Source organism: Rousettus aegyptiacus, unplaced genomic scaffold, assembly GCF_014176215.1.
Source record: "Rousettus aegyptiacus isolate mRouAeg1 unplaced genomic scaffold, mRouAeg1.p scaffold_m13_p_1, whole genome shotgun sequence".
NCBI classification, from domain to species: Eukaryota; Metazoa; Chordata; class Mammalia; order Chiroptera; family Pteropodidae; genus Rousettus; species Rousettus aegyptiacus.
This window is the reverse complement of record NW_023416284.1, coordinates 72,032,394-72,104,482: the sequence shown is the minus strand read 5'-3', so window position 1 is coordinate 72,104,482 and position 72,089 is coordinate 72,032,394. Positions and strand designations below refer to the sequence as shown.

At 37.8% G+C, this 72,089-nt stretch overlaps 1 protein-coding gene across 1 annotated transcript; it reads left to right on the top strand.

Moving 5' to 3' along the window:
- The first annotated feature begins 25,312 nt into the window (after positions 1-25,312).
- Positions 25,313-52,152, top strand: STMND1 (stathmin domain containing 1). Its single transcript, XM_016119794.2, has 6 exons — positions 25,313-25,346; positions 32,080-32,303; positions 40,257-40,437; positions 44,143-44,294; positions 50,631-50,762; positions 51,463-52,152. Exons 1-6 carry the CDS (start codon positions 25,313-25,315, stop codon positions 51,745-51,747), a joined length of 1,008 nt encoding a protein of 335 aa, XP_015975280.2. The 3' UTR covers positions 51,748-52,152.
- Positions 52,153-72,089: the final 19,937 nt, after the last annotated feature.

The following is a 72,089-nucleotide window of genomic DNA, read 5'->3' as shown; positions in this document are numbered from 1 at the left end:
GTTCCTTTACTTGCTTGCCTTCCAAATCATTATTGCAGTTCTGCCACAGTGCCTGCTCAAAGTAAATAGCAGCTACTGAAAGAAATTAACATGCCACAAAGCTTTCTTCAACAACAAAGACTAGGTTCCAGTCACATTTCACTACAAGTAAGCTTCTAATTCAGATAGGTGATGTTTAAACAGCCTTTAAAGGTGGACCTTGAAGAGCTTTTTTAGATAAGAAAACATAACACAAAAATATAGATTTTAGAATATATTCAATATAAGATTCAATATATTACCATTCTCATACATGAACCCTTTTATTTTACATTTCCTTCAGAGTGATTCATGTCACTTGCAGAGTAATATATCTCTTTACAACACTTATATATCCAGTAAGGGTATTTAACTAAATTAAAATTATAGTTAAAATTTATACATATTAAGCAGCTTTAAAATGAGAAGGAAAACACTCCAAAACCTGTATTACAGCCCTATTCTCTGCACATATAGCAGAATACAATCTGGTCATTTATCCTTGTGCAGTGAGTTTTCTAAAGTTTAAATTCATATAGTGTTTGTGTAGTTATAATGTCTTAGATATCTTGCTCTCTCATATTGTGAACCTATCACATTTAAGTAGAAAAAAACAATCAGGTCAGACTGAAATTATCCAGATCCCCATTATTAGGACATTTATAAGTGCTTTATCTGGATGTTGTGAAGAGTGACGGAAATATCCTCTTCATTTAGAAGATCCATGCTCAGCACAGGCACTTTAGGTGTAGACTAAAACAAAAATGGCCTTTATGCACAGAAACAAACTTTAAAATAGTGTGTTAAACTGGTGTGTAGGAATTTTCCACTTGAAGTCATATTCCCATGGAAAAAGTCTCCCTGGTTACAGTTTTTATTGGTTGGTTTGTTTATATTTGCCCTGTCCCAGAAGAATTTTAGACAGCTGCTCTCTGGTGTGTATCTGATATGGTGTTCCATGTATTATTAATAAAAATCCTTCTGGTGCCTACTCTGATGGCTTGAGAAAACTCCAGGCATTTTGGAGTTTTCTTAGCATACCATTAAGATATTACCAAACCCTCATTCTCACCCTGTCTCATCTAACATTTTAACCTATTATATATGGATTTTAAGATATAGATGCCACAGTTTTGATTTAAGTGGCTAGGAATTTTTTTGATGTTCACAAGTAACATAAAGCAAAATGATAAAGCCTGATATTAGTCTGCAAATGCAAAAGTATCGATGGAAGCATTCTAAGTAATTCTGTCCCCTGGGCAGATCACCCTAGGGGAGTATGAGGAAACTTAGAAATAAGGGCGATTCGTTTATCCAATTAACCAAGAACAGGAAGTGATGACTTATGTTGCATGCACTTTGGTGATAAAAGTATCAGCTTCCATTGATTAAGTACATACTGCATACCAGACACCGTAGTAGGCACCGGTTTTACATTCTTTTGCACTTTACAGTGATCCTATTATTATCTCCAACTTACAGAAGAGGGAATGGAGGTGAGGGAAGTTGTGGACCCTGCTCAAAGCGGTTCAGCAAAGTCGGGCTTCAAATTCCAGGTCAGCCTGGCTCCAGGCTCTCTTTTCGCCAAGGTGATTCTCCCTCCCATCTGATGTTCGAATAACACACATGTGGCATCATGAGTCCTTGTCTGTTTTTGAGACGGTGGAAAGAAGCTAAGTAAATTTCATTCACACTCACACCACAGCTAATTATGGTCTACATTTGGGGATAAGCCTGAAGTAACTGCAACCCTCTGCACTCTCTCGGTGTTCATTTGGATAATGAACAATTTCAAGCCTCTTAAGAAAGTGACTAGATCATAGCCTTTATCGTGCAGGACATAGTTGGCAAGTATTTCCCTTGTTGTTGCCATTCATTAACAGAATTAACAGAATTAGGATTAAGGAGGCCGACACTTGGAATAGTGGGTAGAGAAGAGATTTCAAGAAGAAACCTAAACAACAGTAACACAAGCTGTCTGCCACAGCCCGCCCCTTTGGCTAACCAATATTTTTATATATCCATAGTGCATATTCATCCCATTTCCATGAAGATGACTCATCAAATTATAACAACGAACTCAAAGCTCAGTTTCTGAAGTAAATCAAAACCGTAGTTCTGCCTGTCTTGGTGCAATGAAGAGAGATGTGGTGGGGCAGCCATGAAATTTTCTTGGAAAGTAGAACAGCAGGAAAAGAAGAGAGAAGTGGTTTAGTAAGTTTATACAATGTTAGCAGATCAAAGAGAGACAGAGAGGGTATAAAGAGTAGAAGGAAGATAAGACCTGGAGCAGAGTATGCTAAAAAGGGTTTTTAGCAGCCATGGACCCTTACCAAGAGGGACTCAACATCAGTTGACTCATTTGCAGGTAAAATTGGAAAATAAAGGGCAATGTTGTTTCAGAAAATGTACTTTAATATATTAACTCAGAAACAGTAACTCCTTATTCTGTACTTTATGCTCTTATATTCCACCTTTCTATGCAAATGAGAATCTCTTTAAGAATAAAGGATAAATCTCTTTAGAAGTGTATTTGTAGCAGACACTGCTAGTTGTTCATTCAGTCTTCGCCCTTATTGGCAGAACGTTATTTTTCTTTGAGTGTCCATCCCTCTTCTTTGTGACTCAGGAGTAAATCTTTATTTATTATCCTAAGGCGATCATGGTGGTTCCATTCCCCTTGCCAATAATTGGTTTAAAGTGTGCTTCTTCCCTCAGACCTCCAGTTTGTTATTTCTAATCTACATACCTATGGGTAAATATCAATAATTTGTTTGAAACCCAGATTAGAAGCTACAAAAAAGAGAGTTGACACCTTGATTAAATAGGTGAGATGTGTAAAAGGTGACAGAACTGTTTACCTCTTCCAGATGGTTTCTTATTTTAAAAATGGATTTAGATTAAGAAACAGAAATAACTTATTAGGAAACATTTGGAAACTCCTGGAGATTACACTCACAAAGAAGATACTTCTAAAATATTGAGAATTCATTTTTATTTACTACCTAGGTACATCTGGGAGTGGATTGAATATTAGTATTTATATTTACATAATAGTCTATAGAGAAATTATTTCTACTATATTCTTTGATCTGCAGAGGAGAAGTAAATGTCTTAAGGCAGATGGAAATTAAATGCAAGGACAATACAAAGAGTTCAATTGATCTAAAATGTCATACACTAACCTGTGCACTTTACAGTGCTGAGAGCAACATAGTAAGAATAAAAAGATATAGTCTTATCCATGAATAAATTATAATCTAACCATGGCAATTAATAAAGGAGTGTCAGAGGGGAAAAAATATGGGATAGATGTTGGAGGCTCTCTCTAGCACTCTGGTGACCAAATCAAAGTTGTGACAGAAACAAGGAGCAAACAATAAGGAAAAATCATCTGAGATCTAGATGCACAAGCCATACAGCAAGAGAGAAATCTAATAAATCACCCTGCAACGGTGGAAGGTAGGACGAGGTGAGGACGCAAGGCTGCTGCCCGGTACTGAGCAGCTGAGTGGAGCAGAGGCTGCAGCAGTAGCAGATGCCTCTTAATGGGGTCGTGTCCTTGAGAGGACATTTGCGGTGATGGACCTACTTGTTCTGAGCACCAGTGCTAGTTCTGCTGAGCAGAAACTTACAGGGGCACACTGAGTTGTCAGAGTGAAGGTCACTCTGAGTGAGACTCGCTCTGTACATAGTGTCGGTAGTCTCCATTGTTCCTCTATTGAGCCCTCTCCTCTCCCAGTGTGGATGGAGACTCAGCACCACCATAGTGGAGAAGCCACCAAACTGGATAACAGAGGTCACTCTGCCCAGAGGATTCCCTAAAACTCTTCCCCTCCCAACTCAAGGCTCCACCCAAGCCACATCCAGGTTTGTCCTCATTTAGTCATGTGCTCCTCGCTGACTCACAGCGCCTAGATTCACACTGGAGGAAGCTGGTCTAGGTTTCTGTGTGGCCTTTGGAGGCAACTATAAGCACAGCATCTATGGATTGCTTGCTGAATCTTAACAAGTGACCCCAAAGGGGCATAGGCTAAGGCTAAATTTAGCCCACAGCTGAACCCCTCTCAGGACTGTGCCACTGGACACCTACCTCACAAAACCACACTAATAAGACCAGGAGACTTAGGAGTTTTTCGGAGTACATAGAAACAGATACAGAAAGGCAGACAAAATTGGAAGACAAAGAAGCAGAAACCATAGGAGAGAACAGAACAGAGATCCAGAAATAATGAAATCAAGCAATCTAACAGATGCAGAGTTCAAAACACTGATTATAACAATGCTCTATAAACTTAAGAGAAGAGTAAATGAATTCAGTGAGAACTTCAATAAAGAGATAAAAAAAAACATAAAAATGGAAATTATAAAAGGGAACCAGTCAGAAATGAAGAACACATCTGAAATAAGAAATATATTAGATGGAATAAACAAAGTGAATAAAGAAGAGGATAAAATGACCTACATAGAGGATGGGAAAGCTAAGGACACTCAATCAGAATGGCAAGAAAAAAAAGCCAAGACTATAATAATAATTTAAGAAGCCTATGGGACACTTCTAAATGTAAAAACATTAGTGTCATAGGGGTACCTGAAGGAAAACAAGATGTTGAACAGCTATTTAAAAAAATAATGTTGGAAAACTTCAATAACCTGGTGAAGGAAATAGACATAAAACCCAAGGAAGCTCAGAGAATCCCAAAACCCAGGAACCCAAAGAGGCTCACATGGAGACACATCATAATTAAAATGCCAAAGCTTAAACACAAAGAAGGAATCTTAAAAGCAGCAAGAGAAAAGCAGTTACTTATCTACAAAGGACCACCTATAGACTGGCAGCTGACTTCTCGAAAGAAACTATGCAGGACAGAGGGCTTGGCACAAAATATTTGACATGATGAAAACCCAGGATCTACAACAAAGAATACTTTATCCAGCAAAGCTATCATTTTGAGTTGAAGGACAGATAAAAAGCTTCCCAAAACAAAAATAAACAAAGAAATTTATTATCACCAACCCAGCATTGCAGGAAATGTTGGAGGAACTTCTTTAAGAAGAAAAAACATGTATCAAAAACAGAAATAAAGAATGGTAATAACTATATTCCTATCAACAAGTACCTCAAATGAAAAAGAATTAAGTGCTCCAACCAAAAGATAAACCGGCTGAATGGATAAGAAAACAAGATCCCTACATATGCTGCCTACAAGAGACTCACTTCAGATTAAAAGACACACAGAGTCTAAAAGGAAGGGGATGGAAAAAGATTTTGCCTTGATGGACCTAGAAGGTATTGCACTGAATGAAATGGGTTGGATAGAGAAAGACAAGTATCACATGATTTCATGTACACGTGGAATCTAAAGAACAAAATCAACAACGACAATAACAAAAGTGGAAATAAATTCCTATTTAGAGGGATACTAGATGGGAGCAGGGTCGGGGGGACAAAGAAAAAGCAAAGGGATTAAGAAGGACAAATAAATAGCTGCAGAATAGACATGGAGATGTAGAGTGTAGCATGGAAAAGATGGTGATTAATAATGTTTTAATAAATATGTAAGGAGGAAGAGGGGTACTAGATTTAGTGGAGTGATCACTGCAAGTTATATGGATCTCTGATCACTATGCCATACAACTGAAACTGGTATATTATTTTATGTCAGCTATAAGTGAAAAGAAAACTCGTTGAATTGTACAATGTAAATACAAGCAACTAATTGTCTATTATATTTCAATAAAGACAAAAAAAAGAAAAATAAATGAATAAACAAGTGTCAAGGTCACACTTGATAGAGGAAGAGATGGGAAAAAAAGAGTCTTAAAATGACAACAGATGCACAAAATTCCGTTAGCAATTCTTTCCAAGTACTAGGCAGATTATAGATAGATACAGATAGATGATAAATGATAGATAGATATATAGATAGATAGATAGATAGATAGATAGATAGATAGATAGATGATAGATGAGGGAGTCTGCCCTCATAATCTAATAATCTCCCAAATGTCCCACTTCTTACTATCATTGAGCAATAGGATTTCAACATATGAAGTATGGGTGGGCAAATCCAGACAACAGCAAATAATGATATTAAATATAAAAGGTATAAATACCCCACTCACAAAGAAGAAACACTCAGTTTGAATTAAGAAGCAAGACCACTAATCAAAAAAAAAGCTGGAGTGGCTATCTTAATATCACACAAGTAGAATTCTGAGTAAAGCATATTATTAAGGGTAAATGGGTCATTTCATAAAGATAAAGACATTTAATCAAGAAGATATAATAATCTTAAAAATTTATGTACATACCAATAGAATTTCAAAATACATGAAGCAGAAATTGATAGAATTTTAAGCAGAAATAGACAAATTCACAGTTACAGTAAGAGATGTTAACCACCCTCTCAATCATTGATAGAATAAGTAGACAGAAAATCAGTAAGGACAGAGAAAAGTTGAACATTTTAGAACACTGTACTCAGTAATAGCATAATATACTTTCTTTTACAGTGAACATGGAATATTTACCAAGATAAACCATATTCTGGCTCATAAAATAATTCACAATACATTTAAAAGGATTCAAATCATCCAAAGTATTTTATGGCAATGAAATTAAATGAGAAATCACTAACTTGCAAATTCCTAAATAGGCAGAAACCAAATCACATATTTAAATAACTCATGGGTCAAAGAATAAATCAAAAGGGAAATAAGAAAGTATTTTGAAATTATGAAAGACTCTTAAAATGAAAGTAAGCAACAAAATAAGAGAAAATATTCGTAAGACATATAATTGATAAAGGACTACCATCCAAGATATATACAGGATTTCTTACCTCCCAAAAAATATACATGATTTCTTTAAATCAATAATAAGAGAAATAACCCAATTAAACATGGCAAAGACTTCAATGCCAACTAACGAAAAGAGTTACCTATATGGCCCATAAATACATGGAAATTGCTGGATATTATTAAGTATCAGAAAAATATAGATTAAAACTAAAACGAGAAACTACTAAATACCCATCAGAATGGCTAAAAGTGAAAAAAGACTAACAATATCAAGTATTAGCAGGGATATGGAGTAACAGTGACTCTTATAAATCAATGATAGATGTGTAGGATACAACCAATTTGGAAACTGTCTATTTCTAGTAAAGTTAAACATGACCTAGCAATATGTATATATCTAAGATAAATTAGTGGGCAACACAAAAATTGTGGTATATTCATAACAGAATATTATTTAGCATAAAAATTATGAACTACTGGTGCATGCAATATACATGGCTCTCAGAAGTATTATGTTCAGTTAACAAAAATGGATTCAAAGGTATCAAACTAAATATGCCATTTATATTGAGTTTAAAACAGGAAACTAATTTAAGTTGATGAAACTCAGAAAAATTATTTGGTGGAAGGTAGATTGTTAACTGGAAAGGGGCATTCATGAGGAAACTTACTGAGGTGATGAAAATGTTTTATATCTTGATCCAGGAAGTGGTTATGTTCTTTTGTATATATATATATATTTATATCATGTCTAAATATATTTAGATCTATATACATTACGAGTAATACATTGTGTTGCATATAAATTATACATAAATTTAAAATACATAACATATAAATAGATTGATGGAGCCCTCCTAGGATCTTAGAAAAACTTGATCAATTCCAAAATCAAGTCTAAGATAAAGTGATAAGATTAAACCAAACCAATAAATGAATTCATTATGAATACAGAATACAAAGTCAATAAACAAAATCAATTGTATTATGATACAATAACAACAAACAATTTGAAAATCAAATAAAGAAAAGAGTTCCGCTTATAATTGTATCAAAAAGAAAAAAAATACTTAGAAATAAGTTTAACAAAAAACATGCAAGATTTGTGTGTTGAAAACTACAAAACATTGCTGAAAGAAATTAAAGACCTAAATAAGTAGAAGGAAGTCCTACGCTTGTTGATAAGAAGACAATAGTGTTAGGATGACAATACTTCCCAAACTGATCTATAGAATTGACATAGTCATTATTACTCCTTATCATCCTTATCAGTAGTTTTTTTTGCAGAAATTAACAAGTTAAAATTTATTCAGAAATTCAAGAAACCCAGAATGCCAAAATAATCTTGAAAAAGTATTATAGATCTGAAGGACTCTCGCTTCTCAATTTCAAATCTTTTTACAAATCTACAGTAATCGGGAATTCTGTATTGGCATAAGAATAGACATAGGTCAACGGAATGGAATTGAGAGTTCTTGAAACAAACTTTTACATTTTTGATCAACTGATTTTAGACATGAAGCCCAATACCTTTCAATAGGCAAAGAATAGTCCTTTCAGATAGCCATGTACAAAAAATCAAATTGAGCCTTTTTCTTACACCATTCATGAAAATTAATTCAAAATGGACCATAGACCTAAGTGTAAGATTTAAAATTATAAAAAATATAGAAGAAAATCTAGGAATAAATCTTTGTGGCCTCGAGATGGGCCACTCTTTCTTAGATATAATTCCAAAAGTACAAGCAGCAAGAGAAAAATAGATGAATTGAACTTCACTGAAATTAAAAACTTTTGTTTTTTAAAAGGTACCATAGGGAAAGTGAGACAACAATGTACAGAACGGAAGAAAATACTTGCAAATCAAATATCTGATAAGGGACTTATATCTAGAATATATAAAGAACACTACAACTCAATAATGAAATGACAAATACCCCAATTAAAGTGGAGGCAGCAAAGGATCTGAATTAGACATTTCTCCAAAGGAGATACAAAAATGTCCAACAAGCATATGAAAAAATATTCAGCATCATTAAAATTAGGAAAATACTAAAATATACTTTAAATGTGAACTTTATAGTATATTAATTTAATCTCGATCAAGTTGTTTTTTTTTAAAAGTTAAATAAATTTTTGAATATTTATGTATAAAACAATATGCTATCAGAAATCTGTCACAAAATAATCCAGAAGCAGTGGGAAAAGGTTAGGGTGTAGACAAGATAAGGTTGTTGGACATGATTAATAATTGTTCTCAAGGTTGGGTGATGGATACACTACTTCCTCAATTTTTGTACACATTTGAAATTTCTCATAATAAAAAGGGATATATGTATACAAAAAAGTTGTACACAAATGTTCACAGCAGCATTTTCATAATATGGAAAAATTGGAAACAATGTAAACATCCATCAAATGATGCATAGACAAATAAAACATTATATTCATATAATGGAATATTATTTAGTCATAAAAAGGAATGGAGTTCTAATAAATCCTACGAGATGGATGAACTTTGAAAATATTATGCTAAGTGAAAGAAGCCAGACACAAAAGCTATATACTATATGATTCTGTTTACATGAAACGTCCGGAAGACACAAATTCATGGAGACAGAAAGTAGATTAGTGGTTACCAGGATCTGGAACGGGGAGGAATGGGGAGTGGCCGATAATGGTTATGAGTTTCTTTTGGAATGATGAAATGTCTGGAATTAGATAGTGGTGACTGATGCACAACTTTGTGCATATGCTAAAAACCACCGAATTGTATATTCTAGCAGGGGAAACTTAAGGTATGTGAGTCACATCTCAATAAAGCAGTTAACCAAAAAAAGATTAAGGCAGAAAAGTAAGTCTGACTAGGTCTTTAAGATAAGAAATTTGAAATAAATACTGAACCCAAGATATAGATCAAATAATGTTTTTAAAAATCCAGGGTGGAGGGAAAAGAGCATGGACAATTGGTTCATAATAACAGAAAGAGAAATGGTTCAATTCTGGAGCCAGCAGGATAATGCCTGATACAGGGGGTTTTGCCTGCTTCTTCTGCAGTTTTACTATAGGATTGTAACAAGTAATCTTTACCCCACCCAATATTTTAATATCCCTAACTCCATTGAATTGCCAGTTGATCATTGGAAGCTTACACATGGTTAACATTCACTTATTAAATATTCGAGGATTAAGACACTGAGTTCTTTAACGACATTGAGAACTCTGCCTCCTCTGATCAAGCCTGATAGGTTCCCTGGAAGAGTGGGGGTGGGGAGGACAGCTAGAAGTAAACTCTCTGCTGCAGCAATGAGGACAATCTTCCTGAAAAAGGTAGGGACAGGTTGCTGACAATTGAAAAACCCTAGGAAGCCTCCCAGAGTTCTTGCACCTGGAAAGAGGAAGGCTAGAATTTCTCGAGATTACGGGAGCCATAGATTGGTTACAAAGGAAAGATGATACCAAATTCAGGTCAGGATTTTAACAGCAGTGTTAACAGTCAAGTTCAGAGCATCTTGAAGAGGTGGACATAATGCATATTGAGGTAATTATAATCTCTCCCTTTGACACAAATATGGACTAACATCATTTATGACATAACATCACTGACGATTAATGTAAGAGTCTTCCATTAACATTACATCGGTTCTAGCATTATGCTAACTTGGTGAGATGCTCTTAGGCTAGCTTGTTGAGGCAGGATACAGAGGTTAGCAGCTAGAGTTCCAATGACAACAGGAAGGTTGATAATCATAACGAACACTTATTGAACACCTGCTATATCCCAGGCTCAGTGCTAAAGATTGGACATGCTTTAATTCTTTAATCCTCACAATGACCTTATAAAATAAATATTGTCACCAAGTGAGGGTTAAAGGAGATGAGTCACTTGACCAAAGGCATATAACAGTGGAGCCATGATCTTAAACCAATGTCAGGCACCTGCAGTTTCATTCCTGCCCCCTATCTGCGACCTCAGGGCAATGTAAAGACCACAGGTTGTTACCTATAGAGGTTTTCTGTTCTAAAAATATGGCATTTGTATAGGAAGGGAAAGTTGATGTAAGGGTCAACAAAGCAAAACGAGGTACCAAAAAGGAAAGTTGAACATGAATGTATTATGGGCTTAAGTTCATTGTGACCTGTGCAGGAAAGGAAGTTTAGGAGTAAATCTGAAGTCACATTGCATTACAAGCATAAACTATCAGGTGAAGTAAAGACAAAATAGTATCTACCAAGAATCATTGTAAGTAGCCAAAATAAAGAGTACATTCCATAAGGATAAAGACATTTCTGAATCATTGGTAGGCATCAGTAAGTAAGGGTTCATGCTGCTGAACCAGTCAGAAGTTAGAAAAGAAAATATTCTAATCATTGCTTACAATATATTCTATTTCAACTATGTTGAATGCTCATTAGGTTGATATTATCATTTTAGAATATAAGAGTACAAACTTTTAATAAAGATTTACCATAACTTTTTTTGAGCCAGGGAAAAATAGAACAAGAAAGCATTTTTTTAGCATGGAATACCAAAACAATTCTTGGGAGAAAAAAGCAGATTTCTATTGACCACGGATTGACAATAATTATCAAGACCAGGACTAATCAGTGTGTGTAACTTGGTGGGATCACTATTAACTTCTGTGCAAAAATTTACCAGGGCCCAGAGATGTTGAAGTTGCATATGTTCGGTCTATACAGGGCATCCTGCCTACTGACACGCATGCATCCCAGTTATCCTAGTTACTGGCACAGACTGCTGGATTTTCTTCCACCCATTACCTTCCGTGTCCCTAATAACCAATTTCTCAGAGCTTACCTTCAGGCATTTCATATGAGAAATACAAATGAATGTGCAAGATGTAGTCCCCAGCTTTAGTAAGTTTTGGTATCTTTGCTGAAACATAACGAATATGCATAGAAGAGAGAGTCACAACCAAAAAAAAAAAATGTACAATTGATCAGTGAGCAGGCTTTAGAAAACTGAGAAATTAATGTAGACTACCATTATTAATGAAGTTTTGACAAGAAAGCTTGCACTTAAAAGGATTTAGGTAAGTGTAGGCCAAAGTGTATCCATCAGTTCATATTATATTTCTCAGGGCCTTAGTTTTCGCATTTGCAAAAATAGATGTAACACTTGTTCTGTCTTATAGCTTGTAAGGGTTAATTACTAAGATTCTTGAAATGAAGACGCCAGGATGCAGAGATATCTGAAGGATGGACATCATCATGTTAACAAATAGAAATGGCAAGAAAATGGGAGAGAGACATCAAAACCTGAACTATTGCATCCTTTAATATAACCTGGACTAGCACAATGGCACAATACTGAATGTTACCTGCATGGCATTTCTCTAGCATTGTCCTGGCCAGAACTGAGCATGTGGATCCCTTTTTACATTTTTTTATTATTTGGCAAATTTTGGAATCTTCAACAAGAACAAGCAGTTACACAGACCTAGGGACTATTTCAAGAGATTTAGAGAACTACCAAAACCCTTAATCCTCTTGAAACAATTTTATGTGGTAAGTGCTATTATTATCACCCATTTTACTGATAAGGAAAGTGAGGCACAGAGAAATAGCTTGCCTAAGGTGTCATAGCTAGCAAATGGAAACAGTGGGTTTGAATCAAGGTAGTCTAACTGGAACCCACGCATTTAATCTTCAAGCTTTAAGGCACTTCTCTAGGCCATCATTGTGAGGCTTTGCAGTTGGCTGGTATTTCCAAGCAAAGAGCCAGAATAAAGTTCTTTTATATAGAACTCACAAGAGATATTTTGCAGGGGATGTCCACAGGTTGCAATTTCACTGACATACCATCCAGACACCCTACGAATGATTCTAGACCTAGCCTAGTATAGAGGCCATGGGTTGGGTAACAGAGAAACAAAAGATGATGATGGAGGGTTGTGGAAGTGGAACAGTACGAAAAGATACAAAGGGATTTAATAGCCTGGAAAGGGTTGGAATGCAGAACAATATCTTAGGCATCCGAGCTCATTCTGTTTCACTGAAATAAAATTTCCTGGCAACAAATTTTTCCAGTATCTCAGGTCTTTTGTCTATGATAAAATGTTCATGCAATGAACCACAATGAGTGTAGTTTCAAAACTGGTGGGCCAGAAGCACAAACTGAGAAATCTTTTGCTTATTTAAATTTCTATGACAATGAGACTTAATCAGGGTGAGCTTGTGTTTCCTTGGCATGTTCACAGCGGCACAGTCTGGGTGGGGGTTTTTTGTCTTTTTTTTTTTTTTTTAGACACTGTTTATCCATTGGAAGATATTAATATTATAAACACTTTGGGGTGCACACCCTGGCAGATGCTGCGGAAATAGATGAAAAGATACAGCTCCTGCCCTCAAGGATCTCACAGTCTAGTGAGCAGTCAGACCCACATGTGATCAATGATGATGCAGCAAGCCTGATAAGAGAGAGCATAAAGAGCCAAAAGGCACAGAGGGGAAAACTTGACTAGTACAGAAAGTTTTGATGAGGAAGTGCCATGGCTGACTATAGAAAAAAAAAAATGAAAAGGGAGAGTCTGTCAGATGGAAGAGGAGGGTAAGGAAAGACATTCCTGGCAGAAGAGACAGGTGGGCACAACTATAGAAGTATGAGAGAGCATGATGAATTCATGCACTGCTAATATTGGTATCCTTTTTTTTCCCCAGCCTAAACAGTACATGTTAATTATCTCACAGTTTCTGTTGCTCAGGAGCCTAAGCATGGTTTAATTGGGGTCTCTCACAGGGCTACAATCAAAGTGCTGGCCTGCGATAGGGCCTGATTTCCAGGCTTGACTAGGGAAGGAGTTGTTGGCTGGATTCAGTTCCTTGTGGGCTGTTGGCCAAAGGCTGTCCCAAGTTCCTTGCCATGTGGGGCCTCTCCAACACAACAGCTTGCTTCATCAAAGGCAGCAATGGAGAGAGTCTGCTAGCAACTTGGAAGTTTCAATCTTAAGTATTTAATCACAAAAGTGACACCCATTATCTTGATGGATTTCATTGATTAGAGGCAGATTACTTGGCCAGCCCACATTAGAGGAGAGAAGATAACACAAAGCGCTGTATTAGAAGATGGAGATTTGCGGGAGGCCATCTTTGAGTCTACCTGCCCTAGGAGACTGCTCCACATAATGGACTGAGATGGTATTCGGAAGATCCTATTCATTACTCTCATTTTTCTTTTATTCCTACTTAGAGATAGTTACAGGTCGGTGGTAGGTGGTGGGGAAAGGAAAAAATTAGGAAAGTTCTACCCATATGCCTGCATTGTAAAATACCCTCCCAATTGAAAACCGTGATATAAATTCTGGTTGTATCTGTAACAGCTTTTTTTCTATCGTCTCAGTCACTACAGAGAATTGGTGCACTTCTATTGTACCCGTGGAACCAAGCCCCTTCCTGGGATGACAATGGTACCGGTCTCCAGTTTCCTATTTCCTGACAATGACACATTTCTCCCTAATCTTATTACTGCTGTATTATTAGACTTCATTATCATATTATCCTTTTTAGCATATAAATGGAATTTTTAGTTTTCCTAAATGCTTAAAATAATGTTTACCCCTTTAAATTCTCTTTAAATGCTTTTTCAATGAATGTTACTAGTTGCTGGTGAGATTTATTCACCTCTGGCTTTTTTCAAAGGGCATAACACTAAGGAAATAATAGGTTTTGACAAGTTATTATTAAAAAGGGCTAAGTCCACAGGTTTCATTGTAATTCCTGACATAAAGTTTAAGATAGTATTTTATATATTTTTTGTTACATGGGCTTTATCATATAGTCTCCCCACCTGCCACCACCACCCAAGGACCTTACTATGTGAGAGTTTCTGTGACAATACATGGCTTGTGAGTTGCCTGAAGGAGATTAAAGAGTATCTTAGAAACAAAGAATTCATCTCTCTCTCTGATCACGATAACCAGAAATGGAAAAGAACACTGAACCAAAAATAGTAGCACCATTTACTGACAGAATAGGAAACTAGCAGCTTCTGCTTAAGAGTTTCAGTATCTCAAGCAAGCAACACCTCTGTGACTCTTTTTACTCATCTGTCAAACAGCAAGGATGATAGAGATGCAAATGTATTTTCCTAAACAGAGTCCAGAATTAGCACAATTTTGAGCCTAATTTTTACAGCTCTCAATTTTACCAAAAGAAAGGCCCAAAACAGTCGAGTAGTTCACTAACCAAATGGCAGGCAGAGATTGCCACGAGTTTTAATAAAATTTATTTATAGCCAAAATTCTGGAGCCACAATTACAATTAATTGTTAAATTAAAGAAATACAAGATTATTGTAGGCATCATTTAGAATACAGTTTAACAGAATTGCTAACGCAGAAATGAACAGTCTTGAAGAAGAATCTTTAGATGTTATGTGGGAAGGTAGAAAAAAGCACATGCTTTGGTGTCCAAAAATACAGTTCCCAGGCTCTGCTTCTGTATGACTCCAACACCCACTACCCCCTGTCATTGGTTCTCAAACTTTTTCACACAGGTATCCCTATCTTCAAAGGGGAGCAGACAAGTCACTTGCTCAGGAATTTGAGCGCGAGCTTGGAGCCACCCCTTATAATCATAACATACTATTTAAAACATTCTGATTTGCTGTTAAAATCTATTTGAACTTTATCTTTAAACTTTATGTTTAAAGTTTAAACCAAAAACCATTCTTGGTTTTTAAATAAAAATGTTTATTATGTAAAATTTACCTTCCAGAAGCTGTGCCATGCTTATCCTGTGACCTTGAGTAGCCACTGGCATAATGCTATATATCTCGGGATGGGGTAGAGGGGGTATATATTCCTTGATGTTAAAAGTTCTGGCCAAAGTGAGTATAGAATTGATTTCATTATAATTTTATGTCCCCCAGCCTCAAGGGGACACCCAATATGGCCCAACTCTACAATGATGAATTCATAACACCCTCACTCTCAAAGCTCTGACTCTAACCACCCTTCTGAGCACATGGTCCTTTCTCACCTCCCCCCATAAAAGGCATAGCCCATTAAATAGGAACTTTCTCATAAATCCTCTATACAGCTCAACCATCTTCCCGTATCTGTATTCATCCTCTCTTTCCTCCATCTTCTGATCACATACAAAGTGTCTGTCCTCTCATCAAAGGTGTTGTGGTCCCTACTTCCTCTTGCCTTCTCAGGGGCCATACTCTGGGTTATCACTTTGATAATCTGCATCCTCGTCCTCCCCTTCCAATTGGCACTAAATACATTTCATTTTTAAAAGCCGTCAAAACACACACACACACACACACACACACATACACACGCCATGTCAGCTAACCACCCTCTCCATATTTTCATTCAGAACCAAAGTTGTTCAGCACTGTCCCTCATATAGTCTCCATTTACTCACTTCTCTTTCACTTTTAAAATTATTTTTATGTTTTTATTAAAATGATACATATATAGTTATAAAAATTCAAATATAACTACAAAGTATATTAAAAATGTAGCCTTCCATCCTACTTTCTATGTTCAAGTTTACTGATCAAAGGCAAATACTTTCAGTACTTTTAGCTTTGGGGGGGTTATTTATATTCATATTTCTAAATAATATTCTTGAGCTTTATATAACTGGACACAATATATAACCTCCTACTTAATGAATTTTTGGATTGATGTTATATATATGAGAGAAACCTATGCAGTTCAATCACTTTCATTATATGCTGTGTTGTATAACATTCTGTTCAATAAATGGACCACAATTTATATATTAATTCAATTGAGATTGGTTATCTGAATTGTTTCCAGGTTTTTGATATTATAAAAACTGTTACTATAAACATTTTTGTACATATCTCTGGGCGTATGAGTAAGGTTTTTCTCTATTTTTTAAATGTGGAATAGGGAAGATCATGGGTATGCAACTTATGTTTTTACATTCTTTATGAAACAGAAGTTATTATTATTAAATTAATATTAAAGTAGGCAACTTTATTAGTCTTTTATTTTGTGTATTGTTCTTATTCTATTCTAAATTTCTATTCTTATTCTAAAATCGTGAAAATATTCTTCCACGTTTCCTTCTAAAAGTATGCTTCTCCTTTCGCATTTAAGCCCCTAAACCATCTATGATTTATTTTTGAGAATTGTGTGCCCATTTCCTCTTCATCCCCTCTAATCTGGCTTCCATTTCCATCACTTAACTTACCATGCTCTAGGGAAGGTAACCAATGGTTTTTATATCGTTTAATCCAATTCTCCTTTTCTGGCCTTATTTTGCTTAATCACTCAGCACCATTTGATACAATGGATTGTTTCTTCCTTCATGAAAGATGCTCTTTTCTTGGCTTCCATGATACCATATTCTCCTAATTTTTCTTATACATATTTCTTAGTTTTTTCAGTAGTGCCTTCAGTCACTTTAGCATATTTCCATTTCCTGCCTGACCTCTAAATGTTGGCATCCTCTTGCAATTAGTTCTTGGCCCTCTTCTCTTTTTATCCTGTTTTCTCAGGCAATCTCATCTACTCTCAGGGTTTTATGCTGATGATCCCTAAAATCGAATCTCTAGCCTACACCTTCCTCTTGAGCTCCAACCTTATATCCCTATTTAGATTTCTCCCTGACATCTCAAATTATCATGTCTAAAACTGAACACTTGATCTTCTGTTCATTTTTCTGCCTTCTCCAATTCAGTAAATGTCACCCACACTCACCTACCTTGTCATATGCCAAATATCTGGAAGGTCATTCTTGATCCCTCCTTCTTCCTTAACCATAACATTCAAGACAAAAACAGGTCTTACCTTGTCTCACTCAAAATACATCTGAAATCAGTTTACTTTTCTCCATCTTTATTCCTAAGCATTCATTGTTTATTACCTGATTACTATAACAGTCTCCTCATAATTCTTTCTGCTTTAACTCTTGTTCCCTTTCAATTTTTTTCTCCAAATAGAAGCCAGACTCTTCTTACAAAAAGATTGCTGAATCCATGTAAATTCTTGCACTTAGGATGAAATCCCAAACCCTTAACATAGCCTAAAACCCCAAACTTTTTGGCACCAGGGACCAGTGCTCCTATAAGAATCTAATGCCTGATGATCTGAGGTGGAGCTGAGGCTGTGATGCCAGCACTGTGATACCAGCTGCAAATACAGATGAAGCTTCGCTCGCTTGCCCACTGCTCACCTCCTGCTGTGCGGCCTGGTTCCTAACAGGTCACTGACCTGTGGTTGGGGACCCCTGGCCTAAAGGGTACTTTGAAGTACTTGTCACCAGCCTCTCTCTATATATATATAATCCATTATTCCTGAGGGTCAGCCTAGAATACTGTTCTCCAAATGTTTTTGTTTGTCTCTTTCCTCAAGCCTCAGGTTACATGTCAGTTTGTGACCTCCATATGATCTCACACTGACTTACAGTTTTCTTGATATCACCTAATACAATTTGTGATTAGATGTTTATCTACCATTAGGTCATTAGCTGTATCCCTACCAGGCCCTGAGTTCCTGGGGGTAGGAATCATATCTGTATTATTATTGTTATTATTATCATTATTCCCCCCAGTACACGCTAGGGCTAGCACAGTGCCTTGTCCATATTAGGAACTCAGTAAGCCCATGTTCAATGCTGATGACCCAAAGAAGAGATGATGCTCCTTTCCTCTTTGAGAAGGCTGCATAGTCTTGTGGGATGCCTAGTAGATAGGACTCAGGATCTCTGGGCTCTGAACTTGTTTCTTAGAGAAAGGTATTGGGGAAATTCTCTCCTCATGGAGACGATGGCCTCATTTTTTTTATGTGGTTGCTTCCCTGCTCCTATTTATGGCCAGTCCCCACTCCATGATTCCCATCATAATCCCTTTAAGGCTGATTTCCTCCTAAGGCGGAAGATAGCAGAAGGGAATGAAAGCTTTCCCCACAAAGCCTACTCAACTATACAGGCTGCATAGGTTGATTATTGTTGTTACTTTAAAACAGAAATGTAATTAGTGTATTACTACTTAATTGTGTCATAGACTATGAGTAGCACAAAATCTATTCACCTAAAATTACGCTTGTAGATGATTTGAACGCAATAAAGGCAAGCTTATTACTATTCCAGCATCTCTGTGGTATTATTGCCCCCTGGTGGCGACGTTAATTACTTAGCCTTGTACTTTTGAAGATGCTGTTCAAGTAGGGGGTCCACAGCTTTTCCCTGAAGATTGTAGTATTCACTTCACTCTGGATGAAACTAGGGACAAAGACATGAGAGCATTTGCTTGATGAAAATTTCGGTGTTGATCCCACCCGCATCTTTTCCATAAGGGCTACGGTTTCATTCCTTTTACTCCCCTTCCCCCAGAATATTTTTGTCCCCTCTTAGGCACTGTCCAGGGAGACAACCACCAGAGCAATACAGCTATTTGGCCTCAAAGAAAAACTGGTTGGGAACCCCCTTTTAGAGAATATCTGTGCAATATTCAGTCTGATAGGAGCTATCTTTTCCATGAGGCTTAGACTTTCAAGCAGCAAAAGTTTTTCAAATGCATAAAATAATAAAAATACTGCCAACAATCAGACATGTGAAATTACATATAATAATTGCATTTTAAGGACCTGAATTTTAAGGAACTGTCACCTGTACACATATTTTTGTATTTCTGTGAGCATTTTCACTCTCCAAATCAGAAACTTACCTATGAGACACAATTCAGCTACTCAAAATCGTACAACCTTGTTCTAGCCTTAGAGACAAAGTAGGAGAAAGATGAATGTGGGGAACGATGTTTCTGGTTGATAGAAAATGATTTAGCAGAGTTGAAAGATGTAGGTATAGATTAGATAGATAGATCTATACATTATATATATTATATAGACATATATTAGTCTTTACTATGTGTTCTTTCCAACAGAGAGAGCATTTCCCAAAAGCTGGCTGTATTTATCCTAAATGGAAAAAATTTAATAAAGAATGACTAGCTTTCACAAAGCACAACTGGTTGTGGAAATAGTTTTCCTCGCTATCCACATTCCCATTTTTTTCTCTATAGCACTGATTTAGAATCAGATAACCCTGGGTCTGAATCTGGACTCTTTTTTTACTAGCTGTGTTACTTTAGGCAAGTTACTTACAATTTCTAAGCTGCAAGCTCTTCACTTCATCTACAAGATGGGTAAAATATTACCTACCTCATACCTTTGTTGTGAAGATCAAATTGATATTATATGTAAATATTGTACCAAGTGCCAGGCACATATGGAGCATTCAAGAAACAGTAGCTGTGACCACTACTACAATTATTATTAAAGTTATTTAAAACCTTATGAGTGGTCTTGAGAAATAAAACAATATAAAGTCAATCAAAGCTAATTATTTGCATCCAGGAACAATATTAGTAACTTAGAAGAGATTATGAATACAAATAATTGACAAATAATATCCTTTTCTTACGTTCATTTTCTTCTGTCCCCCTGGAGGAGGCAGAATCGTACGATGGCCCCTAAAATCCCAGGACCCCAGCATATGCCCCTAATATAATCTCTTCTTTTTGATGTGAGTGGACCCTTTGATTAAGATGGAGTAAACACCATTATGATTAGGTTACAATATGGCAAAGGTGAAGGCATCTACCAACATAATTAGGGTTCCTCATTAGCTGATTTCGAGTTAATCATAAATGAGGTCCTGGGTGGACCTGACCAAATCAGGTGAGCCCTTTAAAGGAGAATACTGAGGTCAGAAATAAAAACAGGAGCAGAGAATCTCTACCGTTAGCCTTATAGAAGAAAACCACAGTGAGTTCCAAAGCTGCAAGGAAATGGATTCTGCCAATAACTACATGAGCCTGGAAGAGGATCCTGCGTCTCAGATGAGACCCCAGGTGAAAACTTTGATTACAGTTTGCGAGATGCTGCACAGAAGACCCAGCTAAGCCTGGACTCCTGACTCATGGAAACTAGGAGATAATAAATGTGTGTTGTTTTAAGCCACCAAATTTGTGGAGATTTGTTACTCAGGTATAGAAAACTAAAACACTCCCCAATTGCTATTATTTTTAATTACTATGACTAATTAATTCTCCCAAATACTATCATGATACTCACTAGTGTTTTAATTTCCCAAAGAATTAGAAAAAGGAAACCAGGTGTCATTCAGTTATGTCATTGCTTCTTTGACTCATGGATTATTCAGAAGAATGATTTTTAGTTTCCAAATATTTGGGGTCTTATTCAGAGATGATATTATTGGCTTTTTCATTATACTTCCATCATATTCCCATTTCTCCCCCACTCCTGGCCTTTGTACTACTATTGTTGTCATAAACCCATACTGCATTGTCATTACTTGTGTTTAAATAATCAATTATCTTTTAAAGAGATTTAAATAGGAAAAAGGCTCTTATTTATTTATGCATGTAGTTACCGTTTCCAGTGCTCTTCATTTCTTCGTGTGGGAGCATGTTTCCATCTGGCATCATTTTCATTCTGCCTACAGGACTTCCTTTAACAATTCTAGATATGTGTCTGCTGGCAATGAATTCTTCCAGCTTTTGCACATCTGAAAAAGTCTTCATTTACCTTTGCTTTTGAAAGGTATTTTCATGGAGTATGAAATTATAGGTTGCCATATTTTTCTTTCAGTATTTTAAGATGCTCAATACTTTAAAGTGCCTCTGCACATAGCAAGTATCTTTTCTCTGTCTGCTTTTAAGATTTATCTTTATCACTGGTTTTGAGAAATTGCTTGTAACATACTTTGATGTAGTTTTCTTTATGTTTCTTGTACACTGGTTCCTTGAGCATCTTAGATCTGTAGATATGTAGCTTTCAACAAATTTGGAATTTTTTCAGTCATTTCTTCTAGATATTTTTCCTCTTTCCTCCCCATCCTCTTTTTCTTCTTGCCAGTTACAGGTATTTTAGTCTGTATGAAGTTGCCCCTCAGTTCACTGATACTCTATTCATTTTCTTTTTTAGTCTTTTTTCTTGGAATGTTTCATTTTGGATCATTTCTATTTCTCTGCCTTCCAGTTCACTGGTCTTTTCTTCTGCAATGTCTAATTGGTTATTGCAATGGATTGAATGTTTGTGTTTCCAGAATTTATATGTTAAAATCCTAACCTCCAATGTGATGGTATTAGGAGGTGGAGCCTTGGAAGGTGATTAGGTCATGAAGGTAGAATGCTCATGAATGGAAATAGCGCCCTTATAAAAGACACCCCAGCGAGCTCTCTCACCCTCTTTCCACCATGTAAGAATACAGCGACAAATCTGCAACGCAGAAAAGGCCTCGCGCCGAAACTCAACCATGTTGATACCCTGATCTCAGACCTTCAATACCATAAGAAATAAATTTCTTATGTATAAGCCATCCAGTCTATGGTACTTTGTTATGGCAGTCTGAATGGACTAAAGACCATCATTTATCTCATTCAGTGTATTTTTTTTAATATAAGACATTATATCTCCAAAAGGTCAAATAGCTGCTATGGGAAGTTTTGTATCTCCAAAAGTTCAGGGCCTTTTTAATATCTTTCATATCTCTTCTTAACATGTATAATCTTTCCTCTAACTCTTTGAACACATAGAATACAGTAATAAGTTTTATTGAACTTGTCTGCTAATTCTAACATCTGTGTTAGTTTGGGGTCAGTTTTTGTGTACTTATTTTTTTCCTAATTGTAGATAATACTTTCCTGTTTTGTTTTGTTTTGCATGCCTGTTAAGTTTTTTTTATTAAATGTCTGACATTATCAGTTTTACCTTCTTTGGTCCTCAAGAGTTTTGTGTTCCTATAAATATTCCTGAATTTTGTTTTGGAATACAGTTCCATTACTTGGACAGAGTTTCAGGTATTGCTTTTATAAATTGCTAGGTAGGAACATAGTGATGCTTAGTGAAGGGCTAAATTTTCTCCGTTACTAAGGACAAGTACTTAGTACCTTTTGACTAATCTAATCTGCCTCTTTAGGTTTTTCAGTCTGATGAGAACAGGCACTGTGAGAGCTCTGAGTACTATTTCTTCTAATCCTTTTGGGTGGTTCTGTCCCCAGCCTTGGGTAGCTTTCCCATATGCCTGTGCTGATCAGGCCCCTGCTGAATACTCAAGGGGCCCTCTGAGATCTCTGGAATTCTCTCTCTGTCTCCTCTCAGGTACTTTTCTCTGAAAACTCTAGCCACCTCTTTCCTCCCTGGACTCCCAGCACCTTCTCCTCAACTAAAGGAGTCCACTGTGCTCTTTGGGGGTTCTCCCTCCCTGCACTATCGTCTGGAAACTTTCTCAAGGCAATCAGATGGACATAATCATAGTCTCATTGTATTTACTTTCCATCTCTCATGGGTCACTACACTTTGTTGCCAAATGTCCAATGTCTTGAAAACAATTGCTTCACATGTTTTGCTTGTTTTTAATTGTTTCCAGTGGGAGGGTTAATCTGGTCCCGTTACTTCATCTTGACTGGAAGTAGAACTCTAGCTGGACCAAGGTACATCAGGGGAAAGGAAAGAAGATGGAAGGCATCATTCTAGTGAATTTCTTAAAGCTGTCTAGATATATAATTAACAACTGAGACTGTTTTTCTGTTTCACCCTGTTCCTTTTCATATAACAGACCGAAAAAGAAGACAGGTGAGATGATTCTTGATTTCTCTTGCAGGCAACTTTGAAGCAGTCTTTGCTTTTTTTTTCCTAACAGGATGGGAAATAACAGAATTTTTAAATTGTTGCTGAATTTAATTCAACCCAAGCTAAAAGTATAAGAGGATAACAAGCTGTATATTTCCTTCTAGTGGTTTGAAGTGACATTTCTGCTCTGAACAATTGAAAGTACAATTTTACTACATTGCATAGTTTCCTTTGAAAGTTAGATTTTCCTTGCTAGGTGAATATCACTGCTAATATCGTTGCAAATATTTATCACTGTTGCCCTTTTAGCACTTAGCTGGTAAATAGTCTAATTAATAGTTGGTTGGGATTAACTCTAGAGGGGAACAAGAATAAACTCAGCAGGAAAGTTTTAGGATGATCTACTATGAACAGTTCTTCAATTATTCCTTTTAGGTCTTCAGATACTGCCCTGAAAGGGACTAGTGATGCTATTAGCTACAAAACCTTTCAGGGGAGAAGAATGTTCCTGCTATAGTGCTCGCTGGAACACATCACTGTCTGAGCAACATCCGCATTCCCTATCGTTACTAACACCACCTGTTTGTGAAGTAAAATACATTTGGGGAAAAAACGGAGGAATTTCATCATGAAATACTGCTGAGTATGAGAGAAACTCTAAGGGGATTAGAAAACAGCAGGACCCATGTGGGCAAAGTGGATTTAGGACCGTTGGATGAACCACATCCTTGGCCCATAGCTTGACATTATACTTTTCTGATCCTCAGGCATAATGATAAGTAAAATAATACATGACCTCCTCAAAAACAAGAACTAAATGCTGCTACCTCTCTTGGGGTCCTACCCAGTCCTAAGAGCAATGATGCTGACTTTAGCTACCTCTCTGACTTCATGCCTGCAGTCTCCTAACTCCTGTGCAGCCACACTGGCCTCCATACTCTCCCTCTCACACCCCAAGCATGCTTCGACACAGGGCATTTTTGCTTACTGTTTCCTCTGCTTAGAACACTCCACTCACTTACACCCATAAGGGCATTTCCTCTCTTCCTCTCCTGACTCCCCAATCTAAAATTACAACACCCCGCCAGTCACTTTCTATTCCTTTCCAAGCTTTATTTTACTACACACCCCTTTTCACCACCTCCCATGGTAGATGTCTACTTATTTGTTTATTCTTTTGCCCTTCCAAAAGATCCATGAAGGCAGAAACTTTTTTTTGGTCTCTCCTGTACTCCCAGCACCTGAGACAGTGCCCGGTGCATAATAGGAGCTCAGTAAATATTTGTTAAGTGAATAAGCAAGCAAGCATATAAAACAAATGGCAGGGTAAGTAAATGTATGTAGATCACAATAAAATTGGCTTGATTAGACGGAAGTAACAAATGGCGTTTGGCTATAAATTAAAATTTAATATATCAGACAAGAGTCTGTAGGAATGGGGTCAGCTGGGTTGCTTGGGTAGCAATCTAAGAAGGCGATGAAGAATTCATAAGAAAAAACAAGATTGTTGGTCTGAGACAGTCCCCCAAGAAAGAATTAGTAAGAAGAGCCACTAGGACAGAGCTTCAGTTGCAGATCCTGCCAAACAACCCCCACAGGCTGACGTACACTCCATGGAGAGTGGAATAGCACTGCCTTTTTTTGACTCACACAGTTACTTAATAGTAGCACCTGAAAGCGTGGCAGCAAGATACCTGATCACATACAAAAACTAACCATCAGCAGCTATTTGAACCATTAACAAAACCGAGCTGGAGTTTTACATGAGCATGTTCCCTTCAGAGCTGGCATTTCTAACACAGACTTTTTTCTTTTTTAAAGGATGAAAGACATTTTCTCATTCTAGATCCACGGTGTCTGCCTGACTCCTTTTCTCTTTTGATAGTTGTCACTATGAGAATTCCACCAGCTGACACACAGCCAAAAGGTGAGTCTGAGGCAGACATTACCATGGGTCAAACACAGGCCCAGCAGAGCACCTGGCAGTAGGTGCCCAATCCATGTTGGAGGAATTAAATGAAATTGGGCCATTTTTGCAAACAATGAAACTGGTGCCTCCCAATTTGTGGATGAAACCCATTCAGACACAGGGAAATTGAACCGAGTTCCTTTTTCCCTGTGGAGGCTGGTCCGGAGCACACTCACACACTCTTGTCTGTTTGGGAAATTGGTCCCAAGCTTCTCCTTCATAAACAAATAGTCTCTCTCTCTCTCTTTCTCTCTCTCTCTCTCTCTCTCTCTCTCTCTCTCTCCCCCCCCCACCCAGCCTCGCCCCCCCCCCGCCCAAAAAACTCTCTCCCTCCTACCCTTCTTCCTTCCCCCATCCCTAGTCCCTAACAACAGTACTTGTACCTGAGTTTTCCATTCTTCACAGAGAAATCAGTAGCAGTGATGATTCTCCTGGCAGAACTCAACACACTTTCTAAGAGAAAAGAGCTATAATTTCCCTCCAAGGCCCTCACTGCAGCTTGTTCCGAAAGAGAACAGGCAGCTCGCTATAGCTGCTATAATTGTAGAGCCTGATGAAGGAGAAGACAGAGGGAAGGAGGGCAAAGCAGGGAATCATGGAGCTATGAGAACCTCATATATGCATAGAAGAGGCTGTTCCAGGAGAAAGAACAACATCCACTGAGAAAAGGACAATGCTCGAGTCTATTTGGTGGTAAATGACACAACATACTTGCATGATTTTTTATTTTCCTGGAGATTTGGGGCCTGATAGGTCATCCTAGAGCAAAGTTGAACTACGTTGGCATAAAAATAAGATGTAACCGAGTCCGTGAATAAAAAAATAAAAAATAAAAAATCCTGAATCTTGTTCAAAAGCCAGATTATTCAACAACAACAAAAAAATTGTTTTCTTCACTCACAGTCATGCTAATTTGATAAAGTTGTGGACTTTAAGTCAGATTTAAAATTTTATCTTTTTTACAATTAAAAAGATCAGTTGACTCTAAATGTCAAAATATAGATGAAAACATCTTAGCTGCCATGCATTGCATAATTACCAAGTAAAGCACTTTCTATGCCCTTTTTCTTCCAAATTTAATCCTCCCAGTAACCCTAGGTACTATAAAATAGATAGACACTATTGCTATCTCCTAGTTTAAAGATGAGTAAACTGACACTTAGGAAAGTGAAATAATTTCCCCCAAGTTCAAAGGTAAAAGGAGGCCAGTTTCCCCTGAATCCTAGGCTCTCTCTGCTCTCTGCAATGTGCCAACCATTCCTTGCATATGAATAACTTGAGACAATGCTTGAAAATACAGATCTGGGGGGCTCCAGTCTCAGAGATTCTGATCCAACAAGTTCATTTATGTTGCCTGGAAGCTTCATTTATAACAAGCAGCAGTCGTTATTCTGAAACAGGTGATAGAGTATCTCACTTTAAGAACCAGTGCTCAGGGGGCTCTGAAATGTTCAGCATCCCCTGGTCCAGCCCCTTCATTAGAAGAGTGAGGGGCTGGCCCCCAGAGGTTAAATAACTTCCTGGAGGCTGGTCCACCAGCCCAGAAAAGGATTGGGATCAGAATCTAGCCAGCTGGCCCAGCCTTCTTTCCAACACATTCCAGTAAAGAAAAAATTCAAGTCTCTTAGAGAGCTTTGTTCTTCCCCTAGTCTTTCAGTTCTGTTAGCCGCCAAACTCCCCTGGAGCGTCAAACAATATGTTCAAGGCCAGCATGGAAAAATCACACCACTAATTCAAAAAGTCTCAGAGCTTTGTGCCCACGTATTGCCAAATTTGGAAGCAGTGAAAATCATTTAAATATTACTTTTCTTTAATTGTGAGAATATCAGTGTGTGAAAATTGCCATGTGTAAACTTAAGAGTTGTTATAGCTTTCTAAAAAGCAAGCTTGCCTTTCCAACTGCCATTCAGCAAGTATTGTTTCCCCTTTTACACATTCCCATTAAGCTCTCAGCACAGTATTAGATCTATATGATATCTAAATGCGGTTCAGAACTGGTTCTTAAGGGTAGATGTAAATGGAAGTCTTATAATTCTATGAGATTATGATGGCTAAATTTACTGTTAAGCTGACATTCTCTGAGCTATTACCCTGAGACTGGCGTTTTCTCTGTATTTACCCGGTTTGTGTTGAATGAGCAAACATCAAGATTGTTGGCTCGATGCCAAGGCTTGGCAAACAATCGTTCCCTTGTTTGTGGGCTTATTTATTTATTTCTGGTTGGTCTCTGCAAGAATCTGTCATATCAAGTCCTTAAAGGGATCCCTGAAATATGCTTGCTCTCTGCACTTTAAGACAACTCCATTTATTGGCTGGTGTTACTGCAAGTATTTGCATGTGGATTGCAAAAATCTTGATTATGCAAATATGTTGTGTGTTTTTTAATGACAAAATTCTGGTACAATTTTCCTTTACTAATAGTAGTATTCTTTATCACGTAACTGTTTATAGATAGATTCGAGAGCTTTTTAAATGTGCTAGGTACTGTTACTGAGGCAACCTGACCCAGCGGACTCCGAAGATAAAAACTTCAGAGGCCCCTCACATCTGAGCTACTCAATGTGTGTATGAAGGAGGAGACTGTTTTCCAGAAATGCATATGTGTCGAAGTGTGTGACAAAGGGACGTGAAGAACGAGAACAATATGAGGTTTTAAAATTAGGTCTTTAAATTCAAGATGACCCTTGAAAAGCCATCCCGTTTCTCACTATCTGGTGCCCTCTCTTTTCAGAAGCTACAATGCTCCCCGCACTACGTCTGAGGACGCAGAAGAGCATCACAGTGAGGTTTTGTTCCCCACTCCACAGCCCTCCTGTTAAACAGGGTGCCGCAGCAAAGAAGGGGAGGGTTGTAGCAGCTGAACAAAGCCACTTAAAATGTTTCACAGGCCTAGGAGTTCAGTTAGTTAATGAGATAAACTCCCCTGTGCGGCAGCTACTTCTTTGGAGGTGTTTTTTGTTTTTGTTTTTGTTTTTGTTATTTTTGCCTTTCTGGAAGCAGTACAAACTCTTTCAGCCCATTAGGATTCCACACAGTTATTTAATACCCTGGTGGGAATTATTTTATCATTTTAAATCAGAGATCAGCAAATATTTTTTTGTAAAAGACTACATAATAAATATTTTTGGCTCTGCAGGTCATATGGTCTCTGTCTCAGCTGCTCCACTCTGCTCTTGTATCACAAAAGCAGTTATGGATAATGTGTAAACAAGCAAGAGTCTGTGTTCCGATAAAACTTTATTTATAAATACTGAGATTTGAATTTCGAACCATTTTCATGAATCACTAAATAATGTTCTTTTTTCATTTTTGTTCAACCATTTAAAAATGTGATATCCATTCTTAACTCATATGTCAGATAAAGACAGACAGTGGGCTGGATTTGGCCCTAGGGTCATAGTTTTCCAATCCTTGCTTTAAGCGAATAATTGATCAAATAAAAACACCAACATAGCCATCAGCTTCCCTCATTTATCTAAAGGTTAGCAAGCATGAAAAATGTCAGCTATTACTGTAGTAATTAGTCAGTTGGGACATGTCTGGGAACAAAGGTCTGTGTATAATATTTCTATTCATAGGAAAAATGCTAGTAAACTCAGTGGATTTGAGGTTGGGTTCAGAACTGATTTCTTTGTGTGACTTTCCATTTCCTAGAAAAGCTTGAGGTCTGAAAGGAAATTGGAAAGGTTTCAATTTTAATTTTGAAACTCTGTGGTACCAACCTTGCCCTGATATGCTAATGCTGTCAGTGCTGCTAGGAGACCTCTCAGCTCTCTGGTTTACCCACCATTCAGGAAAGTATAACTCTCAGAACAGAGAAAAGAGGGAAAAAGTGACTCCAGAGCTTGGGTAATGGCAAGAAAGGGCTTTCTTTTCTTCTTCACCCTGATCCACTGACTCACAAAGATTCCTTCTCCACAAGAGTAGAGGGACAGGAAACAAGGTTCCCAACTGTAATTTCCTAGACTAGGAATACCTGTTAACACAAAGTCAGTTTCTCTATACTTGATTGTCTAATATACTTTATTTTAATTCTTCCCCAGCATCTTCTTCCTCACTTCTTTCTCCTTTCCACATTTCCTTTTTCCTTTCTGCTTTTTCAATTAATGATTTAATATTCACATATGTTCTATGTCCTTTCTACTCTAAGTGTGATCCTCTACCAACAGTGATGGGAGTTTCTTGGAAATGTGGTATTTGGGGCCCTGCCTCAAACCTACTGAATCAGAATCTAAATTTTAACAAGATCCCCACCAAGGGTATGCACATAAAAGTTTGAGAGGCACCTTTCTTCACAATATCCTTATCATTCCAGAGGGAAAAAAAAAAAAGTTCGGGACAACCCTCAGGCTTGAATAAACGTACGGAGGGAAGCAGAGAGAATTAAGCTTCTCGAGATTATTCGAAACTGAAGAAAAAAATCAAGGATAGTAGTCAAACTTTAAAATGAGCAAGTGGTGGCCCTGTTTTGGTGAGAATCCGAGGGTTTTACCCTCTAGCAGTCTTCAAGTTGGAAACAGTTATGCAAGACCAGAGCTCTCTAGTTAAGGACCCAGAGCACAGAGCTTCGGTGCAATCCCCCAGCTCCGGTGTGGAGCAAGACATGGAAATGACACACAGCCATTCTGTGATGAGGGGTAGGGGTGGCCCGGGGCCACTTCGCTGCAGACAAAGGACTGCAGAGAAGGGTCGACAGCAGAACTATTCCTTCGCATTCTGGAATGTAAGGAAAAATGCAGTGGTGTGATAGTGGATGTTTAATAAGCAGCTTGGGGAGTGAGGGCAGAAAGCCTTGATTTGTAGCATTCATTGATTTTCATGGTGCATGTATTCCCACCTTGTTTGATTTCAAACTACCAACGTGATGTCACAGAACATGGACTTGGGAAGAGATACCCAGTAGTGCATCATCATATGACAGCTCCATCATACAGATACAACAGATGTAAATAAACTCAAAAACACAAAAATAGTATGTTATAATAAAATAATTAGGAACTGATGGGTTGTATTCATTACTTTTGTTTTTATTAGAACTAGTTTAATTGTAAGGTTATATAATCTAAATTTTAATAATGGCTGTGTTTAACAACCAGGTCTAAATATTCCTGACAATCCACTTTCATAAGACAGTACGAGCAGGCTAACCCATTCTTAGAAAAAAGCATTTTCATGACTTTGGACCATAGTCATAGAATGCTTCGAAAGATACCTGCACAAGGCATTTGGGTATCACCCCATTCATTTACATGAATGTTGGAGATTGACTAAAAAGATGGGTAAAAAAGTTATCTGCAGTATTTCACTCATTTATTCTACAGACTTTCATTAAACTTTCTCAAGGATATTTTATATGTGTCCTTTGTGTTGGAGTATTCTAGTTGAGATTTTTCCAGTTTCCAGATGGAAAATTGCATACAACTTATTGCACCATGAGTTAATACTTTCAAAGATGTTCCCCAAATACCACTCAACCTTGTTTTGACTATTTATTCACAAACTTTTAATGTGTGTTGCTCGATAATTATAATGCTTTGACTTGAGTTTCATCTCGTCTTTCCTATTCTTCACTTTTAGTAAAAGGAAAATTGACAGGCAACATTATCCAAGCAGTAAGGACGGAGAGTGAAATGAATATAAATGCTATAAAGTAAATAATCAGTTTCTTATAACAGAGCTAACCATTAATTTCCTTAGAAGAATCCAACAGGTTTACATTTTCAAGAATTCTTACTAGTGTTTTCCTGGTGTGTGGCTACGTGGAGGGACTGAGTCAGGCCACCAGGTCCCTCATCTCAGATCCCTCTTTAACTAGTTCGCCTTTCTCACCCCCTGTATCCATCCAAGTCACTCAATGTCTCTGAGCCTAAATTTGCAGTCTGTAAAATAAGGGGTTGGTCCATGACCTCTAAAATCCTTTTCAGATCCCCCCCCCCTTTTATTTTAATTCTCAAAAATAAAAATTGATTAAAAATAGAAAAAGAAAAAAATCCAGGAAAGAACAACTTGATGCTCATTTGAGCAGTCCGCCTGGTCTGCCTTTTCTGAAGGATTACATCGTTTTAATTTAATTCTCTGAGAAAAATATGCATATCCATGTCCTTTCCTAACAGCTCATAAAACGCATCTTCCATAAAAAAATGATTTTCACGACCCGTTTTGCAGCTGCTGAGCTGTTTATGATTCTAAGTGTCTGGATTTCTGTTTGCGTGACCGTCCTCTCCCGAGTCGCCCTGCGACACTGCCATCTGGCCACACGTCCTCAAGAGTTGCCTCCGCTGACTAGACTCCTACGTCACCTTCCTCACAATCGCCTTCACAGTCTCCACGGAGTCTGAAGCACAAAAACCAACAATTCGAGTGTGCAACCCAGGCACCGGGGGTGGGGGTGGGGATGGAGGCGTGTCCTTTAGAAAGGGGGCGGTGGGGGGGAGCAGAGGTCCCCGAAAGATGCTTACGAAAACGGTACTTTAAAAACTAACTCGGCCAGCAGCAGGCCCTCCTCTCACTTTGCTCTGGAGAGGGCTGCAATTTACATCCCAGTTGTGATTTAGACGATCTACCAATTTTAAGTTACGAAAGTCCCATAGCCTCTGGGTTCCCAGGTTCGCATGACTCGGTTTATTGTGGCAACAGTTCCCGGCAACTGCCCAGGTGCAGGTGCTGAGTGCTTACCGTTGGAGCCTTTAAGTGCGGGAGGTGGGAGACACGGAAGCGCTGGGGCGCAGGGACCACGGAGTGCAGGGCACGGGGCGGGGGGCTCAGGGGCGTTTCAGGGAGCACGCGGGGGCGCACCGCAGAGCCGGGCTGGTGGAGGAGCGCCCGGAGCTCAGCAGGGGCTGCGGACCTTCCCAGCCTGCGGAGGAGCAGAGATGCGTCCCCGCGCCCAGGAAGGGCTGGGAAGAGAGATTCAAGGTAAAACAGACAAAAATGGCATAAAGGCTTTTGCCACGCTTGGGGGAGGCTGGAGTCTGCCGGAGCAGGGTCTGATGGGGCTCATAGCGGATGGGCAGTGGGGTGGGCGTGCTGGGAGCAGCTTTATTCAGCCAGTGTTTAACTGCTGTCTTAACCGACTGGAACTCCTGCTGCTATAGGACTAGCTTTGAGAGTCTTTTGTGTTTCAGGAGCTAGCGAAGGTGGTCACACCCAAGGCAGAGGCAGGAATAACTGGATTAGTTCTGTGATCTGCAGAGCTGGGGCTGCAATGATTCTTAAGGTCTGGTGAAAGTACCTGGGAGCTGCCATATATTATTGGCTTCCGGAAAGTGGGCCCTTTGGGAATTAGTGCTGGAAGAGAACTTAGAAGCCATCTGGCTGAGTCCTCTCACTTCCCACATGGAGACCCTGAGGCCCAGAGACGTGAATGATTTGCCTGAGTCTGCACAGCTTGTTTGAGGGTAGAGCTGGAGACAGAACCTAATCTTCAAGAGTCTCATTTCAATACTCTTTCCACTCTCCCTCAAGGTTGAATCTCCCTTAATTCTTCTGGAGGCTCGCAGGAGAATTCTTCCCAGGGCGGGGCATGGAGGGATGGTTGGTCCAAGCGGAAATGAGGTCCGTGATTTCTTCCCATCCTCATTACCATGAAGATTTCACAAGCAGAACAGGAACCCACAAAGGTTTCTTCTAGAGGGGTTCCCCAAAGATAATGCTACCATGTAATTTATCATCAAAAGCAGGATACTTTTCAGAGTAAAAGAAAATACTATTAATAAATTTGCCCAGACAGCCTGATTTAAGCCCACACTGTCACAGCAAACCAGGATTTATGGTCACTCTCACTAAAGAGCATTTTTGGAACTACAGTCTAAACAGCACACGCTTTATCTTAGCAGGCAGTGAGCAAGATCCTATTCAGTGCCAATTACAGCACCTACTCTATGTGAGGCACATCTGCAGGGCTCTTGGACTTCAAAAAAACAAACCAGGGTCTAAGAGAGGCTGAGACCCAGGCTTAGTACCTGCTGCCCTGGGGGAGGCCAGCAGAAAACATCTGCTTTCCATCCCAACTGCCACTGTTTGCATTTAGGGCCCTATTCATTACCTTTTCCTGAGTCTTTCTCCCTCTCTGTCACCACCCCAACTAGTCTTACCTCCCACACTGCTACCTATCTTCCTAAGAAAAATTTCCCTGGCGTGTGCAAAACTGTTGCTTTTTGATTCCACCAGTCTCTCTAATGTCATCCTCTCCTGTCCCTTTCACTCTTGAACCCTTGTATCTGCCTTACCGAGAACTTTTAGGGCTTGCTTCCTCCAGGCATCATGGCACGGCATGTCTTTCCCACCATTCCTCCTTCTGGGAGTGCCCTTCCCTGGCCCTATTCCTGGTTCGCCTGATGAACTCCTATCTATCCTTCGGTACTGAGCCCAAACACCACCTCTGTGATGCTCCCTTATCACATGGTAAATGTTTGTTTAAAGCTTCTTCTCCCTCTTAGACTTGTGGGCTTCTTGGCAACAATTTGGTCATCTTTACTCATTATGGCTTTGGACTATATTCTTACATAAGGTAACACTTTTTTCTCTTTTTCAAAAAAAAAATGAATGTAAAGTATTACTCCATTGTGCCTTCCCTTTTTTTGTACAAAAATCTTTATTTTTTAAAATTTTACTGGTATGATCATGTATAAGACTTCAATAGAAGAAATTTTTACTATTTTTGTTTCCTGGCCATTGTCATTTGATCCATAGTTACTACTAAAATAATTTTGTTGTGTGGAGCCAGAGGGAATGCTAAAAAGCAAGCTCTACAGGTGTCAAATATACTAGGTTCTTCTGGGCCAAGCTTCCCCAAGGCCTGAGAGGGTTTCTGGGTTTCTTCCTGAATTTCAGGGGTGAGATAGTCCTTGCCTCTTGCATGGGCTCCAAACTAGTATCCCTGGATCCTTCCTCCACTACCCACTCCCGCCTGCCCTTCAGCTCCAACTTTTCACATGACCTCCAGAGTGATCATTCTAAAATAAAATCGGATTATATCATCCTCTGCTGAAAAAAGTTACCAGCCCATTAAGTCAGCACACAAACCAGTGGTCAAGAAATTGACTATGTAGGTTGGACTTCTGGACTCACTATTTGTGATTTGGGTGGTTTGGGTCAAGTTATTTAACCTCCCTGTGCCTTAGCTACCTTATCTCTAAAATGGGGGTAATTAATAATAGTGATTTTATAGAGTTGTTATGAAGATTAAATAAACCCAGTTCATGTGAAGTGCTCATACCAATGCCTGACACAGAATAAGTGCTTAATATTAGTTATTACTATCATTATTATTATATTTATGTAAGATCAAATCCTAAATCCTTTTTATGCTTTCCTAAGCCGTCCTCAAGTTGACTCCTGTCAAATTCTCTGGTTTCATCACTCCCCTCATTCATATTTTAGTCAGACCTTACTACTCGTTGTTCCCCGAACCCCTTCTGTGTTTGTCTCCACGCCTTCCATCACTTCCAATGTTTTATCTCCTTGCAGACTTTCCCTTCTCCCTTTTCTTGGGCCACATGCAAATATGTACCTGTTTTTGAAGTCAACTCAAGACCATTCTTCTCCTTTTCCCTGCCACCACGCTGGCAGAGTTGACCTTATGCCTTCTCCTATCGCATTTCAAAACATTTTATTGTTTTTATTTGTTTCCATGTTTGCCTCTCATTCCAAACTATTATTATCTCCTTGAGGATAGGACTGTTTTATCTTTGTACCCCTAGTGCTTATTACAGTGCCTGATGCAGACCAGGCACTAATGAATATTTCTTGAGTGACTGCATATCCCTCTCAGTTCTTCCCATTCCTTAGTGTCTGCCTGTCTGTTCATAGTGTGACTAGACTAATGACAATCGGCAAGGAGAAAATTCAATATTAAAATAACCTGAAAATAGACTCAGAGTCGACTCACGCATATTCCTCTTTTCCCACCCCAAACACTTGACTTTGGAAATCTGATCTAGGAAAGGTATGATTACTAATTAAACACTCTCTAGCTATCAGAGGAATACTGCTTTCGCTACCTTCATAAATTCATCAGGCGGAGAGTTCAGTAGTTCAGCAGTGTCTTCAAAATTAGATGAACATGTTTGCTTGCATGAAATATTCATGTTTCTTGGTGCCACAACTTTAAAATATTCTCAAACTTCTGGAGACCTGCCTGCAGACTTTCTCTTCACTTTACCTTAGTCTAAAGTGGCAAGTCACTGCAATAAAATAATGCTAAGGAACAGTGGGAAACTTTTCTTCATTGGGGGAAATCTTCTATACAATTAACTCAAAGATTCTTGCTTGTTGTAAAACGGGACAGGCTATATTGGAATAGGTGATCTCCAAAGATCCTTCACAGTATTCCTTTAATATTTAACAAGAAAATTTTTGTTTATTCTCAGTTAAAGAGACTAAATGCTTCATAAGGTTCAATTTTTTAGAACATATTTTCGATTTTTTTTTGAAGGGTTGCTATTTATTATTTCATCCATTAAAAGTAAACTAGAAAAAAGATTAAATTTCAAAGAACAATTTTTTCCTATATATCTGGAGACAAATGTATTTATATAATGTGTCTGCCAATAATTTGAATTAAAAAGGTTTAAGCTCCAGGGAGTCTTAACAAATGACTTCTCCCAAGATGTTTGAAAAATTTGTTTTCCAAAAGCTTTAGAAGACATATAATGCTTCCAGACCAAACCAAACAAAATTCTGTCCAGAGTTAAAATCAATACCTTTTTTGGAATGCTGATGATGCCTATGTATAGCTAGCTGTTAGCTTGATATTCACGGCTTTTTAATTTTGTCAAAAATTGCTAAAATTTTATCACCAAGACAATGAAGTATAAATTAAAATTGATGCAAAATGTAGAAACATGTTCTGTATTAGCTTCTGCTACAACTTCATCTCAAGGAAAAAATTAAACCTTTTACCCACTTCCCCTCCCCCTCCCCCAGTGCAATTCAGATACACTTCTTACTGGTGTGAAAAGATAAACTCTACATCCATAGACAGAACAAGAAAACTGTTTTGACATATCCCCAAGAGCCATAGATCTAATTAATTTGTATCTTTGGTCTTTGACTAAGTCTGTGCTGAAGTCTAGATTATAAAATTGGATTAAAATTTCCAGAATGTGTTGCACATAGATAAGATATTTAAAAGACATCCTTAGTTTTCAAAAGAGAAAAAAACCCTTAAATTTCTATTCTGAAAACTGAAGGTTGGTATGCATTATTTCATGCTGCAAGATTATGTTTCATTTGCTATAATTTAAGTTTTGGTCACTAACAGAGCATTAAGGAAGACTGTATCTAAATAAGCAAAAATGGGTACAGCTCCTTGCTAAGGACCTGGATTAGTCACTTTGATAAAATAATTGGGAGGTCATTCAGGGTTGTGGCATGTAAATCTATTTAGAATTTCAGTTGACTGAAAAGATACCTTTTGGATCGAAAATATCTAAATTTGCTCTTAACTCCAATATGGGTGTTTTGTTTATTGTTTTGGTTGTTAAATCAGCAAAATTAGTGCTTCCTTGGGTTCAAAAAAAGTTAGATCTGCAAAACAAAATGAACTTGTGAAAATATCTGTCACTGTAGATATTCATTTTTGATAGTTTATTCAGAAAGAGTGTAAAGAATGCCCAAAATGATCTTTAAATTCAATATGAACTCTGAGCCTCTGAGATGTGTCAGATAGGTTCTTCTTTTCCTTTGTTCTATGTAACAACAAAACAAAACAAACATATATGTGTTACATAGAACAAAGAAAAAGAAGACCCTGTCTAACATAATGATTATTGTTGTATAATAATATAATAACGTATAATATGTTATCTGTAAAACCATGTGACAGTACTATGTTATGAAGAAAGACAGATGGAGAGAAAAAGAAAAAAGCACATAGTTGCTCTCAGGCTTTGTCTTGTGCTGATTCATATTTCAGATTAGTTGAGTTTTTGTTGCTTTACTTTGTTTATTCAGTTGTTTGTTTGTTTGTTTCTATTTTCCCCTGTAGTCCTGAGCCACAGAACTAATTAATCCTCAACACAATAAACTGATGTTGGTTTAGCTAAAGTGATCATGTTATGTAAACACGGTGGTGAGGTGCTATGTGAGTCTCCCGGTGGACATGAGAGAATCTCTGGCTGAACTGTGAGAACCGTATGGCAGCCACCATAATTTAGCTATTGTGATTTCTGCTTAGCTTCTGAGAGACTTCAAAGGTTGAAGTCTTCCATAAATCTCACCTGGACAATAATAGTCGTAACTGGCTGCCCTGTTCTGTCCCTTCCTTATTTCCTTCAATTCCTGCCATTGCACTAGCTCAAGAGTAATCTTTCTAAGAAACGCACCCTATCATTTCATTTTACTTCCATGTTTTTTTCATTAAATTAAATCTCTGTGTTTTCGAAACTGCTTAATGCCATAAGTGAAATTAAATAGATAGAATATTTAAATTTGTAGGGGCGACATTGGTTAATAAAATTATATAGGTTTCAAGTGTACAATTCAGTAATACGTCATTTCAAAGTCCTATGAAGAATTACTGTTGCATTCAAAATAAAATCAAACTCCTTTTCTTGTCCCCACATCAGCACCTACTACTTTCTACCTCAATCTGTTTCTGCTACACTGGAATAATTCAAGTTTATAGACACACAATATTGTTTCATTTGTGTATGCTTTCTCCTCTGTCTAGAATGACCTTGCTCACTGGAAACTCATTCATCAAGACCCAGTTCAAGCATCTTCTTTTTAACACCTTTCACTACACCCGGCAAGATACAAACTCATATCAGTGTAACAGGGCTGTTTGACAAAGAGCAGGAGTTGGAAGGCAGAGTCCTGAGGCCCTTCTCAGGGTAGAAAAAGAACACCCATTAGGCAAAAAATGTACACTCAATAGATATAAAAAGAATAGCTAGACTACAATATTCTGTAGAAGATGCTTATGTTCTTATTTCTTCTGGGACACTGAAGAAACTTCCTTTGGTTTGTGTATCTTAGATCGAGAAGAGGTTGGCTGATAACATCTACTAGAAGCTTCCATTGAATGAGTAGTGGGACAGTTGCAAACCAAGCAATGAACAAAAGGCCAGCACTGGGAAAGAGGGGACATGGTAGTTACAGGAGATATGAGAAAAGTTCTCCTGAACATATTAGTATTTGAAATATACTTCCTCTCAAAATAAATACCAGTTCTTTAAAGCTAATTAATTTAGCTTCATGAAAAACTCATTATGTTTTTCCCATTTTTCTTCTTTTGCTGTAGAACTGTGAAATATTTAATACCGACCAGCATTTTGGAGTTAGTGGTTATTAAATCGCATATGGGCCCTTTTTTACACTGTATTTTCACCTATTTACAAGCAGCAGAACTTTATTATGAAGAAATAGACATCCTTAAGAGGAGAAGTAGGACTGTAGTTCAGTGCAGGATTGATGGAGGGCCCTCTGGAAATACAAATTAATATAAAATGTACATATCCTTTAGTCCAGCATGTCCACATCTAGAAATTTACCTCATGGGATGATTGGGTGAATTCAGACTGATGTATATGTGTAGATATTATGCCAGCACTGTTTATTATATTGACAAGTTAGAAATAACCAACATATCCTCCAGTATTCAGTTAAATAAATTGTGGTATAGAGTAGTGGAATGTGATTATCAAATAAATGACCAGTCTCCACCATTAAATTATTTATTTTCATGAGGCAGACTACTTTTTTAATCAGCAAAAACAATGAAGATAATTTCATCTAAAAAAAACTTTTTAAATAGCGGCATCTTTACTTTTCACATTTGATGATTATAAATTTGTTCATTTTGGCATCCTTCAGAATGCTCAGCATAACTTGAACCTGATCATTCATGTTAGATATTACAGTTGACCTTTGAAAACATAGGGGGATTAAGGGAACCAATGCCCCTGCAGTCAAAAATCCATGTTTAATTTTGACTCCCAAAAACTTAGTTACGGTCATCCCTTAGTTTCCATAAGAGATTGGTTCCAGGACCTGCTCCCCCCCGCACCCCCCCTAAAACACACACTGCACAGCAGCCACTAAAACCTGAGGATGCTCAAGTCCCTTATACAAAATGGTGCAGAACAATGCATACAGCTGGTCCTCTAAATCCAGAGATTCTCAACTGCAGATCAAAAATACTATTTCAATATGTGGTTGATTGAATCCACAAATGTGAAATCTGCGGATACAGAGGGCTAACTGTACTTATTGAAAAACTCGTGTGGAGGTGGCTCCATGCAGTTCAAGGGTTAACTGTATGTCAGTTTTCTATGGCTGTTATAATAAGTTAACAGAAATTTAGTGTCTTAAAATAACATCATTTTATTCTCTTACAGTTCTGGAGGTCAGAAGTATAAAATCAGTTCCAATGGACTCAAGTCAAAATGTGGGCAGGGCTGGTTCCTTTCAGAGCCTCTGAGGAGAGAATCCTCATCCTTGCCTTTTCCAGCTTCTAGAGCTGCATTCCTTACATTCCTTGGCTGGTGGACCTTGCATCATCTTCATGCCAGGACTGTAGCATCTTCAAATGTGCCTCTGCTTTCATCGTCACACCACCTTCTCCTCTTTTGCAGTCAGATCGCCCTCTTCCATCGTCCTATAAAGACACTCGTGCTTACATTTAGGGCCCACCTGGACAATCCAGGATAATCTTACCATCACAAGGGCTTTAATTTAATGACATACGCGAAGTCCCTTTTGTCATATAAGGTAACATCTACAGGTTGCTAGGTACTATTCAGCTTCCCACAGATACTAGTTGGCTAAATATTCACAAAGCAGATCTTGTGACATGGTTTACATTTTCTAAGAAACCATTTCCTAAGAAATCTTAACTCTCACAAAGCCATTCACTTCTCACAGGCTGATGTTGGTGTGACTTTATCTGAGGAGAATTGCAGCCCCCAGATTGGAGCTGCACTGCTCAAGGACACTGCGGGCAGCCCCAACGGCCTGGATAAACAGGTGCTATTGGAAAGCTTACCTGGAACCATTCCAGAAAGTTCCCCATCTCCCAATGAAAGAAACAGGAGAATTAATTCAGGTAAAACCCCCCATTCATGTTGCTCTCCATAAAATACTGTTTCTTTACATATATTTCATGTGTGTTTGGTGACCCTTTTATCACAGATTTGTGGGCCAGGGTGTAGTCTAAATGGCCAGGTCCCTATCTCTAAGACATTAGAATTTAGCCTTAGGCATTTATTAAGTGAATAAATAATGCTAACTATTAATCTTCTTGTCAATGAGATAATTAAACCATCTTTTTCTTTTTCTTAAGTAAGAGACTTATTGATGATTGGGAATAAGCTTTGGGAATAGGAGTTGCAGAAGCTTTGGTTAAATTCCTTTAAACTCCCACTATGTTAACATTTTTCTGAGGGAAATCTCTACATTTGAAAAAATACAGAAAACTTGCACCAAACTGTTTCCCCTGTCTCTCCCCATTCAAAATATCAGCAAATACACAATGAAAGAATTTTTCAAGAACATGAAAGAAGTAATTATGACCTAGTGTGCCTTTGAACCTATTTGTTTCTAAATATTTTTCTTATGGTGTATTTTCGCTTTGCTGGGTTTACCCCGTGGTGTTGATATAAGAACTTTTATTTTTATTTTATCAGCCTCTGAAACAAATTGAACTTAGTAGACCTTAAGGAAAAGCACTCTGTTTTATTTAGAGGGAAGATTTTCATTTCATTCCTCATCACTGTGGATTCTTCCCTAGATACAAGTTAGAATTAGAAAATAGATAGGTTATAAGTGAGATTCTTTTTCTTGGACTTTTGTGCACACTCAGGTTATCACAGATTTCATATTAGCCCTCGTCTCGTCCTTCTGATTTGGTGAGACATGACCTCTGAGAATGAAGTGGGGGCAGGGGTTGCAATGCAGAGGCGGCCCCTCCCCCACTCTCTGTGTTGAACCAGCACATATATTGTTTACTCTGGTAGTTTTGTTGATGGGAATCCCTCCTAGACTGCAACACAAATGCTCAATATCTGTTGTGTTAACAGACTACAGATCGTGGAGTGGACAGGGACCTGTCGTGCCCTTAGACAGTCAGCCCTGTCAGCCTTACACTGTTGAAAGCAGTATGGGGAGGGCCACAGGTAAGCAGGACAGTGCTAGGAGAGACCAGCTCGGGGAGGGAGCGAATTACCAAAGCAGATGCTCGAAAATGCAGTGTAAATTAGTTTTCAAGAAAGATCGCACCACAGAATGAATAAGAACTAGTGTCCTATGCTTTATATGTTTTTCTCTGCCTAGTTTCCCCTCTGTGCCCTTGTTGCATCCCTGCTCTTCACATCTACAGAGCATATTTGTTAAAAATTTCAAGGTTTATACTAACATGTCCCAGGTATTTCCCTTTGGAAAAAAAAAATTATTTTGAATAACTTCAGATCGAAGAAAATTGGAAAACAAACAAACAAACAAAAGAACACTGGCTTTATTCTTTCACCAAGATTCTCCAATTGTTAACATTGTACCACATTTGTATTTTCATTGCCCTGCCCTTCTCCTCCTCCCCTCCTCATAAACAGGTGTATTTTTTTTCTGAGAGTAAGTTACAGATATGACGATACTTTACTCCTAAATACACTGATATGTATTTCCTTAAAACAAGGACATTCTTTGCAAAATCCCAATACAAGAATAGGAATCAGGAAAATACCATTAATGAAATATTATTAGCTCACCTACAGACCATATTTAGATTTTGTCAATTGTCTCACAAATGTTCTTTATAAATAAACTTCTGGTTCAAGAGCTAATCCAGTATCACATGTTTAATTTAGTTGTCATGTGGTTTTATTCTCTAATCTGGAACAATCCCTCAACTTTTCTTTGTATTTTATAACCTCGATACATTTGAAAATATAGGTCATCTGTTTTCTAGAATGCTCCTCAGTCTGGGTTTATCTGATAATTCATCATGATTAGGTCCAAGTTATGCATTTTTAGCAAGAATACCAAAAATTATATTGTATCCTGCTTCGGACATCAGAGCAGTAGGTACGCGATATCTATATTTGACATTTACTATGGGCCTTTTTGGCTTCGCAAAATTTTTTAATGTACTAAAATGTATCTATTTTTTCTTTTATTAATTCTAGATTCTGAGTCAGTTAGAAAACCTTTCCCTACACCAAGGCTAAAGACTAATCCACTCACGTTTCCTTGCATGACTTCACTTTTCATACTTATGCTTATGAAGAAAATGCTAATGTAAACATTTCATTTTATAGGAAACAAAGCTGTATGTTCAGTGTGATAGCAAGTTTCTAAAATTAAAATCGTATGTATTAACAATGGCGGTCTCTGAATGTCAAGAGAATGGGCATTTTTATTTTCTTTTTTTATTCTTTTCTATATTTTCCAAGTTTATGATGTATAACTTTTGCACTCAGAAAGAAGCACAATGCTATTTTTAAACATTTCCCTGATATTCTTCGACATCCCAAGAAATCATGAAAATTAGTTGAAATGACTGACGTAGCCCAGCGATAGGCTGGTTAGCTATGGTAAACATCAAGCCAGATACTTAAGTGGACTCAGAAAAGAAATGGATCGAATTGGCTAAAATAATTTTATTATGTTAGTGACAGATGTTTACAATGGCATTCTTTTTAGAAAAATCTTCAGAGAGAATATTTTTCTAAAAAGTGGAGCTGTTTATGTGATAATTTGGGAAGAGTACAATGAGGTGGTAAAGAACATGGGTATGGAAGTCAGACAGACTTGGATTTAAATCCTAGTCAATTTACTTACTACCTCTGTCACCTTGAGCAAGTTAATTAGCCTCTTTCATATCAATTTGTTTATTTATAAAATAGGGATAATAATACCTTTTTACAAAGTTTACATTTGATTTAAATGTTATAAATATATAAAGTACTTAATGTTAGAAATGTTCATTAAAAGACTCCATCCACTGGATGGAATGGATATGGTTGCTATCCAGACTTCCTGATGATTGCAAAATAGAAGACAACCCATTTTTGAAGCTTCCTCATTGTACCTTTATTTTATAATGTGAAGTTGTAAAAACAGATGCTGGCTTGTTTATTTATATAATTGGATGATTTGTAATGGAAGGGTTCTCTCTCATTAGTACAATTTATAAAGCCACTCCTATAAACTATTTCAGTGCCATTTTTAGAATCACTAATAAAAATTTAGCTGATATCACTTGACTCCAATTCCAATTTAGTTCAAATGCTCTTTTCAACGAGGCATCCTTTTACTTACGTCGATTTAGCAGATGGCGTAATTGTAAACCCAAGATTGCAGGACTAGAAGTCTCTTGGCAACATCACAGTGTTTATCCTTTGTATACAAAGCATAGAAACGACTGCAACTCAGAAGAGTCACTGAAAGAATATCACATTCTTAGCTGTAGTTTAGCTTCATAATTAGTTCAGAGGACCCATGTAGTCACACCCCAGTGCACAAGTGTTGTTACAACAAAAAAGTAGTACACAGTAGCACATGAAAGACTTATTGTTATGTTAATGTGGGGCCTGCTAAGTAAACAGTATTTATGTTGATGTATATCTTCTGTAAGACCATTAAGAATTTGGACTTCGAAGGAGTCAAAGATTTATAATAGAAACAGATATTTAAGTGAGAGTGTTGAGTGTCAGATTTTAATTAAATAACATGATTTATAAAGCATCCATTTAGCATTTGATTTATAAAATCTTCATGCTTAAATTTTGCTTTCTTTTCTCTTTTCCCCTGGAAGACCTACTTACCAATGGATTAATCCATAAACCTCAATCCCTAGAAAATCGAGAGCGACAAAAGTCATCAGACATCCTGGAGGAATTAATTGTGCAAGGAATAATACAAAGCCACAGCAGAGTATCTAGAAATGGAGAATCATATGATGTCATGGCAAGTAATTTTATAATTAACATTAGTTTTTAGTTAAAAATAGCAATAGATTATGATGGAGCATGAGTTATTATTTTCAGCATATACATTTTGAGAGTCACAGTACAGATTATAGCATTTATCTAAGCCATTTTTTTTTCCTCCCATAAATTCCCTCACCACTCTGCAAACCATCCTTCTGTATAGATTCAGGAATTGCCCTAATCATTCTTGATTAATGAAGCCAATAAAACATATCTTGGGGTGTTACTAAATTTGAAATGCAATGAGCCCCACTCAATATATGCCTTTATTTTTTCAGCATTTTTTATTAAGCATTGCCTATGTACCAGGAATTGTGAATATAAAACTGAATTCTGACTTAGCCAATAAGAAAATAGACCTAAAAACCAAAGCAAAAACAGATATGTTTATATATTTATATACACACTGTGAGGTCAAATATAAAGAAATAACTACAATAATAATAGAAATTGCTTTACTCTTATTATTCTTTGTTGATTCATTTTGACTAATCTATCATTGTTTTTCCATAGTGTGAGCAATATTTTTACCTTGATTTTAACTGTGGCCAAAGTCTTGAGGTCTTAATTTTTTAATAAGTTCTGTGTAAACCTATAAAGAGGATAGCAGGTTTTGTTGTTTTTGTTGTTATTTTGTTTTGTTTTCTGGTCTATCTAGTTTTTTCTTAAGCCAATGCGCCTAGGCAGCTCCAGTTATCCTAAAGCATAGGTGGAAGAAAGAAATGAAAAGAAGAAATAACAAAGAAAATAAGCCTGAGGAAAAATGAATGAGAAAGAAAAGAAAGAGACAGAAATGGTAGAAACAGAGACCAGAAATTACATCAATGGCTCCAGAGTGGTTGCTGATCCCTGTGTTGTAAGGAAAACAGTCAATTTGGAATAAAAAGATGCATTATTTAAATCAAGTTTGCCACCTAGACCAAGGCACTCAGTGTTTGAATAAAAGTAATTTCCTTTCCTGTTAAGGAAATGCCGAGAACTGATAAATAAAAGCTAAAGTGGTATTTTCTTTGGTAGAAGGAAAATAAGTACTGCAGAAAGTATTTAGGGGGGGGGGGGGAAGAGGAGATTACTAAACCTTATAAATGGTATTATCAGGCTGCCTATAATAAGAGGATGTGGGGAAAAGCGGAAGGGAAAAAAAATGGACCATATAATGGAAGAGATAATGCCAACATAATGACAATTTACATTTGTATAGTGATATCCTGATACAAACCATTTTGGAGTACCTTGTTTAAAAGTACTAAAAAAAAAGGAGAGGAGACATTTTTTTTCCCCAGCTGTAGGTGAGTCTGGGGGTCAGAAAAAAAGGAAGTGTGTCAAAAGAAAGACAGAAGAGCAATCCAGAGAAGGGTAGATTGTGGAAACACTGAGAGGCCAAACGATGTTGTTTTTGGGTTTTTTTTTTTTTTTTTTTTAAGGAAAATGCTAAGGAACTTTGATGTTAATGCCAGTGGGAATAGAATTAAAACATTTTTCAGTGATTCAAATGCCAGAGATGAATGAGTTCAGACTCAGACTTTGCGAGGGCACCAACAAGGTTAATTAACATACGCTATATTGTGAAAGAAATGTCTCTATTTTAAAAAATGAAAACTATGGGCTTGACTTTGAATAACATCATTAACTGAGCCAGAGGAAGGTTGTTTTCATATTCCGTAGACATGGAATGGTTGTCAGGAGCATAGCTGGGGTGTTCTCAAAAGGATCAAAATGTGACAGGACTGCAGAAACAGGCAAGAGTGACACAGTTCTTTTGTGTTTTTTGTAAGCTTTGTTTTGTTTTCTTGTTTTTGCTTTGGAGTTAGGCCAGGATGTCCCAACATGAGCCAGGCTTGCAACAGGCCAGCATAACACACAGCTGTGCCTTTTACTGCCTAGTGCAGTGGTCCTTAACCTGGCTACACAATCACCCAGAAAGCTTTCAGAACTCCAGGTGGCCAGGCCCCACATAGGACCAGTGGCTGGGGGTAGGTCCCAGATGTAGTGCATTTGAAAGCTCGCAAAAGGTTCCTTTGGGCAGCCCAGGCTGAGAACCACTGCCTTTGAAGTTTCAACAAATACACCAAGGCCTCAAATCCATTGTAAAGCTGCAAAAAGTTAAAGCTTTGAAACTGAAATCCCCCACTCATTTAAAAAGAGAATTCTAAAGTATTCCTGAAAATACGACATATTTTCAGGTGTAAGACCAAGATTATTCCCAGCAAGTGTATGGAAATGAAGGAAAACCGTAAGCGCTCAGTGTCACAGGTAAAGTCTCTTTCGATTCAGGTGTAGCTGAGAATGCAAGTGCGTCAGACACCATGTGTCTCACATATTTCAGGAAAAGTTATAAGGCCAACGTGAAAAGACGAAAATGAATATTGAAGAACTGAAAGGTGAACCACATTGAAAGTGGAAATATTATTAGGCAGCTAATACTTTTAACTATCTAATATTTAATATTTTTTTGGGGAAAAAAAAGATGATAAATTGGATAAAAAACAAATCAAAAAACAAACCAAAGAGCCAAGGGAAACAGAAAGGAGGGTCAAAAAGGGACGTTGATGTTTGCAGTAACTATAATGTGATAAATCCAATCAGACACATAAACATTATTTATTCATTGCTTAAAAAAACTTTTAAATAAAATATTATGGGGAAATAACAGGATAATGAATATGAGGATACTTAAAAAACAAGATTTCTTATGTAGACCAATAGTATACTTAAATATAAGGGAATTTTTAGACATAGATCTGTCACCTTCTTAACGAGGTTGTTATTTTTAATTCCGTTATCAGTTAGATTAAAATGTGAAAAAGGATGCTGAAAAGTGAGGGGCCTTCATTCATCTTCTAAATCAGGGGATTCCTTTGTGAGCCAGAAGTCCGTGGCAGTATCTGTGTCCATCACATGGCCTCATTTCGCCTTTTATCTTAATTTTTATCATTTGCTTATTGGCAAGCACTACAGCAATTCTATAATGCCCTCAGGATAACCTGCTTTCAGGCATACTCATACTATAGACTTTATGTTCACTCAGAGAGACTTGTAATGATATGTAAGAAATATATTAAGAGCTAAAACTCAGACTAAGTGAATCAGTATATTTCAAAACATCCTCGTGAGACTTAAGTGGTTGTATTATAAATGTGAAATGGTTTTATATACACATGTAAATATGTGTATGGATTGGTACAGATCTCTTTAGAGGGATGTGATTGACTCTCATTTATCTACACATGTTTTATCTACTTTAGGTGTCTTTTATCCCAAACTTATTTCTCCCTGTCTCTTAGAATATCCTGGGTCTCCCTATCCAAGACTCTGAATTCTCTGTCGATTCCTACTGTCTCTGGTCAAAGTTTATTTCCTTCTCTGGAGACTTCTGTACTTGGTGACCCTTAGAGCAGTTAGGAAGTTTGTTCACATTGCATCAGAGTCTCTAATATCATTTGCTGAACCTCATGGGGAGTCTTTTAAGGAGAAGGAAGTTTACTGGTAAAGGCCAAATAACGGCAGTTAACGCTCAGCGTAAACTTCCTCAGGAGGTGTAATGGTGACAGAGCAGGAATGACAGATCTCTTGTGAGAAGTTTTGGCCTACTCTGTGCGCAAGACTCTGGTAAGTTTGCATACCAAGGAAGGTTCATCTGTAGGTCAACAGTTAATTACGAAAGTTCTGAAGAGTACACAGTGGATGCAAGAAGTAATATATACAGTAAGGTTGGCTAGACACGAGACCCAATCTTATCAGAGCACCTTTGGTTGTGGCAGTCCTCTGACGGTGTTCTTAAAGAAAAAATTGAACTAGTAACTTCCATAGGTTTAAAGCTGATTTTTTTTTTCTTTTTGAGAATTTCTATGGGTAGCACCTCTCTAACTAAGTATGTGGCCATTGTTATCATTTTTAAGTGCCAACAGTTGATAAATCCTGACTTCATAAAATGCAGTGGTAAAGAATACAGTTATTTTTCCTTGGGTCTTTCAGCACTTTTACTAAAGTGTCAGACTTAAGAAAGGATGTGGGCAGCATAGGTAGGATTAAGTTCCACAAAGGGGAGGAAGTACATGATTTCATAGGCATCATTTTAGGATAAAGCCACAGGAAGAGTCACTCAAACTGGAAATTCTAAATTCTCTCCGAACTACTGATTAATCATTTTAGTCAAGGTGTAGACTCCTATGTAAAGCCTAATGGAGCCTTCCTTTTGTAAGATCTTGGATTACCATTTCATTTTCTTTTAGCCCTCTATAAGTGAACTTCCCTAAAAAACTGTTTTCATACCAATTTCACAGTAACTCTAGTTGAGCCTCCATAGCAAATATGTCCCTGTTTTCAGCAGATGGCTTTTGCTAGTAGGAAGCCTTAGAGCCAATTTGTCACAAAAATAATACAATGATGGTGGAAGGAGAGGTTGCTTTGACAAACACCCCACAGTTTTTATGTAGTGAACAACTTCTTACCATATTAAACTGCCTCAAGGCTGTAACTGAGCCAAAACTTAAAGAAATGTTTTCCCTTTAAACGGTTTTCCGAGAATCATATATCTTAAAGCTGGAAGGAAGCTTAGCCATCATCAGTCTCCTCGTTACATTTACATTTGAGAGAAGTGAGTTAAGAGAAAAGGTGCCTTGTCTCAGGTTGCACAGTGAGCATTGTGGTAGACCCAGGCAGAGTTAAAACCCAGGCCCCCTCCCTCTTGGCCCCCATGATTCTAACTCTCATTCCTCCCCTTTGTGGCAAATGCTTTCTCTTGGTTATGATTCGGTGTGCTCTCATCTAAAAAGCTTCTGCTTTCACTCAATGAAAAGTCAGTACCATTTAAGGAATGTCTGCTATCTACTCCCTCCCCCACCCCTTTTTAAAAATATCCCATGAAAAATATTATTAAACCTATTTTGCAAATACGGAAAACAAGCCTTACAGAATTTAAGAAGTCATGCAAAGCCACAATGTGGCAGAGTCAGGATTTAAACCCAGGTCTGTCTGAGTCCAGATCTCTTGCCTTTTTCTGCTATGCTAAATTGTCTCTCTGTTTGATTTATTTTCTCAGTACCTACAGTATTGTAGTCAGAAGAAACAGTCTTTTAGATATTACAATAATTATCAATAGCTCCTTTGTCTTTAAAAGTCTTTAAAGAAATTATCTAGGACAATATTCAGTTCATTTTATAATGAAGACTTGGAGTTCATTGAGACTTTTCCCAGTCATAGTAAATCTGTGTATACTGACCTAGATAGATGTTCATATTAAATGATGTGAAGAAAGAAAATTGCAGAGTGCTGTATGTGGTATAATTCCTTTTATGTTTGGTTTAACATTACATATGTACTGTACATATGTGTGTATATAAATATATGTGCAGGGAGAACACACACCAAACTCTTTCAAATGGTTCGTGCTGATGAGTGGGATTGGGGGCCACGTGGCTAAACAGAGTATTAGTGTTTATGTATCATTTAATTTTTCATAACCAATGTATAGCATTTTAAAAACCTAACTTTTAAAAGAAAAAATATACGAAAACTGTCTTTATAAATGCTTTATACAACAATTTTACTTATTTTGTAACTAGAAATTATAATCAGAGAGTCATTATTACTGCTTCAAACTGTTTAAAGCATTGTCAATCATGTGAAATGGGGTGGATTTTTTTCTGCTGTCATGTGAACATTTATAAAGTACCAACGGAAAAGCCTGCACAGAGTGAGTTCTCTTCTCCATAAGACTAGAAGTACTAAAAACTAATTTCAATCCCGAATCAAAATCATGTGTAGCTTGCGGATTATTAAACAATTATCAGGTTCAATTTTTTACTTACAATAATTATCAATAGCTCCTTTGTCTTTAAAAGTCTTTAAAGAAATTATCTAGGACAATATTCAGTTCATTTTATAATGAAGACTTGGAGTTCATTGAGACTTTTCCCAGTCATAGTAAATCTGTGTATACTGACCTAGATAGATGTTCATTTTCCCATCTTGTATTTGTTCTCAAGTTTGTTTTTTTCCTTCTATTGAGTTCTCTTCCAGTTTCAGGATGCCTTTGCATTTTTTCACATTTTTTAATAATAGCCTATTTTCTTCTAAGCATCTGATAGATTTCTTTTCTACTGTAGGATTTAGTTCTGTTGTTACCATAAATTAGATCTTTAGGAATCAGTTCTGTTGTTACCAGTGTTCGAGTTGTTGTTTTTCCAATCTGCCACTGGAATGTTTAGATTTTCAGGATTTACATTTTAAACTGTGTTGATTCTACCTCTTGCCTTTCCCCTCTGCCTATGAATATGTTTGTTTCTCCATTGTAAGAAGTGTCTTCCTCCAGGTGCATGTGACTGAGAAGCCACTGAGAAAGCCACCAGCCAGGCTGAAAAAACTTAAGATCAAAAAGGAAGTAACAGATTTCACAATGAAGGACATAGAGGAGAAGATGCAGGCGGTGGAGGAGCGCAGGAAGGTGCCTGAGGCGTCACCGGGGTTGGGGGTGGGGCGGAGCTCCCGCTGAAATGAGCGCACGAGGGGCCTTTCCTATCAGCAGCATTAAGACAAATAACGTGGAACTGTATTAATTATTTCATGAATGATCTGTATGCCTTTTATGCTGCATGTTTAATTTTTTTTGATGTGTGCAGTGAAGAGAAGGGATGAAGCCATATTTTGATGTTGGTTAAACTACAGTTTCATCCATATAGCCTAAAGAAGTGATATCCAATTCTCAGAACTGAGTAAAATATGGAGTTTTCTTTATATGAAAAACAAAACTTCAGTTGGGGCCAGGGGTGAGAGGAGGCATGGGGGTGGCGGATGGTGGGAGCCGGAGAGGAGGCCACGGAAACCATCAAACAGCTCCTGCGCGTTTGCACACGTGGCCCCGCTGACCCTCTGTCAGCCGTCCTGCCGGAACCAGCCTCGCGGCTTTGCTCTCACAGTCTTCATGTCCATCTCTCTGCTTGGCCTCTCAAAGCGAAAGGACTAGACAGAGGCTCTGTGTGGGCAGGGAGTGTGCCTGTCTTCTTCAACAGTAATACCTCAATTTATGTTTGTTGAATGACTGAATAATGAACTAAGGGAGCCATAATGTTAATTACAGGCGGTATTAATGAAAACTCGGAGAACATGACTTGGGCTCTTTTTCATTCTTTGATACTGCTTTTCAGACTAAAGAAGAAGAAATAAGAAAAAAGCTACGGAGTGACCGACTTTTGCCCCCAGCTGATCATTTAGATTCCGCTGAGCCTACTGGGGCTGAGGAGCCATTTGCCAAAGGACTTAACCCTATGAGTTCTGCGGTGTGTGACCCATCTGACCTGCAGGGAGGAAAGCCTTTGAAAAGGAGAAAGAGCGAAAGTGACATGCCCTCAAGAGATAGAAACTACAGTTATGAAGGAATTGGGGTGGTGGAGTCAGACGTGTTCTACAACCAAGCAGATGACGTATTCTAGTAATCCGTTTTATGTGAATTTCGTGACAAAGAATCCATTTCTCCCCTAATCGTGACATTCTTAGTATGTCTCATGTTTTTCTTTGATGGCTTGACCGCATTGGCAGGAGGTTAGATGAGTAAATTAAATGGTTAATGGCTATGCTAAAAAGGGGAGGGGGGAGGAGGTAGACTTAATGACCTTTGATATTATCAAGTTGGCATCCTCCTTTATTGTGGCTTCAAACTTTGTGAAGATGCTTGTAACTTAGGACTACCTCCCGGCTCACATTACTGTGTTTGTGCCAAATGAAACCCTTCCTTTTCGCTCATGCCCCTTGGCTATGTCTACGCCCTGAGGGTCTTCGAAGACAAAATGCATGGATCTGCACTGTTTTAATGATCTGTACGCTCCATATGCTGTATGTATGCGTATATATATATATATATTTTTTAATTCTCTTTGTATTATGAAGAAGTAAAAAAATATCTTAGAGTTGGTTGATTACAGTTTTATCCATATAACTTAAGGAAGCAATATCTAATACTCAGAACTAAGTAAAGCGACTCTAAGGTTGGGAAGAGGTCCAGCGGAGGAGGTAAGCGGAGAGGAGGCCCTAATGCCAGTGCTTTACTTCCTCATGGGCACCCTGAGATAAAGAGTTTGAGGGTCCTCAACCTATTGGAATTATACTTTGGTTCTTCTCTCTCCCTTACCACCCATATCCAAACAATCATCAGTTCTATGAGTCTATATTCTAAAGATCTCCTGTATCCATTTTCATACTTTTTCCCCGTCACTGCATAATATAGACCACACTATGATCAGTCAGCTGGATTACTTCAGCAGTTTCTTTGATATTTATGCAACCGTCCTCTACTTAAAATCCTTCGTCAGTCCATTTTACCATCAAGATAGAGTCAAGACTCCTTTTTGTGACTGGTGAGGATTTCACCAGTGCCTTTGCAGCTGCTCCCCAGCGCTAGCATCACTGCCTCAGCTCCACCTCAGATCATCAGGCATTAGATTCTCATAGGAGCACCAGTCGCTGAAGCCAAAAATGTTGGAGACCGCTGCTACATGACAACTGTGTATTTTCTTAGTGAGACCATCTACTTTAACAGGATGGGAAGAGACACAAAAATGTAGGACACCTGGATACCAGAAACTGCTGTGAAGTTCTAAGTATATTACTACTCACAAAACCATCTGAGGGGTGGGATCAAAGAAACAGGTTCAGAGACTCTAAGCACTTCCCACCTTCACAGAGCTCTAGCATCAACTGGTGATGAAGCTTGTCTTTGAACCTGCTCTGCCTCTAAGAAGCTGTCAACCCCATCCCTGCAACATTTAAAGAAAAAAAGTAAATGTGACTTTTTCCCATGAGCTCCTTCCTTCCTTCCTTCCTTCCTCCCTCCCTCCCTCCCTCCCTCCCTCCCTCCCTCCCTCCCTCCCTTCCTTCCTTCCTTCCTTCCTTCCTTCCTTCCTTCCTTCCTTCCTTCCTCCCTTCCTTCTCTTTCTTTCAAAGGATGGTTTATATTGACTATAATGGAAAAGACTGAGTTTTCTAAAATATAGCCCCTGGGATTATGTTAATTTTATGTGTTGAAGTAACACGATTTATTTTCTCATTCTTAAAACATAAAGCTTTGAACCAGGGTATTTCAACTAAAATCAAACCACAACCTTCAGGAAGTTGTGAGTTGGAAAGGCAAGGTTAAGTAAATGTCTCTGTATTATTTTAATTGGAGGCAACTGGAAAATGCCTGTGTACATTCCTTGTAAAAGATGGACTTGTTGTGTCAAATAGAAGATAATTTGATATCTAGTAAATCCTCTATTTTTTGGGGGGGCGGGGTGGGGGGTAGTTACCTTATGAATAACATATTTATAATAATATTCAAAGGTATATTTAAAAATATTTTATATATATTAAAAATAATACACATCGTAAGTTTCTTATGTTAACAAAAGTGATTTTGTAATCACAGAGACAAAAACAGAATATAATAGATATTGCTGTAGTGACTACCAGTGATTTATGACTGTGCCTATTTCTGTGTTTGTTAGTCCTTTATCAGTAAATAGCTAGTATTTGAAGGAGTAATTGTATGAGAAGTACTGCATTCTAAAGATGTGTAATGCTGTGGTGTGTCAGCAGATAAATCACATTAGCACCCACATAACCTGTATCCATTGTGCCTTCTTGTAGGACAATGGAATCTATATCTCAGGAGGTCAATAAAGGGTATTATTTAAAAATAAACTGTAAGTGATGACGACTATAGTCTCTCTGTGTCACTTGTATTTGTTTTTTTAAAACTGCCTCTTTAAAAATTACACAAGTAATATGTAACAGGAAAAACTAAAAAAACATAATAAGCAAAAAACATCAGGAATCCAATAATTTTTCCGTCCCACCAAGATAACTGCTAGGAACATTTTACTCTATGTACTTCAACACTTTCTCCTTGCAAAAATGGACTCATACTGGACAAGCTGTTTTATAACTTGCTTTCTTCACTCAACAATATAGTATCTCTCCATGTAAATAAATCTGCTTCCACAGTATCATTTTTAATGATGGGACGTTGTTTAGTCCCCCTGCCATTTCTGGAGGTTCCCACAGTTAAGGACAGTCAGACCATATGTTTCTGGTTCTGTTTTTAAAATGTTGACAAGTGAAATAGATTGAACATTCCCCCCATAAATCAGAACAGTCTGAACCCCTTGGAGTGCAGAAGCTGCCATGCTCGCTCTACCAGCATACCACTTCCCATTGTCTTTATTCTAGGTCGCTGGCCTCCGGTGACGGTGACAGTGCTGGTGCTGGTCTGAGAGTTCAGATGAATACTGAATGTCAGATGGAACCAGTTTTGTAAATCCACCTACAGGCTCTTCTCTTGTTTAGGAAGTTGAATTCCTCTCATCATAGTTTCTATTCATTACACTGAGATCTCAAGCATCCTTCGAAAGCTCACGTAATAAAAGGAAATACAATGACAGTTATGTCTTATGTCTGAGTTGGTTTCTCATTGATCAGAAATGAAGGCTAACCACATTTGCAATGTGGTATTGACAGAAAAGTGTTTGTAGTTGAGGGTCTGAAACCTTTTCTCATGTCATTTAGAAACAAGAAATTTAAAAAAAAAGAAAAACAAGAAATTATAGTCAGAAAAATAAAATGATTGGCTATTTTAAGTACAAAATGTAGTCATGAAAGCAGTAATTTAATTTCTAGCAATTAATAAATTTTCTCGCTACATTATGCAAGTCAATCCCTAAAACAAACACAATATATCATTTCAAAATGTACATGACAACAATTTATGCTTTTCCTGCTTTATTTAAAATAAACAGTAATGCTCATTTGTTAAGTGGGAGAGAGGCTGTACGGAGGATTATCATTTAACCAAACCTTATTTACTGATTTGTGGGATTGGTCTGCGCAGTGGTTTCCAGAGTGTCTCTCTCTCTCTCTCTCTCTCTCTCTCTCTCTCTCTCTCTCTCTCTCTCTCTCTCTCTCTCTCTCTCTCTCTCTCTCTCTCTCTCACACACACACACACACACACCCCTAGCAGCATTGGCATCACCTGGGAATCTGTAATAAATGCAAATTCTCAGGCCTCACCCTAGACCTTTTGAGGGGTGAGGCCTGAGAATTTGTGGGGCTCACCGGATCTGGGAATTTACAAGCCCTCCAGGTGGTTCTGACCTCAAAGTTTGCCCTATGCTTTGCCTTTACTTTGCAGGCATACCAAGCCATGCCCACAGTAAACACCCCACTCAAGACTAGAGGCCATTTTTCAGCATGCCCAGATACCCCTGTCTCCAAGGGTCCAGCAGAATATTTACCAAAAATCAGTAATGTTTACTCCAAAACCTATTAATGCTATTTGTACTGACTATTAGAGTTAATTTTGAATAGCTTTTTTAAAGTGGTCTATAAACAAGTAGATAAGATTATTTTTAAAATCTTTGAAGCTTCTACACATAAAACGTACAAATTTCATTTTCCATTTTAAGGAAACTAAAACTGCAATTGTAGATAATGCACTGTGCATGTGGTTTAAGTAAGAATTTCGATCATACCTTGTATTGTATCAAAGTATTTTCAAATGAAAACATATATAAATCTTTTTAGTTAAAATAAAATATTTAGGGTATATATGCATTGTTTGTTAAGACTCCCTACCTACTTAACTGTTTTTAACTAAATAATAATCTCTCAGAGCTGATTGCATCTATTGTATTTAAAGAAATTTTATAACATAATCCTTAATTATTGATCAAATATTTTAAAATATTTTTATTTAAAATCAGTTCTTCCTGACAGGTCATTCAAAATTGCTGAACATACTTTAAAACTGCTTAAGGGGATTTGCAATTCTAAAAATGTTGGAAGATGCTATTATTTAACCAACCCCTGTTGTTGGAGGTTTGGGTTATTTTCAATTTATTGATATTATAAGTTGCTGTAAATAGGTCTAAGGTCAACATAGAAATGCTAGGTTATTAAATTAGTTTTAATTTTATCTCATACATTCTATAAAATGGAAATTTTCATTCTGGACTTTATGTCTACCATTATAAGAATTTGACAATGCAGGGAATTGCCATTTTCACAGAAATATTGTGACAATGAGTGACTGCTTGACGACTCAAAACCATTTGTTTAATTTTCTCCAAGGAGGGGTTGCTTATTCCTTTGTCCTTCCAAACTTGTTGAAATCTGGCATCTTGAATGCTGAAAATCCACAACAGAAAAACAAACAAACAAGCACTCACCAGCTGCAGCAGCTAATGAAGAGAAATTCATTTCGACTTCAGCCCTCAGCTCAAGGTGAACGATTGCTGGCCTGCAAATCGGTTGCTAGAAAGACTGACATCTCCCATATAACATACAGTACAGCAAAGGGAAAAAGCAATGTTTGTGGCAGATGGTCTGGGACACTGGCTTGGCTAAAATATTACATTCCACTCTCAGTAATCTAAAAAGTTGTAGGTTAAGAATGATCCAATCATCGGTGATCTCATGTCACTCAGCCTGCTATTTCATATGATTGAGGTGCATTTCAGGACCTGCATAGGCAGCACTCCCTGAGGCAAGTGAAGACAGTGAGGAGAGGAGGGAAAACATGGCTGTTGGGGGGGGGGGGCACCGGGACCCTCACAATCTGTCCCAGGACCCCCAGCAGCCAGCCGCCTGACCCCTCCCAGAAGTGGCTGCTAATTAACTGTCTCTTCCCTATATCCCACATCGCCCCCGTATGATCAGTAAATTGTTTTCAGTATATTTTTTCTCCTTCTTCATCTGTCTTGAGTTAAAAGTTTTAGCACTAATGTAATGGCTAGGGGGAGAGCCAGAAGAGAGAGAGAGAGCAATTAGGGGGATTGTTTTATAAACTATATAAATGTCTAACCAATGTACTGTATACTTGAAACAAATAAAATTTTTTAAAAAGTTTTAGAATGATTTTAGTACTACTTCCTCCGATTCCCAGTTTTTCTGAGATAATTTGGTACTTTTGATTTAATATTGTTAAGTATGTTCTTTTGCTTCCAGAGTCCACATTTCCACTTATATACAGATTCCCTGACAGTCTACCCTTATTCATTTAGGTGGATCGATAACATCTGTTTGGGTTTGAGGTCTCATTAGAGCATTTCCCTGAGAAAACGCCTCATTTAGGCCCACTTAGGTGATATAATCTCTGAATTCACGCTTACTTTCAAGTTTCTTGGACTTTGTGGTTTATAATCAATTTCTCTCGCGAGTCTGTAGGTTTGATTCTACTGTCTTTTAGCTTCTAGAGTTACACATGAGAAGTTCAATGCCAGTTAATTATTTTACTTTGGGAAGTGATTTTCTTTGTGCCTGAAGCTTTTGTGATTTTTTTCTTCTTTTTTTGAATTCAGGAATTTTATTGGGATTTCCGAGACATGTCCTTTCTCATTCATGCAGTTTAGAAATAAGTATGCCCTTTCAATCTGTAGGACATCAATATTGATATGACTGACAGAAATTTTCTTTGATTATATTTTAAAGTATTGCTTCCCTTTCTAGAACTCTAATACAGAATTAAGTGTTTAGGCTTATTCTCCAAATCTCTTATCTTCTCTTTTGATATATACTTTTTTCCCCTCAGGTCATTGAAAAGTTCTTGGACTTGCTTTTCCAAGCCCAGTAATTTGGCTCTTCATGATAAACTTCTCATCTTCTGTTTATCTTTGGAATTGCTTAACTGGTAAATTCTGTCTTTTAGCTTCATAAATGCTTCTCTGTGTTACTGATGACCCCTTTTATTCTGATTTTATTTTTTTCCACACTAAATTGTTGTCTGTCTCCTCCAGCATCCTCATTTTCTTGGGCACGTCCTCTATTTGTTACAACTTGTCACTCTGTCTTTTGTGACCTTCCTTAGGTGAGAGTTGTTGTTGCTACTGTTGTAGTATGTCTGATTGGAGCACCCAGGTAAGATAGTTTAAATACTCTAAAAGGCAGCAGTCACAGGAAGAAGGAGTCAAACCAATCTTCATTCCAGGGAGTTTCACATGTAGAAGTCAGACCGACCCCCCACCCCACCCCGCCCCGCCCTTATTACTAAATCATATTTTATAATCTCTTTATTCTTTTTTAGTTAAACTTTTTTATTTTAGAGTTGTATAAAATAGAGCGATCCCATGGACCCTATACTCTGTTTTTTCCAGGGATAACATCTTGTAAAATTATAGATTAATGTTACAACCAGGATATTGATACAGGTATAGTGAAGATATAGGATATTTTCATTACTACCAGGATCCTTCATGTTGTCTTTTAGAATTTTTAATTATAGTTTAAAAAACAACATAAAATTTAGCATCTTAACATTTTTAATTATAAAGTTATGTAATGTTAAATGTATTCACGTTGTTGTACAACTGTCTTTACTATTGATGGCTTCTTTGCACTACGGTCTTTGGCAAATATTAAGCACCTACTGTTTGCCTGACCTTGTACTAGATACAGGTAGGATGGGCATGTCACAAGAAATGTTTACGATGCATATCTGATTGCAGAAAACTTTAAGTTAATGGGGTAGGGGAAACACACGTACACGTGAAAACATAACAAAATAGATTGGATATGCCCCAAAATATAAATTTTAGAATAATTAGACAATTCTTCTATCTCATTCCTGCTTCCTTCTCCCTTATCCTATGGTGTGCCTATTTTTAATCTTCCCCAAACTCGGCTTCCCTTTTCTTATACATCCTTCTTTTTTCTCTCTTTCCTAGATATTTCAGAAACCAAATTTTGTAAAATTGAACCTCTTGTGGAGTTCGAAAGTGATTATCTAATTAATAATGGTGCACTACGAACTTTTCTATTTTTTTTCCATCCTCCATGATATTCTTGAGAATCTCAAGGACTTTCCTTAGGAGTTTCATCCTTTTGTAGTTACGTGTTTTGTCTTTGTCCAGCAGGTGACGCTAAAGGATAGTTAATAGAAGTTAATAACCTTTCCATTGCAGAATAAAAATCTTTTGGGTTTTACAGCATTTGAGTCATTCGACTTGATTTCATAATAACCACAATTTTGGATGGTCTATCCCTTGAATATTTTAGCTCCTGGATCACTATTGCACTCTCGAACACTCCTCTTGTCTTAATTCTTCCCACATCCTTACTTCTCAGTTCCTTGACTTTCTCACATCCGTATCTCTTCCCGTTGGAGACCTCAGCACGTTTTTCTTCTAATTTCTTCTCTTTTCTGTCTACATACTCACTTTTGATGATTTCATCCGGTCTGATGGCTTCAGATACCATCTATATGCGGATAAATGTCCAGTTAATATCTTCAATGCAGACATCTTCCCTAAAGTCCAGGCTCCACCTGGAAGTCTCATCAGCATCTCAACTTAACCTCTGCTAAATAATGTTCTCTGCTTCTCTCAAAGCCTTTCCCATCTCAGTGAATGGCAACTCTACCTCTCTATGGCTCCAGGCCCCAAACTGGGATGTCATCCTTGACTTCTCTCTTTTACATTTTCTGTCCAGTCCTTTAGTAGATGCTGTCAGCTCTTCTTTCAAAATACATATAGAGTCTGACCACTCCTCACCAGCTAACTATACTCTTAAATTTCTTGTTTAAACCCCAGCAGTCCCTCACCTGGCTTATTATCACATCATTTCCAATTCATCGCCCTGCTTCTGCCCTGTCTCCCTGCACCAGGCCGTTTGGAAGACAGCAGCCAAGGTGACCCTCTTAAAACATAAAAAGAGATTCTGCCACTTTTATCATCAACATGACAAAGATTTCTCATCTCACACTGAGCTAAAGCCAAATAATGACAATGGCCTACCAGGCCATATATGACCAGCCCCAACCCCCACCCTGTGTTCTCTTGGACCTCAGCTCCTAATACACTCCTCTCGCTGGCTCTGCTCCAGCCACACTGGTCCCTTGCTATTCATCAGGCATGTCAGTGTGTTCCCACCTCAGAGCCTTCGCACTTTGTGTTCCCTCTACCTAGGAGGCAACTTCTTTAGACGGTTGCACAGTCACTATTCTGCCTCCTCTAGCTCTTCCCTGACCACCTGGTTTAAAAGCATAGTCTCACCACTCCCATAATTCTCTAGCCTGATTCTAGCTTTATTCTTCTCCACAGTGATTTACAAACACACACGCATTTGTTTTGTTGACTGTCTTCAACTAGAATTCAAGATTCATGAGGGCAGAGAATTGTGTCTGTTTTGTTCACTGCTGCATCCCCAAGGGCACATGACTGGCCCTCAGTACAAACTTGTTGGATGAGAGAATAAATGAATAATTGCTCTACATTGAATTAGTGGTTGAATTTAGAATATTTCTAGACACACAAATGCCACCAAACACTTGTGAAGTATAGTACTTTGCCTTTCTGAAGCATAAGCACAGGCAGATATACAAGTCTTTGGTCAAGGTTTTATTTTCTTTCAGGGTTCTAATAATTTTTCATTTTCTATTTACAGTTGGCATACAATATTATATTAGTTTCAGGTGTACAATATAGTGATTAGATACTTACATGACTTATTAAGTGATAACCTCGATAAATCTAATACCTATCTGACACCAAACATAGTTATTACAAAATTATCAACTATATTCTCTATGTTATACTCTACAACTCCATGACCATTACCAGTTTGTACTTCTTAATCCCTTCTCCTTTTTCACCCATCCTCCAACCCCTCTCCCACATGACAACCATCAAAATGTTTTCTGTATCTATAAATTTGTTTCTGTTTTGTTTGTTGGCTTATTTTGTTTTTAGATTTCACATATAAGTGAAATCATGTGGTATTTGTCTTTCTCTGTCTGACTTACTTCACTTAGCACAATACCCTCTAGGACTAGGTCTATCCATATTGTTGGCAAATTTTCATTCTTTTTATGGCTGAGTGATATCCCATGGTATACATGTATCACTTCTTCTTTATCTATTTGTCCATCAATGGGCACTGGGGTTGCCTCTATACCTTTGCTACTGTAATTAATGCTGCAAAGAACATATGGATTCACACGTCCCTTCAAATTAGTTTTTTGAGTTTCTTCAGATAAATATCCAGAAGTGGGATTATCGTGTTCTTTGTCTCTCGTTATAGGCTTTGTTCTAAAATCTATTTTGTCTACTATAAGTATTGCTACCCCAGCTTTTTTCCTCCATTTCCATTTTCATCAAATATCTTTTTCCATCCCATTACTTTTAGTCTGTGTGTGTCTTTCTATCTGAAGTGAGTATCTTATAGGTAGCATATGTAAGACAATGGTTTTCTTATCCATTCAGCCACCCTCCTGTCTTTCGATTGGAGCATTTAACCCATTTACATACAAAGGAATTGTTGATAGATATCTAGTTATTGCCATTTCATTATTCATATTTTGGGGCTTCTTTTCTTCCTCCTCCTTCTCCTCCCCCTTCTATTTCCCCTTCTTCTTTTCCCCTCCTCTTCCTCTTTAAGAATTCTCTTTAACATTTCTTATAATACTGGCTTGGTGGTGATGAACTCCTTTTGCTTTTTCTTGTCCGGGAAGCTCTTTGTCTGTCTTTTGATTCTAAATGATAGCTTTGCTGAATAGAGTAATCTTGGTACAAATTTTTGCTTTTCATTACTTTGAATATTTTGTGTCAATTCTTTCTGTAAAGTTTTTGTTGAGAAATCAGCTTACAGTCCTGTAGGAGCTTCCTTGTAGGTAACTAACTGCTTTTTCTTTTGTTGCTTTTAATCTTTGGTATTTTAATTATGAAGTGTCTGGATGTTGGCCTCTTTGAGTTCATCTTGTTTGGGACTCTCTGCATTTCCTGGGCTCATATGTTTATTTCCTTTGAAAAACTTTGGCAAGTTTTTCATCATTATTTCTTCAAATATGTTTTCAATCCCTTGCTTGCTCTCTTCTTTTTCTGGTTCCCCTATATGAGAACATTGGTATGCTTGATATCACAGAGGCCCTTTAAACTATCCTCATTTATTTGGATTCTTTTTTCTTGTTGCTGTTCTGAGCGTGTATTTTCTGCTACCTTATCTTCCAAATTGCTGATTCGATCCTCTGCTTCATCTAATCTGCTATTTCCTGTAATGTATTCTTCATTTCAGTTATTTTTTTTTAATGTTTTCTATCTCCATTTTTCTGTTTTCTATCTTTTTTTTTGAAGTTCTCACTGGGATCATTGAACATCCTTATAACCAGTGTTCTAAACTCTGCATCTGATAGGTTGCTTATCTCCTTTAGTTTAATTCTTTTTCTGGGGCTTTGTTCTGACCTTTTACTTGGGACATGTTTCTTTCTCTCCCCATTTTGGTTGCTTCCCTGTGTTTGCTTCTATGTATTAGGTAGGACTCTTGTGTCTCTTAACTTAATAGAGTGGTCTTATGTAGTAAGTGTCCTGTGGGGCTTAGTAGTGCAGTCTCCCTGGTCACCTGAGCCAGGTGCTCCAGGTGTGTCTCTTGTATGGGTTTTGTGTGCCCTCCTATTGTAGCTGAGCCTTGATTGCTGTTTGCTCATCAGTGAGAGGGATTGACCCTCAGACTGATTGGTTGTGAAGACTGGCTGTGACTACAGTGAGGGAGCTGTTGTGCAGGAGCTGACCCTATGGAGCAGGATTCACTTTATCCGGGCTCTGGTGCCTTGCCTAATCTGCCCGTTGGATGTGTCATTTGTGGAGATGGTTAGGTGGGGCTCTGGTGTGGTCTGAAGCTGCCCACCACGTGTGCTGGTTCTGGGGCCTCTTGGAAGGCACTCTGGTGCAGGCCAAGGACAGCTGCTGCCTTTCCTTGCTGGGTGCCACTTGGTATGAGCTACAAAGTGATCTGCAGATGTTTGCCACTTGTACTAGGCTTGGAGGTGCCTGGTAGAGGCTACGCTGCAAACTGAGGCCAGCTGCCACTAGTGCCAGGTTTGGGGGGCTGCTTAACAAGAGATATAGGGCGTACTGAGGCCAGATGCTACTTATTTGGGGTTTGTGAACCTTATGAGAGATTTTAAGAAAATCTGCAGCATGGGCCAAGACAGCTGTTTGTATTGAAAAGCCACTGGAAGTGACTTGGGTTGGCCCAAAGTTGGGTGGGGCAGGGTATCAGGGAATCACCAGGGCAGAGTGAATGGTGTTCGCCAGGTTCATGAAGACGCAGTATGGCTTTCACCTGTGTGTGCAGGCTGGGTCCGGGGAGGACTCAACGGAACAACAATGGCTTCTGCTAGAATTTCTGTCTGGGAGAAAGCTGCCCCTTCAGCCCTCGCCCTGAAGCCAGACAATTCAGCTTCCCGTATGTCCCTGGTGCCTTTCGAGCTGCTGTCTCAGTGCTGGAGTTCAGAGCGAGTGAGCTCATGTTCAGGCACTTCATGAAAAATGCCTGAGATTCCAACTCAGCCAAAATCTCTGCTGGTTTTCACAGCAAGACGTTGTGGGGACTTAATCTTCCTGGCACTGGAGCCTGGTATGGGGCTGGGACCCCTCACTCTTCAGGGGAGAAATTCTGCAGTCAAGATATCGCTCCCAATTTTTAATTGACACATGTGGGTATGAGACCATCTTGTTCTGCTTCTCCACCCCTCCTACCAGCATGGTTTCTTCTATATGTTCTTAGTTATAGGACTTCTGTCTAGCTGACTTCAGGGGATTCTTGATGGTGGGTCTTCTGTAGTTATAATTTCGAGGTGGCCATGAGATGAGGCAGGCACAGCATTTACCTACTCTACCATCTTAACCAGAAGTACTTCTGAAGGCTGGGAAGTCTAAAGTCAAAGAAGATTTAGTATCTGGTGAGAGCCCACTTTGGTTCATAGATTGCCCCTTCTAGCTATAACCTCATATGGCAGAATGAGTAGTCCAGGTTTTATTAAAAGAAAAGATTTAAACTCAGATGCTTTTGTAAATCATTTACTCACATATGTTCTGCCAACAATCCCCTTTCCTTGATCCAGCTTTTATCTGAATGTGCAACTCCTAATGGCATACATTCTACAAGGCTGAACTCAATGATATGTTTTATAAAATACCAGAAGTGACAGGGAAACATCTTTACCCTTAGAATCATCTATAAATTTAGGTTTCCCAGTCTAGCCAATATTTTAGAAACTTATGAATGGAGGACTATAATTCACCTTTTTGAATCACACTAAATGTCTCCTGTGACCACTTAAGTGTCTGTAATCTTTAAGATACTTGCATTAATCTTAATTTTGAAAAAGATTTGGTGCCTCCATCTTCCAAATTATAGCATGTTCTATATTTCAAATGTGGAGAGTACTATTAAGTCATTTCTCTGGCTTTTTGTAGGGTGAAATAATTACAGTTTATTTGCTCAAAAGAGTGAGAGCACACCCAAACTCCCTTTTGTACCAACTAGATTTAAAATGCTAAGGCCTTTTGGAGAGGGTCGAGTAAGGAATGGTCAAAGTGGCATTAATTCTCATGAAGACAACGCAGTGGCCTAAGGAAATTCATTTTAGAAATCTGCATATTTTCTAATGTGAAGCCCTGAAAACAGTTTCTAAATCCGACTAACTGTACCCAGTTCCCATCTAAAGAGCGATTCCATCTTTTCACTTTAAGTACTTTCACGCTTTCAGGCAAAAGTCAACAAAGTCTTCACTTATATAGTTTGCCCTTGGCTGTTTAGTATTTCATATAACAAGTATTAATTTAGCATGTATTTTGTGCTGGACGGTGTTCTAGGTCTTAGGGATGCAAAGACTACAGGGATAAAGAGGATAAAAATTAGCGTTCTTTATAGAGGTTTATGATGAATTGGAGAAATATGCAAACAGAATGTCAAAATGCAATGTGATGCATTCTAAATGAGAGCACAGAGGAAAGGAGAGAAAGAAACTCTAAAGGGTTCTGTGAAGATTTCTTGGAGAAAATGACATTTTTAAAGCAGAATCTTGACTAATGAGTGGGAGTCTACCCCAATGTAGAAATAGACAAAAGAGACTCTGACTGAGCGTGTATATACAGAGACCGAAAGTATGAAAGAACATGGTATGACGGTAGAACAGGGAAACGTTCGATGTGCCTGAACCAGAGACACGACGTGGAAGGCGATGTCCCTGGAAAAGCTGACCTACATGCCTGTTTACCCCATCAATGGTTGGGCTTTATCCTGTAAAAGTAATAGGGTTTTAGCCAATGGATGAATGCACCAATGTTTTAGGATGATCACTCCAGCAGAGCACCTCCTGGAGCCTGGCCTCAGACTAGCAGCGGCAGCAGCATCTGGAAACCTGATAGAAATCCACATTCTGGCCCCAGCCCTGACTTCAGAATCAGAAATTCTGGTCATGGGACTTGAGAATATGTGTTCCGTTAAGGCATCCAGCTGACTCTTCAATGGTAAATTGAAGTTTGAGAACCTCTGTTCTAGTAACAGTGGGGAGAATGAAGCGGCATAAAGGCAGATGGAAGCTCTATAGATTGTTCCAACTAGCTCAATGCTTGGCTCTGCTGAAATTAACCAGCAATCTCCCTCAATTACTATTCCTTGAAATTATTCGCTCAACCTCTATTCCGATGTAGAATCCCTGTACCTTAGAATTAAAAACATTCTTTAATAAAAAAAAAAAAAAAGCTAAAGGCATGAGTTTGGGCTGGACGGGATGCTGGACAGAGAGACTTTTCTGAAATCTTAGCAGGAAATGAGCCAAGGATATCTGGAGCAACAGTTCTCAAATCTATCTGGGTAGTTTTTTAAAAATATAACTTCTGAGTCCAATACTCAAGTTAGCAAACAGAATCAGCATCCTGTTTTGGGCTCTTCTTTCTCCGCAGTTCTTATGTCTTCTTTGAATTTTGTGCTTTTTTGAATCTTCTGTCTTGCTAAGATGGTTCAACTACTTGCAGTTTTTGAGGATTTCTGCTAAATATCACCTCCCTTCTTTACAGTGGAAGACAAACTTACAGCATCAGACTTGGGAGGGGCTGTCAATATCCAGAGACCTATGGCTCACAATTCATAAATCCCCTGGAGAACAAGCAGTTTTTGTTTTTATTTTCATTTTGTTTTGTTTTGACTCAGGCTCAACCTTGAGTAAAAGAAATTAGAATTCCTAGGAGTGAAGTATTTCTAAAATGCTCCCTATGTGATCGTAATGAACTAGCACTAATCACTGCAAAAGTAGTCCATCACCTTCATTTTAGTAAGAAGTCATCAAAAAAGAAAGATCCTAAGGTCAATAAGAAGCACGTTATATAACCTGAATGTATTAAAATGCTTAAAAGGTGGAGAAGGATGATTACTAAGGAAAGATCATCATATTTAATAATGAGAATGATACTGTTGGACTTACAGGCACAGGTGGCTGAACAAAGCCAGCTATTAGAATCTCTCCCCAATAACTAAAGCAAAAAAACAAGATATTAAAAACAAACACAAACGCTAAAAGGAAGCAATAAAAATGTATCAGGCATAATTAAACAAACAAACAAAAAAAGGAACGACTTTATGTCATATGCTTTGAAAAAGAGGCAACAAGAGAAGGAACAAATGGTTCTGGAATGGTATAATGCGATGTGGATCCTGAGTGCTTCTCCACCAGAAGCCTTGCTGAGGAAAGCTGTGAATGAGGCGACAACATCTTGAGCTTTCTCGTTAACACTGTCCAATTTGCAAGGAAATGGACCAAAGGCATGGATTGGCATCCTTGGGGACAGTTGTAGAAGAGCCCTCCAGATTAGAAACCTTTATGTCCCTTCGGATCTTTGAAAGATGTTAGGACTACAAAGCTTCTCTCCTTCTAAGACATTGTGTTAAGTTGGAGTGATAAGCTAAATCTCATGGGAGTTAGATATATTCCTTGCTGTATGGACTTGACCCTGCTATATTTTATAGAATTTCAAAACACTTTTAAAATTCATGATCCCTGGGCTCAGACTTCAGTCCCAACTTGTTTCTACTTTCACCCTCTTCATACCAGCAGATTACAGAAAATTGAACTAAAAGTAACACTTAGCCTTAAAAGTGGAAAGGCACAATAAACTGGTCTCAAAATAAGGTGGAGAACATGTCAAATAGAATCCATTACACAACATAAGAGCAATTAGACATTTGAGCAGCACTGTCTATTTAAAGCACGCATAATTCCCGCCTGCTCGACAGGTGTTCTATGACTAAAAACTAAACTAAACTAAAAAGTGAAAAGAAGAGAGAATACAAAAGATGGGCAAAGAACCCAGTCTAGAAGAAAACAACCCAAAAATTAGATTTCTCATGAGTGCATCCTACTAAAGACTTTATTTAAAAATAATAATAATAATAATAATAATAATAATAATTCAAGAAGATTCTAATATTGCTCAAGACAAGGGGTGAGATATAAACCAGATCCTAAAGAGAAAAGAATTGAGTATGGGATAAGTAGGGCTTTATTGTGATAATGAGTAAAAGAAGAAAATCAGAAGTATGAGGGTTTATCTGAGAAAAGAGAGGAAATTATGATTATTATTTTTTTTATTATGAGAAGGAACCACTGAGTATATTTGTAGGCTAAAGATAAGAATAAAAAATACAGAGACTTATCAGTCTTTAAAAAAAATAAGGAGATTCTGACACATGCTGCAAGGTGTATGAACCTTGCTAAGTGAGACAAGTCGGTCACTAAAAAAACAAATGCTGTGTGACCCCCTTATATGAGGTATCTTAAGTAGTCGAACTCATAGAAACTGAAAGCAGAATGGTGGTTGCCAGGGGCTGGGGAGATGTTGGTCAGTGGATACAGAGCTTCAGCTTTACAAGATGAAAATGCTCTAGAGCTCTGTTGCACAACAGTGTGAATATACTTAACACTACTGAACACTTAAAAATGATTAAGATGGTAAATTTTATGTTATGCATTTTTATTACCATTATTAATATAAATAAATAAATAATCAATCAATCGATCTTAAGGGCCAAATTGCCACCTTTTATCATCTTGTTCTGAGTGTTGCTGCTTATCCGGTTAGAATGATTTCCGTCCTGACAGCAAGGAATTCCAATTCAACAAAGTGGAAATAAAAGCCAAAAAATGGAGGAAAATTAAAATTTACCAGCATCATTTGAGCCATTGGGTCAAATTTTACCAGAAACAATAAACTTTGAAATTTTCAGTTAGAAGAGACACCAAAACACCTTTTTTCCCTTTAAAAGAAAAGAAAAAAAAAGGGATTCCTATTAGATCCAGCGTGATTTTAATTATATCTTTCAGACCACAATGTAGAAAATAACTTGGACTAAATAATTTTTTAAATAATAGGTTAATAACTTTTCATAATAAGTCAATAATAGATTACAAGTACTCTATCACAACATAATCTTCATTTAGGTCAATGAGTATTAATTGATTGGTTGTGAATTGGCTCTGGCGCATTTTCTTTATAATCTAACAGTGCTGGCTGTGTTCATTAGCAGAAAAATGTACTGTGGCCTCTGTGTTGAGCAACAGCTTTGCTTTCTCATACAAAACCGTTTCAAGTCAACTGCAAAGCTCCAATATCCATATAAGTTCTGGAATTCTCACAGATGGATTTGCGAGATAATTCTTATTCATTTTGTAGCAATTCGCCTTCTGTGCACCCACTTTCCTATTTGGTTATTTTTTTTTTATCATTACTCAAGCTAGAGATTCTGGTCTGCCTGTAATGAGCCAGACATCCAAACTGCTTTTTAGGGTGGTCAGCAAGGCTCTCTAATTTTAAAATATCCAAAAATTTCAATTTGAAATGGGAGGCACCCTAGAATTGCATCAACTACAAGATGAATGGAATGGGTTTCTTATTTCTCCTCTGTGCAATACAAAGAGAAAACTTTCATTGGATTTAATTGTCTCACTTTTCATTGATCTCTGGCTCTTATAAGGAGGTGCAAGGTAGATAGTCAAAAAAATCAAGAGGTGTCTGTACTTGTAGTCACCTCTGTAGAAAATGACTAACAGCTATTCCAAAAGACAAATAGCTTAAAGAGCTGAAAACACTAGTGAGCCATTGTAAGCCGATCAGTATAGAAAGCAAATGTCTGGTGTGTCAGAATACCATTCTGTTAGGGGGGAAATTTTTTGGAATTGAAGATGTCCCAGATGACTTTTTTAAAAAGTCCGATTAAAATTTTAGTTTACAAACAACATTATAGCATGATTTGTTTAACATTAGAACATTTTCATTTCTACCTATTTTTATAATAGCTGATAAATATTCACTCAGTGGATATATACCATATATTCTTTTTAACCTTCTGTTTAATATTTTAGCTGTTTCTGATATCATACTACAAATAATCGGGATGAACATTTTAGTCCATTTAGATTTTCCTATATTGTGAACTATTTCATATAACGGATTCTCAGAAAAGGAATTATAGGGTCAAAGGGTAAGAATATTTTTATAGTTCTTGATTCATGCTGGTCAATCGATTTGCAAAAAAAATATTTAGTCAATTGAAGGTCAGTCTCACTTTCTCCCTATTAACACTGAATATCATTAAAATAATTTTTATTATAATTAAAAGAGAGGAAATGTTCTTTGTACATATATGACTACTACTGAAATTAAGCATTTTCTACATGTTCTTTATTAGTTTATTTCCCTTTTTGTGAATTGTTTGTTTATGCAATAGTTCATAAAGCAATGGATGAAATGAGGTTTTTTCTCAAACTTTCTGATGCCCTCAAACTCTTCCTTTCACTCATCTCCACGACCTGTTATTTCAGGCCAGAGAAATTCCCCTGATGCCCTACAGGGAAACTAAGTGAGGATATTCACATTGCCATGTGGTCCCAGGCAAATCCCAGGAGCCTCTATGTCACCCACTTCCTTCTCGCTGCCCTTTACCACCTATGAGAAATGATACTGCTATTTCTGCTCTTGGAGCACTTATTCCTGCAATCAGAAATCAGTGTTTCCCAACACTGACCGTGCATTAGAATCATCTGGAGAACTTTTAAAATTCCCAGTATCCAGTACATTCTGCACACCAGTTAAATCAGAATTTCTGAGGCTGGGATGTGGCTTTGGTGTTTTCAAAAGCCCTCTCGAGGATTCCAAAATACAGCCAAGGTTGGGAGCCATTGCTTTAAATCCACAGTCATAGGAGCCCTGTCAGACACTGAGAGGACGAGGGCCCATATGCAGTGGCTCCTGTCCTCGGGGACCTTACAGCCATGTGGTTTGAGTAGCAAAGCACTCTATGAGTGTTTTAAAAAGGAATGGTATATGTATATGCACATATCAATGTAAATATAATATATATACAGGTATATGCACACACATATATACAGACATATATATGGCACTTTATTAACTATAACTTGATCAACTTGTGACATCCACTTAATGAAATTTTTCTGCCTGCAGTTTCTGTCATTAAGATGTAAATTGTATAAAAACAAATTTGTTAAAAACACATGTAACAAAGGCTGAGAGAGTTTGTGATGATCTCTAAATTTTCTGTCACTATTAACTTAAAATATCAATTCTCCCTGTCAGAAACTATTTTCTCAGGACAAAGACCTTAAAGCAGGGGTCCACAAACCCCGCGCTGTGGACGGATATCTGTTGTGGCTTATTAGGAACCAGTCCACACAGCAGGAGGTGAACGGTGGGCAAGTGAGCAAAGCTTCATCTGTATTTGCAGCCGCTCCCCAGCGCTAACGTCACCCACTGCCTCAGCTCCACCTCAGATCATCGGGCATTAAATTCTCACAGGAGCACCAGTCCCTGGTACCAGTCCCTGGTACCAGTCCCTGGTTAGGTGGGGACCGCTGCCTTAAAGCACTATCAGATTCTGACTTGCTTGAGAAATGGTTGGTTATGTTCACTATGCTATATTTACTGAGGCAAAATATATGTGTACAGATTAGGAGAATCATTTAAAAAATAGAGACAAGAAGGGTTTTCACTTCATTTCTCTTAATAAGATATTTAAACTCATGTATATTTTACACTATCCCTCCCTCAGTACTTATCCCTTCACTAGGTGGTGCTCTGGACAAATTCATAAGCTGTAGGTTTTGTCACAGTTAATGTCCCTTTAGAGAAACAAGTCTCATTCTGTGACAGAAATGCCTATTCATCCATGGTCTGGATCTAAAGTAATCAGAAATGGTTTCCTTACCTTTTACTAATTAAGAAATAAAGTTAGGCCTGCTTGAACAATATTTATAACTATTAATTCAAATACTGTCTTTAGAATTTTAAAAATCTACCTTACCATTTTATTGAAATCTATTGCATTTCCCCCCAGTTATCTAGATAATTATAGGCTTTGAAATAGCTTCACAGGCTTTATCTTACAGATACTCAGTGCCTGCTTTTTCTATTAATGCCGATAATGAGATATAGCTCCTATCATCTATATATAAAGATCCAAACACACATTAGACCTGAGAGAATTGGATTTATTTTTATGGGTTAAAGCATCTGCATGTTATCCGAGACAGGACCAAATGGAAAGCATTCCTGACTCTCTCAACAGAAACAGGACCTTCCCTGGCCCCGGGCCCAGTGGTCGAACCCACGACCAGAATAAAACTCTGTACGATATTCAGCAAATGACAGGCCAGGCTCAGAAGCGCCACTCGGAGTGGATTGGCTGCCCAAAGCATTTGTGCTATTCTCAGAAAGCTCGATTAGAATTTCCAGAGGTGTCTGGTCACTGCCTTCCTTTAGCTATCCTGGAAAGGGCAGCATTCTTGGCCGTCCAAGAGGCCCAAACACCACATGCTATCCAGTGTCCATCTTTATCTAACCACAGAGCCTACCTTATGGATTCTCCTTGGCCTCTGTGTTAATAGAGATAGACCATTAGAATAAGTGTAGACTCTTCTGTTGTAAAACTGAGCTTGATACCAAGAGTCAGAGAAGGC

Coding starts and splice junctions, on each gene's coding strand:
- STMND1 (XM_016119794.2), top strand. CDS start 25,313: ATGAGAATTCCACCAGCTGACACACAGCCAAAAG. Junction 40,438..44,142: donor AAACAGGAGAATTAATTCAG/GTAAAACCCCCC, acceptor TTCCCCTGGAAG/ACCTACTTACCAATGGATTA. Junction 50,763..51,462: donor CGGTGGAGGAGCGCAGGAAG/GTGCCTGAGGCG, acceptor ACTGCTTTTCAG/ACTAAAGAAGAAGAAATAAG.